This window comes from Cucumis melo, chromosome 9, assembly GCF_025177605.1.
Source record: "Cucumis melo cultivar AY chromosome 9, USDA_Cmelo_AY_1.0, whole genome shotgun sequence".
Classification (NCBI taxonomy): Eukaryota; Viridiplantae; Streptophyta; class Magnoliopsida; order Cucurbitales; family Cucurbitaceae; genus Cucumis; species Cucumis melo.
Window position 1 is genome coordinate 18,789,005 of NC_066865.1, and position 72,089 is coordinate 18,861,093.

Here is a 72,089-nt window from a genome sequence, read left to right on the forward strand (position 1 = left end):
TTTGAAAAATTTTGGGATAATTTTGAGGCAACATGAGAAGTGAAGGGACATTTTTGTATAACATAAGCTTACTTCACAATTAATAGATTAACTTCTCTCTTTCAAAATAATAACAATAATAATTTCTCAGGAAAGAGTTTCATTACTAAACAAAGTTCCTAATTTCATAAACTTTTTCTTTTTCAAAATAAAAAATCGTTCTTATTTGTGCCCAAAAAATAAAAAAGATTTCGTCAAATAATAATATTTGGTAGTACCGGTGGAGTTGATTTGGGACAGAAATTTCGAAGCTCACTCCATGTTCAAACGTATTTTTGTCACCATGACGATTCAGCTTCATCCCATCTTCTGAGTAATGGTGAAACACTAGCAATGGCGCCACTCATAATGGAGCTTCCCGTAACCAACGCCTTTCCCCCTTTGCTCCGTTCTTCCTTATGCCCATGTCCTTGTTCTTCAATTTCAACCCCTAGCCTCTTCTTCCACCGCAGGAAGATGTTTCTCAGGTTCGCCGAATATCGTAATTCCTACCCATTTCTGCATACTACTCCCAACGGTTCTTTATCCAATGCTTCTGGAAGGAGCAACAATGAGAGGGATATCTGGGATGATTATGAGTTCGTGGAGGTTATTGGCATTGGCAGTAGAAAGGAAGCCGTACTTGATTTTTGTCTCGAGTCGGCTCTTAGGACTTCATCGCTGCGATTTTGGTAATTTCGACAAGTTTATTTGCTTAGTTATGTACAATGATAGCAAGAAATTGGTTTGCTTTTAGAATTATGTTTGTTAGTTGAGTTGCCATATGTTGTAAATAGTGCAAACCTTCAATGGGTCTCACTATTTTAGCTACTATTGAAAGTTTATTATGGAAATTTCGAAGTTTTAATGTTGTGTGGAGAAATTGATTTCATTCTTTACTTTTGGTTTTTAAAATTTTTGCAGGCAGATTGTAAGACATGATTCTTCAAAAGTCCAGCTACTTCAGAGATTCGTTGAAAAAGGTTCTTTTTTTTACGCTTTTAGCGTTTGATCTTCCATTTTAAGCTGTTTCCATACAGGATAGGCTGTTCTACCAGTACATGCATTTGAGTTTTGGGACACCTCAAAGTAGCTTTTACCATTTAATAAATTAGTTCACTTTGAAATTCCAATATGTGAGTGAGAATTGTGTTTATCTTAAGTGTACACCTTGAAGTCTTCTCAGATGTTGTAAGTTTCCCAATTCTCTAGCTTATCTTTTTTAGAAATCGGAAGAGAATTTATGTTTTACTACTCCTTACACACACGCCATTCAAATGTCCTCTTTTCACTCTTGTTTTAAATAACATTTTAAATCACCAATTCAACTCAAATGGGTAAAGTCAAATTTAATTATATATCACTAAAACGCCCCCTCTATTATGAGTTTGAAATATTTTGAAAGAACCAACAAGTGGAAATCAACTTTAATTGGGGAAAGAAACAAGATTGCCTGGGCTTGGACCCAGGACATCCTCTGCTCTTATACCATATAAAATTACCAATTGACCTAAAAAGATCATGTGTTCAAGACCCATTGTTGTTTCCTCACCAATTAATATTGATTTCCAATTATTGGGTCATCTTTTATATTTCAAGCCCATAAGCGAGAGGAGTGGCAGGTAGTGTTAGATAGTATGTTAAATTGGCCTTCTCCCATCAGCTTAATATTTTGGGTTGAATTGGTGATTTAAGGTGGATTCGGAGTAGGTGGTTCAGGAAGGTTTTATGTTCAAGGTTCGGTTTTTAAGCTCTTGCATTGTTGTTTCCTCCCTAATTAATGCTAATTTCCACTCGCTGGTTGTTCCTTTATATTTCAAGTCCACAAGTGAAGAGGTGCGTTAGAATTGATATTAAATTTGTCTTCACCCATCTAAGCTTCTGGGTTGAATTGGTGATTTAAAATAATGCCTAACTGTCTATTCAAATTCCTATCATGTTATCGATCCTAGTGTTTTTAAAGATCAGGGTAGACGTATCCTTGCGTCATTTCTTTCTTTCTTTATAACATTTTGTTGTAGTAAGCTTAATTTTCTTCATTTGTATCAATATCCACTCATCAAATTAGTAGCAACAATTAATTTTTACGTCTGAACAGTATATTTTTCCATACTCACACCCAGAGCTTGGGAGACAATAGCTTAAAAGAGATATAATAATCCTTGATGTATTTTGATTATGTTTGCAGATTACTCCCCAAGGATGATTGACGTTCCACTGTCACTACTATCATGTCCGAAGGCAGTTATACTTGTTTGTACATTTCTTACCTAAAAGTCCTTTATTTCAATAGAAATTAATATTTATGCATTCAGACCCAAATGTTCTGAATTTGATTGCTTGCCTTTCTTCTTTCTAAAGACATCGATTGGTTTGTTATGATTCCTTCATGAGTTATGATGTCTCTTGGGGATCCTTAAGAGGAGACAATCAAGTATTAGTATGTGAGGTTGACTCTACATTGCCTATTATGATAACAAGTTCATCTTTTCTTGGCCTTTTTCTTGCAATCAGCAAAATTTTATGACAGAATAATATTACAGAGAAAGCGGTTCAAATCTGCAACACAAAGAATCTTGTTAAAGATATCACATAGTTGGGTGCTTTAGACGAGGGGATTAATATTTCATTAAACTATGCTTCCTAAAGAAGTATGTAAAATCGTAGTTTGGGTTACAAATACGATATAAAATGGGGAGTTTTGGGATATTTCTGTTAGACCCCTTATTAAGCATGTGTACAATAGAAGGAAGAAATAGATATTTTTTTAATTGAGCATGTGGGATGTAATTTCTTTTGGACGGGAAATTACATGTGGGAAGTAATTTCTTTTGGTCGGTGAGAGGGACAGTATAAATAGATTTCTTTTGGGCGGGAAAGGCATGTAATTCTTGTGTGAGTGTTAGTGTTTTGACAATTTATTGAGAGAGAGAAGTGCAGAAGAAATTGTAAGGAGAATTGAGATTTCCTCAAATCTTCCATCTCCATAGTTGATTGAATCAATAAAGAGTATTATTCATCTTGAGAATTAGAGTTCTAACATTTGGTATCAAAGCAAAGATCCGTAAAATAGAAGAAACATGGTTCAGACTTGAATTAGGAACGACTGGAATTTATCGACCAAGAAATTGCCGGAATGAAGAAAGAATTGAGTAAGGTGCCGGCGATAGAACTAAGCCTGAGCGAAATTGCGAAGAGCATCGATTTGATGCGACTCCAATCGGAAATGCAACAACAGTTGTTATTCATGATAATGGAGACGAGTACGAGGGAATGGTCTGCGATGAGTGGACAAATGACCAAATCCGTCGCAAAAGAAATTGAGAAAGCCAAAGGAAGGAAAACGAAGTGACTTCAAGTAAAATGGCAAGATCGGACCGAAATTTCGGAATTGACCGAAATGAGCAAAAACAGGATGCCGACGATGGTTACCACGACCGAAACAATTTTAAAAAGATCGAGATGCCGGTATTCACTTGGGAGGATCCGGATTCCTGGTTATTTCGAGTCAAAAGGTATTTTCAAATTCATAAATTGTCCGAGTCTGAAAAAATGCTAGTGTCTATAGTCAGTTTCGATGGTCCGGCGTTAAACTGGTATAGATCATAGGAGGAGAGAGATAAATTTACCGGTTTGTCTAATATGAAAGAAAGACTATTAATACGGTTTCGATCTAGCAAGGATGGAACGATCTGTGGGCAATTTTTGAGAATTAAACAAGAAAGTACAGTAGAAGAATATAGGAATCTATTTGATAAGATGGTACCACCATTATCTGATTTGCCTGAGAGAGTAGTTGAAGATACTTTTATGAATGGCCTTTTACCATGGGTAAGAGCTGAAGTAGCTTTTTGTAGACCGAAAGGGTTAGCGGAGATGATGGAGGTAGCACAATTGGTAGAAAACAGAGAAATCTTTAGAAATGAAGCCAAATTGAATGGGTACTCTGGCGAGAAAGTGACCGAACAAGTCAATGGGAATGGTAAAGCTGTTTCCAGTATTGTGACTGGGGAAATAAAGGAAATATTTCATTTCCTATTCGTACTATCACTCTGAGGAGTTCTGGCTCCAATGAGACCCGAAGAGAAGGATCATATAAACGACTGCCCGATGCCGAGATTCAGGCTAGGAAAGAGAAACGTCTTTGTTTCCGATGCAATGAGAAATACTCTGCAGACCACAAATGTAAAATGAAGGAGCATCGTGAATTGAGGATGTTCGTGGTGACAAATGACAAGGAAGAATTTGAAATTGTTGAAGAAGATAAAGAAGAAAAAAAAGAATTGAACCGAATAGAAATTAATGAGGATATTACTACTGTTGTTGAATTATCAATCAACTCAGTAGTAGGACTAAATGATCCCAGGACGATGAAGGTAAGGGGTAAATTGTTTGAGGAGGATGTGATCATATTGATCAATTGTGGTGCGACGCATAACTTTGTGTCGGAAAAGTTAGTTAAGAAGCTTCTTTTACCCATCAAAGAAACATCACATTATGGGGTGATTTTGGGATCGGGAGCTGCAGTACAAGGCAAAGGAATCTGTGAGAAATTAGAAGTGCAACTGAAGAACCGGAAGATTATAGAAGATTTCCTGCCCTTGGATCTTGGAGGTGTCGATGTTATTTTGGGAATGCAATGGCTTTATTCCCTAGGAGTAACTACAGTGGACTGGAAAAATTTGTCATTGACTTTCTTTGTTGACGGAAAATCAGTAAATATTAAGGAAGATCCCAGTTTGACGAAAGCAAGGATCAGCCTTAAAAACATGATTAAAAACTAGGGTGATAAGGATGCAGGGTTCCTAATTGAATGTGGATCAATAGAAGTGGAAGCTTTGGAGAATGATGGCTGCTGTTTGAAGAGTGCAGAAGTCCTGAATTGTGGCCCGATTAGCTCTGTCATAAAACAGTATAAGGATGTTTTTGAGTGGCCGGAAAAATTACCTCCAAGAAGAGAAATAGAGCATCAGATACGTATGAAGGAAGGAACCAATCCCATCAATGTACGACCGTATCGCTATGGTTTTCATAAAAAAGAAGAGATGGAGAAATTGGCGAAAGAAATGCTTAATTCTGGGGTAATAAGGCCTAGCACCAGCCCTTATTCTAGTCCTATTTTATTGGTCAAGAAGAAGGATGGCAGTTGGCGTTTTTGTGTTGATTATAGAGCAGTCAATAATGCAACTATTCCGGACAAGTTTCCCATTCCGGTAGTGGAAGAATTGTTTGACGAACTTTGTGGTGCATCCTTGTTTTCAAAGATTGATTTGAAGTCCGGATATCATCAAATCAGAATGGGCGATGAGGATATAGAGAAAACTGCTTTTAGAATGCACGAAGGTCATTATGAATTTTTGGTGATGCCATTTGGGCTAACCAATGCACCGGCTACTTTTCAAGCCTTGGTGAATACAATTTTCAAGCCATTCTTGAGAAAATTCGTATTAGTGTTCTTTGATGATATACTAATATATAGTAAAAATGAGGCTGATCATGTGTTGCATATGGGAAAAGTATTGTCGATTTTGCGGCAACATGAGTTATATGCTAATCAGAAGAAATGTAACTTTGCTGAGAAAAAAATAGAGTATTTTGGGCCACGTGATCTTTGGTGAAGGTGTGGCAGTGGATCCGGAGAAGATTAAAGCTATAACAAATTGGCCGTAGCCCACAAATATAAAAGAAATCAGAGGGTTTCTGGGTTTAACGGGGTATTACCGCCGTTTTGTGCGCAATTATGGAGCTATTGCTGCTCCTTTAACTCAGTTGTTAAAAAAAGGAGGGTATAAATGGACTGAAGAAGCAACCAAAGCCTTTGACAAACTGAAGACTGCGATGTTGTCTCTGCCGATATTAGCTCTTCCAGATTTCAACCAACCGTTTGAAATCGAAACTGATGCATCTGGCTTTGGGGTTGGCGCGGTTCTAGTTCAAGATAAGAGGCCGATAGCATATTATAGCCATACATTGGCATTCAGAGACTGAGTTCGGCCAGTGTATGAAAGGGAACTAATGGCTGTTGTGTTGGCTGTACAAAGATGGCGTCCTTATCTGTTGATAGGCAAATTTAAAGTGAAAACTGATCAGAAGGCGCTGAAGTTTTTGCTGGATCGGAGGATAATTCAACTCCAATATCAAAAATGGAGAGCCAAACTTTTAGGGTATTCATTTGAGGTTGTTTACAAACCGGGAGCAGAAAACAGAGCGGCTGATGCGCTCTCTAGAAAACCGACTGAAGTACAGCTGTTTGGGCTATCAATTCCGATAACTTTAGACTTGGAGGTGATTGAAAAAGTGGTTTTCCAAGACCCAAAGTTCATGAAAATTGTCGACGGAATTGAACAACTTGAGGAACCAGCCGGCAGCAAATATTCATTGCAGAATGGGATGTTGATGTTTAAGGATCGATTTGGTGATTTTAAAGAACTCTTCCTTAATACCAGCTATTTTAGACACTTTCCATAATTTAGTGGTTGGGGGACATTTTGGGTTTTTAAGAACCTATAAGAGAATAGCCGGTGAACTGTATTGGGATGGGATGAAGGCGGATATTAAAAAACACTGTGAAGAGTGTTTAACCTGCCAAAGAAATAAATCGTTAGCTTTGTCTCCAGCCGGGTTGTTAGTACCGTTAGATATTCCTCAATCCATATGGATTGATATTTCAATGGATTTTGTGGAAGGTCTTCCGAAATCTGGCGGATTTGAAGTGATTCTGGTCGTGGTGGATCGATTGAGTAAATATGGACATTTTCTTCCTCTTAAACATCCTTTTACTGCTAAGCTGGTGGCATAATTATTTGTGAAAGAAGTTGTGAGGCTGCATGGTTTTGCCTTGTCCATAGTGTCGGATAGAGACAAGATTTTCCTTAGTCATTTTTGGACTGAGCTGTTTCGTTTATCGGGCACTAAACTGAATAGGAGCACGGCCTATCATCCTCAATTTGACGGCCAAACTGAGGTTGTCAACAGAGGAGTGGAGACTTACTTACGGTGCTTTTGTAATAGAAAGCCTAAGGAGTGGGTGAGGTGGCTTCCGTGGGCGGAATATTGGTATAACACCATTTTCCAACGGGCTATCGGGATGACTCCTTTTCAGATTGTTTATGATCGTCAACCTCCTGCTATTATGTCCTATGGAAGTACCCTTTCTAAGAATTCAACTGTGGAGGAGATGTTGCAGGAAAGGGATGCTATTTTGATTACTTTGCGTGAACATTTGCGCTTAGCACAGGAGCAAATGAAAGTGTATGCGGATTGTAAAAGGCGAAATGTAGAATATTGTGTGGGTGATTATGTGTTTCTGCGTATTCGCCCTTATCGTCAAGCTACTCTGCGGCGGAAACGAAAATAGAAGCTTTCGCCCCGATTTTTTGGTCCTTATAAAATCGTAGAGAAGGTTGGATTTGTTGCTTATCGCCTTGAGTTACCGGACAGTACTAAAATTCATCCTGTTTTTCATGTGTCGCAGTTGAGAAAGTTAGTTGGACAACATGAGAATTTACAGCCTACTATTCAGTTTGTTAATGAGAATTATGAGTGGAAATCCAATCCGGAAGAGGCTGTTGAGTACAGAAAGACTGTGGCTGGACAATGGGAAGTTTTGGTAAGTTGGGAAGGCTTACCTAAGCATGAGGCTACTTGGGAATCCTATGATGAAATGCAATTATCATACCCAACTTTTCACCTTGAGGACAAGGTGAATTTGAAAGGGGGAGTAATGTTAGACCCCTTATTAAGCATGTGTACAGTAGAAGGAAGAAATATATATTTTTTTCAATTGAGCACGTGGGATATAAGTAGGTTGGTGAGAGGGACAGTATAAATAGATTTCTTTTGGGCGGGAAAGGCATGTAATTCTTGTGTGAGTGTTAGTTTTCTGACAACTTCTTGAGAGAGAGAAGCGCAGAAGAAATTGTAAGGAGAATTGAGATTTCCTCAATTCTTCCATCTCCATAGTTGATTGAATCAATAAAGAGTATTATTCATCTTGAGAATTAGAGTTCTAACAATTTCTTAAGAGGAACTTTGGCAGAAAGGTGCAGATCTAATTGGTTGGGGCTAATTTTTTCCTTAGCTAATCTTCTTGGCGTGCATTTAATAGATTGAGCCTCTTTCACCATTTAGCTAGCTAGACAAGCCTCCTTTTTCTTCCTTAAATATGCCAAATTGAAAACTACCACGCTTCAAGGGATTGGAAAATATGTGCTACCCTGTGAAGTGTTCTAATTTTCCTTCCCTATACTTTCCCCCAAAATAATCTCACTTTTCTCATAAGTTAAAGAACCATTCTCTTGGGCGTGGGAATAAAGATCTGTAATAGAAAGGAAGGTTAGAAAGAACCAAATAACTAAGAGTCTAATCTGCCCCCTCTTGAAAGCAATTTTCTTTTTCCATCTAACCAAATTTAGCCTCTTTTCTATTATTGGGCTTCAAAATTCTAAAACTTTCTTGGAGTTTTTTTTCTAAAGAAAATCCTAGGTAAGACATGGGAAGTGTTGCAAATTTACATCCCAAAGAAGTAGCAGCACTCTCAAATCTTTTGTGGCTTACACTCTGTTCTTTAAGAGAAAAAGCCTCAATGCTGCCTTTATTTTTTTATAATATTGCTTTCAAATCGTTTTTTTTTTCATATTCTCATGCTTTGGTGAGTATTTTTTTTTTTAAAATGAGATTTACAATAGTATTCAGCAAGGGTGTGGGACAATCAAGCTAGCCTTTGGTCTGTTATCCTTTGAAGGTTAGCTCGAATGAGAATCTACTGGCTATGTGGTCCTTTGTGGAACTACCTTACTTGAACATGATCTATAATATAATTGTACAACCGCGTTCTTAAGTTCTAAGGCAGCCCTAGAAGGTGCTTGAACTGATATATTTTATGTAAATGAGCTTGAGAGGCCACTCATTTATATGGTTGCTCCTGCACGAGCATGCTTTGTAGGATGAGTACAGCTGATTGGCTGTTATGGCACTTGAGTCTTTTCCTCTCTTTTCCTGACAGTCTTTAGGAACTTCTGCAGGTCTATATTGTGGAAAGTTCCATTACTTGGAATCTGTCTGGAGCATGGATGACAAAAAAACTCCTTAGATATGGAGATAACTCTGGAGGAAATCTAAGAAAATATAGTTTCTGTTACTTCCTCATTTAGATCTACTGCCTCAAGAGCTTTAGAAAACTATGCAAACTTAGAATGACTTTTTCATTTTTTATCATAGGCCAAAATATTGTGATTGTCTTAATGTAGGGTTTTCATGGAATTCACATTATCTTTAATCTAATTATTCCATCAATTTCTATTTTTGTCATTTTTAGGTGGTTAGTGCTGGATATGGCTTTGATTACTTAGCAGCTGTTGATATGCTTAGAACTATAAGATCTGCAAATGGATTTACGGTTACAATTGTCTTAAAGCCTTTTAGCTTTGAAGGGAAAAGGCGCCAGGATGAGGTAGTGAATGGCATGCAGATTATGCTAAAAATATCCTTGTAATAATCATGTATCTTGCAACTTGTAGAAATTTTCTATTTTCCATATATCTGTAAATTTTGTTACTGCATTTGATGTGCATCCATAAGATATTATTTCTAAAGTTACTAATGATCAAAGTAAATTTCAGGTTAAACATTTGGTAGGAAGGCTAAAGGAACATACAAGCTTTTTAATCGGTGAGTTATGATTAAGTGGGGGAACTTTAAAGACTTGAACTTTTATGTATTTATTTTTCTTAACTTAAATTGAAAAGGTGGGGTGGTATGTCTTGTCCTTGGATCCTGCCATTGTTTGCTAGGAGCCTAGGGTTCAATATCCTTTTGGGAAGAGTTGGTCACTGGGATCTTCCTTTTCTCCAAGGACTGGTCAGAATCCTTTCCAAAACTTAGATAAGCTAGCTATGGGCCTAGGTTTACTTTGATCATTGGCCCATCAGAGTCTTAATTCCAGTAGGATTTTGTGGGTGGTGGTACATTCAAGTTTGATAACTTTTGGTCGGACCATCCTTCTTTTAAGGCGTCCTTCCCCTTGTGGTGGAATGTGAAGGTGGAAGGTAAGTTGGATGTATCTAATTTTTTAAGGAGGCGTCGAAGCCTCCTTAAAAGTGAAATACTTCGCAGAGGGAGGATACCACTTGGTCAAGTGGGAGGAGGAGTTGAAGCCCGTGGATCTAAAAGGTTTGGGAATTGGGAGCTTAATACTACGTAATGAGACCTTTGAGGTGAAGTAGTTGCATTTCCTCATGGAGTTGAACACATTATGGTTTAGGGTGATAGCTTAAAAAGAAGAGGGATATTGTTGGGACTCAAATTCCAACACAGAACTCTGGTATGAAATCAGACCTTTATTGCTTTATAGTAATACTGTATTACATTCAAGAACTCGAATTGAATGATGAATTCAATTCAGTAAGTACAATCTCTCCCTCACCAATCTGTTTCCCATCTCTCAAGGAAGTACAGAAAGACTCTTTACAAAATACTCATGCCTCTCCTTCTCTCTGTTTCTCTATTTATAATTTCCTCTTTACTCGTGGTCCCCTACTTTTTAGTTAGTCAGTAACTAACTATTTTTGGTTATTTGTTGGTTAGCTGGCCTCTTCTCTTTATTCTTATTTCTTCTTGTATATTGATGAATTATTGGAGGTCTATCAAATATCTAGTAGGAAGATTCTCATCCTTTTGAGGGGGGTACACGTAGTGATTTGAGGGACCTTAGCAAAAACCTTTGGATAACTATTTCCTCTAGGTTTTCTTTTATTTTTATGTTCACTATTAATTATTCTTGGTCTCTTTTGTAATCACTTTTAGGTGCTTTGAGGTCTCCCCTTTTATTTCATTTATTTAATGAAATGTTCCTTATATAAAAAAAAGCACTATTAATTATTCTTGGGAAAGGATCAAATTTTTATTTTTGGGAGGATAGTTGGGTAGTGGATAAGCCTTTGTGTGCTTTGTTTCAGTGATTTACCATCTTTCGAATAAGAGTTGCATCTTGTGGTTTGAGTCTCCCCTTTTTAGAGGTTAGGCAGTTCTTCTTTGATTACCTTAGGCTTCTCATTCTCATGCCCTTTGTCTGATAGAGAGGTATTGGAAGTGACAGGTGTTCTTTCTCTTATTTGAGGCCAACATGGGATTCCTAGAGCTAGAGGTGTTAGTATTTGGTCTCCCTGTTTTTAGGTGGTTCTCTTGATAGTCTTCCTTGCCTATCTTATTTACTCTTTCTCCCTCCCCTATTGCCTTCACTTCTTCTTCAATTTGAAGGTTAAAATTCCAAAGAAAGTTAAGGTGCCTGTGTTTAGAGACATTCTTTCTATGTTTTGTTCATGCAATGGTGCATTTTCTGTGTGCGGCACCAGGAGGACCTTAGAGCTTGTGTACGGCACGAGGACCTTAGAGATTGTTTGGTAGAGAATATGAAAACAGAAATTTAAAAACAAAAGATTCAATGAAAGCAAAGTTGTTCCTTATGTTTTCAGATATGTGTTTGGCGATAGATTAAAAAATTGGAATCTAATTTTAAAAAAATGTTTAAATGTGTTTGATACCATATATTTAAAAATCACATAAAACTAGTCTTGCTTATCCACTAAGATTTAGTTGACAATAAACTATCATTAGTTTATTTATGAATATAATTTATAGTTAAAAAATTGTTGCAAATTTTGATACCCATGGTTTGGAGAAAGTAAGAGTTTAGTCTCTATAGTTTGATAAAACCTCGTATATAGTTCTTATGGTTTGGAAGACCTTCCTAAATAGTCCCTACGAAAGGGACTATTTTCTATGATTTTACCAAATTATAGAGATTAAATTCTATCTTTTGGAAACCACAGGGACCAAATTTGTAAGTTAACATTTCTTAAAAAAAATTATCATTTAACATAAAATATTTATATAATTATTATTTTGTAGTATTATATAATTTATAATACATTACATAATACATATTTTATTTAAAAGAAGGAAATGAGTTTATAAGTTGATATATTGTATTTCTAAACATTTTTATATGTATTTAATATAATTCTGCATTTTAAAATGTAAAATTCGAACCTTGGATACAACGAAAACATAAAATTGTTGTTTTCAGAATCTTCACTGTTAGGATCACAAAACCCGAAAACAATTTTTAGAAACATAATCCAGGTTGTCTACCAAATGCATGTGCTAGGCCCCAATCCTATTTACTTATAATAGGAGAAGTAAGAAAAAACATGAAACCAATGAGGAAGAAACAAGTGGCATGGGAAAGCATATCCATGAAACCAACCAGAAGAATACACGTGGTGGAAGGGAGGAAAGCAAGGAGATAGGGGACCAGCAGGAGGGGCCCACAGTTAGTTAGTAGTGGGTAATTAAAAGGGGCAGAGAAGAACAGAAGAGGTACAGATATTTTGGAGGAGAAAAAGGAAGAGGCTGCAGGCTCCTTTGCAGAGGAGAGAATAGAGTCCAGGTTCTTTTGTTCTGGTTTTTATTTTCTTGTGTTCGGCTGTGTTTTGGTGATTTTCGAGTTTGTGTCCGTTAGACATTCCGGTTATTGTATTTTGTTGTTCTTTTGGTTAACACTTCAACGAGGAAATTGTTTACTGTTTGATTGAAGTGTTCTCTAGTTTTGGGCTATAATCCTTTGTTGAAAGTAATAGAACAGTCAGATCTTGTGGTATCTTAACAGCATGTCTACTGAATTCAGTAAATTCGGAAACTTGAAACAAAATTTGGATTCTCTATCAAACACGCCTTTGATATTTTGTTTTGGAATTTTCAGTTTGCTCAATTCCTTTGGAGTCATTAGTTGAGATCATTTCGTGTTTTTTTAGGGATGTGCTTCTGAGTTTAGCTTAGAGAAATAGTAGACTTTTTTTTAGGGATATTGGGTGAGGGGGTGGTTAGGTTTAATGTCTCCTCATGGGGTCGGTCAGTGGTCACTAAGCCTTTTTGTTATTATGGGTTTGGTCTTGTTCTTTTGGATTGAAGTCCTTTGTGTAGTTTGGGCCGAACTTCCTTTTCCTTTTTTTTTTCTCTCGCCCCTCTGCCCTTGCCCATTCTTTCACTTCCCCGGGTGAAAGCGTAACTTTTGGGAAGGGTGATCTAAACCAAAGATTAGTTTCATTTAGGGAAAACTATGACCACTTTATCCTTTCTTTTCATGCACAGATATTGACACTGATAGACTACTTGAAAAGGACTTGGTGACTCTTGACGATGCTGTGAGATCTGCAAATAATGCTGTCTTGTTGGCTATAAATTCAATGTCCATTGTCAAGTCTGTAAGTTCACTTTGTCTGTCATTCATTTGTTTTTAAGATTTCAACTGTTTTCTTTTGACGCATTATATCTTGAATATATCAGGAGATGATAATAAAGTTTGTAGATGAACCTCAAAATGATTTGAAAGAGCTTGGTGTTATGGACGTCATGGAAGTAAGTTTCCCCAATTTTTTAAATTGGTTGCTTCTGGTGTCTTTGTCTCTCTTGGTTATGTTAATCACTATATTCTTAGTTGAGACTGTTTACGAAGATTATTGGTTAAAAAAGTAAAAATAAAAAGATCCAGAGAGAGGATACTTATCTTGGACCTTTGCTTATATTCATCTTGTATAGATATAGAACTCTAGTGTATAGGCATAGAACACCAATAAGAGATATGATAGCAGCTGAAGCAACTGAAAGCAGCCACGAGGGAGCAAGACTTCAGAAATCATTTGAGAATAGAATGCTGCTTCAAAACTGTCTCCGAAGAACTTTATACACGTTGCCAAAGGAACTGCTAAGAGAAGGAGAAAGACTTCCAACGGAGGGCCAAACTTACTGCTCAAAAGTTTTAGAGTCTAGAATGCAATGGAAACTTTCTTCCTACCATCTGCTCTTTCGTGAGGAGCTTTGATGCCACCTTGATGTGTGGATTTTCCTAACCAACAAGCCTTCTGCGAGAACACCATGATGGAAGTGTCTGAAAGGAAGCGTAAGAGGGGATTTGACAAGTAGAAAGTGGGGAGGGGACCAGCTGAAGAATATTCTGCATGTAGGAACCTGCTGAAGGAATAGGGTTTCAGGATTCAGTGTGGAGGAAAGAATTTTTTGGGAGGGAGAGCTCATTTGAAGGAGAGAAAACTCTCCCGAATAGCTGACTGGTTTCTTTGTTTTCCTTGTTATTTCCATTATCTCGTGTTTGCTCTGTTCTTGTGATATTTTGGCTTGTTAGTTGTTTGAACTTTTGTGTTACTTGTTGATACATAACTAGAACAGAATGAGGCTGATATCCCTGTTTTGGTGTTTGGGTATCCTTTTTGGAATTGTTTGTGTGTTTTCTGTGTGCAGCTAACGGGTACCTAACACCTTCAATGGCTATTTTAAATCCAGCTATCCACAAACTGCTAGTTTAGTTACTGACAAGTTGATTTTTGGACAGTCTTTTAGGCCTCCAATACGGCTGAAATACTCAAGGAAGGGTAAAAAAGGAAGTGCAAAGTGGAAGTTAGTTATTTGGGATGGGGACCATTGAGAGAATGTATGGGAGTGAATATGGTCAGTATATATAATAATATGCTTGTGTAGGTAGAGCTTATGGATATGGAAATACTTCTCTACTCGAAAGAGCCTTTAGTCTAGATCTTCTCTCCTGAATACTGGCATTTCTACTTTCTTAAACTTGCTGCGATCATTCCTCAATGGCTTTGACCACAGTTAGTTCAACCACCACATTGACCTTTTATTCTCCTTCTCCTACCAATTTCTTAGTTGCAGAACCACTTACCACCTCTGACATGCCGGAGTTGCTTCTTAGTAATGCCACTTTGGCTCCAAGTGACGGACCATCTTCAACAGCGCTGCTATTCCTTCCTCTATACCCAGTGACCTTTTGACATGTTTGTTATGCTTATAATCTCCTGATCGGTCGACTGTAACTTTTCTTCGATCCGCTTTTGGGCCATTTTTCCGATTCTCCTCAGGGTTACTGCTCTGATATTGATATGTAAGATGTTTCCTTACTGTTGATATTGATATTCAAAGATAGCCCTAAGCCTTACACTTCCAGCCAATAAGAGAGAGCTAGTTCTCTCCCTCCTCTCAACTTACCGTTCTAATAACTATGTTTTTTTTATTATTTTAGCATTTTCAATATTTTTAACAGTCCTGCATCAAAAAGTCTTTTAGAGATTTTTAGAATTTTCAGTAATCAATGGATTCTTTAGACAGACTCGTTAGCGATGCATCAGAAACTATGCCTGCATAATCAAGACTGGAGCCTCTTTTTGTTAGTTTGGCTCATGTCTGTATTTTTCTTTTCTATTTTTTTTCTCAATGACAAGTTCTTTATTAACAAAAGAAAAGAAAAAAAGAAAAAAGAAATTCTTTCAGATTGTTACTTCCTCATTATCAGAGGGCTTTAGGGGAATTTTGGAATCCTATGACTTGGTTTTATTCCTCTCTTCAAGTGCCTGTTTCTAATATGTTTTCTGTTTTCACGGTTGTAAACTCTAGTTTCATTTTTTTTTTGGTATAGATTTCTATAATGGGCTTTCCCTCTTTCATTATCTTTTTTTTATTTGTTTCCTTCCTTTATGTTAATGAAAGCTTTGTTTTCATTAAAGAGGATGGAATTTCTACTATTTATAAATGTTTTTTTGTAAATATTAATTGTCAAATATTTGGTATTTATTGTCTTTAATTCTTTTCCATATTTGTATTAGGTCTTTTTCCATTATAAAAAAATCTAAACTAAACTGCACTTATTTCGCAATCAATATATTTTTTATCCTCTCAAAATTAATATGGTATTAGTATTAGAGCAGGAAGTGTTGTATTTGAACCATTGTAGTGTCGTTTCCTCTTCAATTATTATCGACTTTCATTTCTTGATCCTTTTTACCATTTCTCAAACTCACAAGTGACTAGATAATATTGACTGTCATTTGTCGAGGCTTTAAAAATTTTCAATCCCGCAAGTGAAGGGACTATTGAAGTATTGATAATAATTAAATTTTCTTAACTCGTTAACTTAAATTTTTTTTGTTGGGTGGTGACTTAACGGAAAAAAGAAGATAATATATCTTTTCTATTATGGATTGATTGTGGAAACATACAAATAATTCTAGGAACCCTTTTGCATCCCATATTTTTATTTTCTCGATAAGTCTTTTGCCTGCAGAATCAAGTCCTCTAATTTTGATGAAATTGCTACCACGTGTAAAAAAATCTCTACAGCTAATTGTTTTTGTTAGTTGTAGGCAAATTTGAATGTCCAATTATTATTTCCTTTTGTTTTATGAGTTCAAAAGTTGCATTCTTTCCTTAGTAAGGTTATTGCAGCGATATTCAGATTTTGGAGAACCTTAAAGAAGGAAAGATTGGATTTGGAGCTGGCCATAATTTCCGAACTTCAATCTTAAAGTCAATTTACGACTGCCCTTTCCTCACTGTGCATTTAAAGGTATGGCTGGGAAGCTTGCAAGTGAAATTGGATACTTGAACTATACAAAAGGAAAAGCACGGTCATCTGAATGTTTGTCTTTGTCCTTCAGTTATAATTTCTGAATCTTTGTTATCTAGTAGGTTTGATCTCCATGCCTATCTATATACTATTAAATCCGTTTGATGTATAGCCCAAATTTATTATGTATATGTATCCTAGACTTCTTAAAATTAGAAATTAATTCAATTTAAACTCTAAAGTTGCAGCACATGACATGTTTCCGGGTTTCCCTAGGACTATTTTCTCTTGAAATGTATGCACTATATCACGTTTATTCATCATCAATGTATGTCACTAAGTTATTGGATCCAGAATTTCTGATTACTGAATGTCAATAGACTTGGATGGTGTCTTCAGTTGAAATCCAAGGAATATATGAGTAAAAGTGAGAGTATGGATACTTGCTTCATATTCTCAATACATTTAAAAATCCATCTATTTTATTTCCCAAATTAAAATTTCATAATAGGAGTAAACGGATCTTTTTGCTTTCATGTATTGATTATTCATCACTAGTATTCTTAACTTCTGAAAGCCTTAGTACAGTATGATAAACCATTTTCTCCATGGGTATATATCAACCATTGTTCTCATACTGTTCAATTTTTCACTAGGATTTGAAAGGTATGGTTGTATGCATCGTGGCAAGCTCAAGTATTATTGATGACAATGATAAAAGTACCCTGTTGAAAACTTTTCGTGAAGTTACCACATATACAGGAAAAGTTATATTATCCATAATTCAGGATCTAAATATGGAGCCCAACTTTCTCATGACAACCGTCCTTATTGTTGGGTAATATACTTTTTCTTCAAGCTCTTTTATTTTTTTTTTGTGTGTGTGTGTGTTTTAATCTCTAATCACTTGTTAGAACTTGTCGAATTTTTGAATTGTTGATGTCTGTATAATGAATGTACATTAGTAAGACTGAACGTGGATCATGAATCCATGATGCACTTGTCAACCCTCTAATACTTGTGAAAGAGCTTAAATCAGTGTCCAGCGATAACTTGCATATGAAATTATTGATAGAACTCTCTGAAGAAGTTTTAAAACATGGAGCAATTGCCCCCCTTAATTTTTTTTTTTGGAATATTTCTTTAAAGAAAATAAGATGTTTTTGATCAATTGATTACAAACATACCAGAAAATTCTGTAGTGAAGAGGTTACTTGTCCTCTTTTAACTTTTCTTAGATTGGTCATGCAGTCGACATGATTTTGTTATCCTCTCCTCACTTTGTCCTCTTTAAGTTCTTGTTAAGATTCTTAACAATAAAACACCCAAACAACTAACTAATGGCTGGAAATAGAGGCACTATGCTAGTTATGTATTTATAGAGCCAAATAGCATTAAAACCAGTCACAAACAGTAAGGAAAACAAGAACAACTACCAGAAAAACATACCAGCCCTTCACAATGAGCTAGGAATCCCTAGAGGCTACAACAACCTTTACACCAAATAAAACAAAAGATGACCTAACCTCAAAAAGACCTAAATGATACTTTTTATAACCTTCTTCAAATTCCACTCCCGCGGGCCCCACAGCACTATCCCCAGCAGTCTTCTTTTTCAGCACCTTTTTCTTTCCCATAACTAATCATTAAGTTACCTCTTTACCCTTCGTTTTATAGGTATTAATTATAGGAGACCTTACACTACCCCTTGGCTCTAAATTCTTGAGGACACAAGGTGAAATGTAGGGAATTGTTGATTCATTTGGAAAACTAATTCCCAAGTTGCTTCAACCTCGGGTAGCCCTTTCTATTTTACCAACCATTCATTAGCTCCTAGCTCTTTGTTCCATCTGATATTGAGCACCGTTTCTGGTCATAATAGGAGTTCAAACTCCTCTGTCAGCATGGGGTGTTGATGCTGCACTCCTTGCTGTTTCCCCAACTTCAGCTTCAGTTGTGAGATGTGGAATACATCATGGATGGTTGCTTCCAGTGGTAACTCCAAGCGATAGGCCACTTTCCCAATTTCTTCCTTGATTCTATATGGTCCATAGTATCTAGGTGCCAGTTTCTCACACTTCTTTCTAGCCAGAGAATGCTGCCTATATGGCCTCAACTTCAAGTACACTTCATCCTCAACTTTGAATTTGAGCTCTATTCTTTTTTGATCAGCCATTTTCTTCCTTCCGTTTTGTGCAGTACACAGATTTTCCTTTATGGCATTAAGGGCTAGGTCTCTCTCTTTCAGCATTGTCTCTAACTCATTATTGGGAGTTTGCTGGTGCCCATAGGATAGTAGAGGAGGGGGTGGTCTACCATAAACCATTTGGAAAGGGGTTGCCTTTGCCAAAGCATGAAAAGTGGTATTATACCACAATTCTGCCCAAGGTATGAATCTATCCCAACTACTCGGCTGCTCATTGCAAAAACACCTTAGATATGTCTCCAAGCATCTGTTCACCCTCTCGGATTGTCCATCAGTTTGGGGATGGAAAGCCGCGCTCCTCTTCAATATGGTTCCCATCATAGCAAATAGTTCCCTCCAAAAGTTGCTTAGGAAAATCTTGTCACGATCCGACATAATGGACTTAGGGATTCCATGTTTTCCAATCACCCTATCAATGAACACTTCAGCAACCTGTTTAGCTGAAAATGGGTGTCTAAGAGTTATGAAACAGGCATATTTACTTAACCGATCAACCACCACCATGATGACATTTAACCCACCAGCCAAGGGTAGTCCTTCAATGAAATCCATGGTCCAATCCTCTAGTATTTTCTTCAAAATTGGCAAAAGTTGCAATACTCCAGCATGCTTCGTAGCTTCAAACTTATTCCTTTGACAAATATCACACTGCTCAACATATTTTTTGATGTCGTTTTTCATGCTTAGCCAATGTAATTCCCCACATTCTTTTGTAAGTTCTTAGGAAACCCGAATGGCTCCCTAAAATGGAATCATGGAGGGTATGCAGCAGGTTTGGTATTAAGGAGGATGTTTTTGGGATAACTACCCTTCCTTTATACAACAATCTCTCATTCTCCCATTGATATCTTCCTCCCTCTTCCGAATTCTCCTTCAACCTCTTTATAATTTTCTGCAACTCCCCATCTTTTTGTACTTCGCTTTCTACCACTTCCATGTCAATTCAACTCGGGCGTCTGTTCCAATCTAGACAAAGCATCAGCTGCTTTGTTTTGCAATCCTAGCTGGTACAGAATTTCGAAGTCACACCCTAGCAGCTTAGTTAACCACTTTTGAAACTGATGTTGCACTTCTCTTTGTTCCAATAGGAACTTCAAGCTCTCTGATCAGAAATAATGGTGAATTTCCTCCCCAATAAGTAGCGTCTGCACTTCTGCACAACAAGTACCCCAGCCATCAACTCCCTTCCATGTATAGATTTGGAATGTGCTCTCGAGGATAGTTTCTGGCTAAAGAAAGCGATTGGATGTCCATTTTGTGACAGCACGACCCCCAAACCAAAGCCTGATGCATCAGTCTCTATATAATAAAGGGCAAAGGCCAATTCGGTAGGGCTAAGACTAGTATGGTAGTCATGGAAGCTTTTAATTGTTCAAAAGCTAATGTGGCTTCTTCATTCCAATTGAATGCATTCTTCTTTAGGAGTTTAGTCAATGGGGCTGCAATTTCACCATAACCCTTCACAAACCTTCTATAATACCCCGTTAAGCCTAGGAAACCCCTCAATCCAGTCACATCCTTGGGTTGGGGTCAATTAACCATGCTTTTGATCTTGTCCTCATCGGCTTCTACCTCCTTGCTGGAAATCTGATGCCCCAAATACTGAATCTTTAAGTGTGCTATCACACACTTCTTCTTATTGGCAAATAGTTGGTTATCTCTTAAGACCGTAAACACCATTCCCAAATGTTTCTCATGCTCAGTAATATCAGCACTAAAAACAAGTATATCATAAAAAGAACCAATACACATCTCCTTAGAAATGGTTTAAATACTTGGTTCATGAGAGATTGGAAGGTGGCTGGTGCGTTGGTGAGGCCAAACGGCGTGACAAGGAACTCACAATGGCCTTCATGAGTCCTAAAAGCAGTCTTTTCAATGTCTTCCTCCTTTATTCTAATCTGGTGGTACTTGGATTTCAAGTCTAGCTTTGATAATACCTTGGCTCCATGTAGTTCATCCGGCAATTCTTTTATTACAGGGATTGAAAATTTATCAGATACCGTTACCTGATTCAGCTTCTTATAATCCACACAAAACCTCTACCCTCCATCTTTTTCTTTACTAATAGAACCGGGCTGGAGTAGGGGTTGCGGCTAGGTCTAATCACCCCTGCTTGGAGCATCTCTGTCACCAGTTTTTCTATCTCTTCTTTCTGAGCATGACCATATTTATAAGGCCTAACATTGATGGGTTTTTGCTCGAGCAACGTAAGGATGTGATGATCAATGCTCCTCTTAAGAGGTAGTTCTCTAGGCATCTCAAATATGTCACTATATCTTTCTAGCAAAGCTTTGATCAAGATCTTCCTCATCACCTTTGATTTGTACTTACTTCATCATAGTCTTCTTCGGTTTCAACCACACATAATTGCATCTCAACTAAAAGGCCTTGGTCCTCTTCTTCCCATGTTTTTTCCAAGGTTTTAAGTGAACATTCAGCCTTAATAAGCGTAGGATCCCCTTTGAGAACCACTTGTCTTTCCCCAACCCAAAACATCATGGTTAAGGATGACCATGAACTCTCAGTGTCAGTGGAATTTAGCCACTGCATACCGAGAACTAAATTCACATTGCCCAATTCAACTACCTACAAATCTGCCACAATGCACAATTCATTCAACTTAAGTTTTACTCTCTTGCATATCCCTTGACCCTTGCATCGAGTTCCATGTCCAATTATGACTCCAAAAAGAGTTACTTCCATTGGCAGCTTCCTTTCCTCCACTATTTTCTTATGTATGAAGTTATGAGTGGCTCCACTATCAATTAAAACCACCACTTATACATCAATACCCTTCAATTTCATGGTGCCCTTCGATGAGAGACTCATGATGGTCTTAAGCTCAATTTCAGCCCCTTCTGCCAGCTCCAACTATTTCAGTTCTACTGACTCTTGATCTTCTTCCTCATTGCCATCTTTCTCATTCAAGATAAAAAGCATTAGTTCCCTCTTCTCCTTAATTTTGCATCTATGGCCATGGGAATATTTTTCATTGCACCTGAAGCACAATCCTTTGTCTAGTCTAGCACAAAATTCTGCATCCGACAATCTTTTTATGGGGTTCATTCTTTTGGTAGCTGCCCTTGATGGGTATAGTCACTTGCTTCATTTGAAATTCAGTTTTCTTGTGAGCTTCTTTATCATTCCCTCCCTTTCTTTTGCTGCTGGTGCCTTCTCCACTCTTATGTTCTAGCAACCCAGCTCTTCTCTTGCAAGCTTCAAAGCCAAGTTATGGTCGTTCACTAATTGAGCTTCCTTCATACATTGTTCCAGGGTCTGTAGGTGTCTACTAATGACTTCGGCTTGGAGTGCTGGTTCTAAACCAGTCCTACCCACCCTTGAGGTCTAAAAAACTCAAACATTCTACTCTTGAGGTCTTCCCATGACTCGATCTTCTTTCTATTGTGGCTCCATCTATACCAATCAACCTCCAAAACTCACTACAGCCACTTTCACCTTTTCTGTTTCTGGCAGATTATTAATCTTAAAGAAGTGTGCTGCATGGTAAACCTAAGATTCAGGGTTTTCACCTAGAAACATGGGCATTTCCAGCTTCTTGTATTTGCTTCGGTCCACTGTTCCTTGAGTTCCTTCATTAGTATCATCGAACTCTTCCATTTTTCCCTTCAGTTTCATCACAGAATCATCAGAAGTACCTGATTCTTCTCTTTTTCTATAGTTGTGATTTTCTCTCATTTCTTCTACTAACTGATCCATAGATTTCTACATTTCCAGCATCATTTCTTTAAGACCCATGACTTCCTTCTCTGTTCCTTCCATCCTTTCCTCTAACACACGCTGAGCCATTGCATGAGTAGTAACCCCTAGTTTCCGAGGCTCTGATACCAACTTGTTAAGATTCTTAACAATAAAACACCTAAACAACTAACTAATGTCTAGAAACAGAGGCAGCACTTTGCTAGTTATATAATATAGAGCCAAATAGCATTAAAAACAGTCTCAAACAGTAAGGAAAACAAGAACAAATACCAGAAAAAACATACCAGCCCTTCACAATGAGCTGGGAATCCCAAGAGACTACAGCAGCTTTTACACCAAATAAAATAAAAGATGACCGAACCTCAAAAAGACCTAAATGATACTCTTTATAACCTTCCTCAAATTCCACTCCCACGGGCCCCACAGCTCTATCCCATTCAGCACCATTTTCTTTCCCATAACTAATCATTAAGTTACCTCTTGAAGTGCCTGTGCGAGTGTCTTCAGTCAAGAGCTTGCTCGACAGCGCATCAGTGCATGTTTGGGTGCCTTCGTCATGGATGAAAGCGCACTGCTTTTTTTCTTTTGGCCTACATAACTAGACTGGGAGTCAACTTAATTCTGAATGCTTGGCTTCAGAGATTCTTCAAGGAAGTTGATGTCAGATGGGCTGAAAAGTTATCTGAGCTACTCTAGTTTTTTCTTGGGCTTTCTTTCTGGGGTTCTCTTACCATGTGCTTTGCTTAGTGTTATACCCATAGTGATAGTACACATCTTCACTATTCTCTAGTACATTAAAATTTTAGACATAATTAATTGACAAAACTAATAATTCGATCTCCAAATTTAAGTTCATATTCCAATTTTGTTTATAAAGCTTTTCTAGTTTCAAACTGATTGTTAAACTACAGTTTATTTATAGTTGAATCATTTCTCTGTAGTTTTTCTTGTTCCGTTGTTGACATATCCCGTTTTAAAGGTGGCATCTTGCTAGTTGGTTTATAATTTTTTTTTTTGTTGCAAGAATGACATAATTGGAACTGATAGGAAGGATGAATTAAAGCCTACTCTGTTGTTTATGGATTGAAATTAAAGCCTACTTTATTGTTTATGGATTGAAATTTAGTGTAACTGTCGTATGGATTCCAGTTCGACAAAGCAGCAATCTTCGAAAAATAGTAGCATTTTATCTAGATTGGCCCAGCGTTTCCCTTTGGTTTTTAAGCTTTTATGGAAGCCTCAAGAACCATATATGGAAGCCGAGAAAAGTGATATGCCTGAAGATGCAAGTCCTTCCAACGTAAGACAGTCATCAGACTCTGAAGTGGACGTAACGAAAATTGCTTCAGAGGGCATAGATAAAGATTTTTATCATGGCACAGAACCTGAAAATTGCCAAACAACATCCAATGGCAGTGATTTAGTCAGTTCTAGGTATAATTCATTTATTCTGAGCTTGTTCAGTTTCCAAATCTCTTCCTTTACTTGTCGTTGGTACCTGATAAATTTGTTAAATTTTGGTGAAACAGTGATTCTGAACAACTTGAGGCTGGACTATTAGAAACTGACGTGAATTCTTCTTTGCCCTTTAGCAGTGGAATTAGTAGAGGTTAGCACTACAGTGGAATTTCTTGTTTAAATCTTGCTTTATGCACAAATAGGTGGTATCACTTGGGACATGGAACATAATCGAGAGCACTGCTTATATTACTTCTAGCTTCTGAATTCAATCCATTTTGTAGGAGCTTCTTTACGCAGAGATCCGCTCCATAGATGGAATTTGGGTCCAGGACATCAGATCGCACAGCAGTGGGCCAGAGAAAGAGCTGCTGATGCTGAGTTGGCTTCTGCACTTGACAATATAAGCATATTTGACCTCCCAGTCGGAGTGAGACCTTCGGAAGAGGTCCAAGATAAAGCCTTGCCAAATCCAGAGATGAAATATGAGAAGAAATCTAAAGCTTCAATTAGTACTTCCATATTCTCGTCTCAGAATTCATTGACTGATGCAAGTTTAGAAGTGATTAAGGAATTTTACGATACTTCATCTGCATTTTTAAAAGGGAAATCTGCTGACATTCCTAAGAAGCAAGGACTTTTGTCTGTTCGTGCAGCATCGATGCTGGTGATGTATTTCTTATAGCTTGTTCACTTTTCATCCATATTTTGAATTAAAGTGACATCTGTGCATCTTTGACTGTGTCCATGTGTTTTTTTGTGTAGGGCTTTTGTTTTCCTCTTTTAACACCCTATTAACTGACGCTGGAGGCCAAATCATGCTAGATTTTGCAAATCCTTTTTAGCCAAGACACTTGATCTACTGCTGCTTTTTCTATTAGAGTGTCAAACTCTCAAGATCATTTATTCTTGCATTGTTCTTATGCTTGATATTTATATTTTGTGGTGGTGTCTTTTTGGATACTTTCGTTGTCTAGTGGTTTGCACTCCCTGGTTCATCCTAGAAGGTCTGGGAAGTCATTCGTTGTCTGAGTTTTTTTCTGTTCCATTGATAAATTATTTTGTAATTATAATTCTTCCTTGATTGATGCCAATAAGCAGAATTATTTCTAAATTGGTTTGGATGAGATTGGTATCTTGTGATACATTTTCTATATGCAATTGATTTGAGTGAAGTCCAATTGAATTAACATGTTTCTACTTACATCAATTGATCATGCCACGTAGTTCATAAAAGTTCAAGAATCTATTCTGAATTCCTTCTATAATACATTAACGTATCTATTTGACTTTAACAGCTCTCAGCTAATAGATGTTCGCCATTACCAAAATTTTACCGTTATTGAGCTTTCTGAATCCAAAAATTAGAATTAAGATGGTCATGTTACATTCAGGAAGCCGAGCGAGATTCACCTAAAAAGTGGAGTCCTGTGATGGAGCTGCAGTATAGAGGTGGCGTTTACAGGGGACGCTGCCAAGGAGGGCTCCCTGAAGGAAAGGTACTGTCCTTGACATAGAAGACAATTGCAAACTTATTTTATACCGACCTTTATGGAATGCTGCTTTTTGACTATATATGTACAGGGCCGTCTAGTTCTTCAAGATGGGAGCATATATGATGGTATGTGGCGATATGGTATGAGATCAGGTCAAGGAACAGTCTACTTCAACAATGGAGATATGTTTCAGGGATCATGGAGAGATGATGTCATGCATGGAAAGGTTTGTGCTATTCTTATTGTTTGGTTCACTCCAAATGATCATCATCTCCATCTTGAAAATGCTTTGTTGTGCATGCCACAATATTAAAAATATGCATTAAGCTCTTGGGAAGTGGGCTTTTGGTGTTCCGATTTAATTTAAACTTAGAATACGAGATGCTCCTCCCAATTTCACTGCATCTGGAAATATGACATGTTGGTAACATACGACATTTTTCTATCCACCTGCTCTAAGGTAAGTGTGGTCTAAACAATACCTTTAATTGGATAATAATTATCTGGAAAGGATGCAGCTTTGGAAAAAACGATTCCGAGTTCCTAAATTTTACTCCCAAAGATCAAGAAACTTTGTTCATAGTTGGCTCCTGAGAACATTTTTCCATCAGAGTCAATGACCACATGACTAGGTTATTAATTATATATATAATGAAATTAGGTGGCTATTTTACTTATTATTTCGACCAAAAATTCATATAAACAAAAGGGCATCACCACACGACTTATCCAATCCATTTTGGTTGGTGTCTAATACATCATTGATTCTTTTTAGACCAAAACTGTTTCCTTTCTCCCAAATTATTATGGGCTCTTTCTTTTACCTGAAATACACTATTTGAATTACGTCTTTGAAGTGATTTTGCTGTACATGAGCTTTTCATTGAACTGACACAATTCCCAATGTGTTTTGCCAGGGCTGGTTTTATTTCCACACAGGGGATCGGTGGTTTGCAAACTTCTGGAAGGGAAAGGCTTATGGAGAAGGTCGCTTTTACTCAAAGTCAGGTGATGTTATTTTTGGTCATTTCCAAGATGGATGGCGTCATGGCGACTTTCTTTGCATTAATGTTGATGGTTCAAGGTTGGTATTTTCTCCTATTCAGTGCCTATACAATAAATCTCCTCATCTTTCATTGTATTATTACTATTTCTACCTCTTAACCCTTTCTTTGTACATAAATTTCAGATATATAGAAGTTTGGAATGAAGGTTATCTTATGGGACGTGAGAATTTGGACTCCGGTGCTGATACTGCATAAATAACAAATACATTATTATTGTCTCTGTTTTCATATTGATAATCGCCTCCTAGAAATTGTACATTCTGTAGCTTCTGAACTAATCCACTTTTCTTGCTCTTTCACAGTTTCAGATTTCAAATTCTTTTGGGATTATCATAGAAACGATGTATAATATGTACATTGATCCTGATTTATTGCATGGATTTTAGCTTTGCACAAAATCAACAACTAAGCAATAGAACGTAAAGATCGGTACACAGATATATGTAGTTCATTGACAATGTGTTAGCTATGTCCACGGATAGAGGGAGAACAAATTTGTTAGAATATTTTTTGGAATACAATACGACGTCGTTAGGTTAGAAAGTTTATATATGCACTTCTCTAAATTTTAGGGTCAAAATTGTAAATTTTGGGGTCAAAATTGTAAAAAAATACACATGCACAATTACGAAAAACTAAATAGTTTTTGGGGGCGTTGCCCCGAAACCCCACCGGTGAGACTTCCATATTGAGTTGTTTGTAGTGCTACATGACAAATTCAAAACATTTCAATACAAGTATGAATATTACTTATCCATAGATAAAAGCTTCTGCATAGTCTATCATTGATAGATTTAAAATTTTACTATATTTTATAAATTTTTTTTGTTTATTTTACTATAACAATTCTCATTTAAAATATTATTTTATATTATAGTATTAACTTTAATACATATCTACGTAATAGTAGATCCTTCGATAAATATATTATATTGAATGAATATTTTAAAATATATTGACAACTGCGGCAATGAAATAGTTCAATTAGTGCATGGGATAACCTAATCAAGATATCTGCACTTCAACACAAAGAATATCACGTAATTTTTTCATAGATCCTTAAACTCAATTAAATAAAATTATGTAAAAAAATAATTAGTTGCCCATCAAAACAAAAATTATTTTAAATGATAAAAGTATGTTTGGATATTTATTTGTGATAGACTAAAATATTGTCTACAATAATATTTTATAAATATTTTGGTTCATTTTACTATATTTGAAAATAGTTTTCAATCAAAACTTATTAGTTTTAAAAAGTAATAATAATAATTAAAAAAAAAACTTGAGTTTTTCCAACTTTCTCTTTAATCAATTTCATGTCCAAACCAAAAGTTATTTTCTCATGTTCATCAATTCCGGCATGGGTATTCTTCTCCGATTTTTATTACAAAAAAAAAATTGTTCTTTCTTCTTCCCTTCTGATTTGTTTTTTGTGATATGGTTAGTCTATTTTTTTTGGTATATTATTTATTCTTTCGTTTTGTAGCATATATTTTTTTCCTTCAAAAATTTGTTCTTTCTTCTTTCGTTTCGTAGCATATATTTCGATAATGTTCCTCCTATTTTGATTTTTCACACACATGCTACTGAATAATATATTTATATTTTGTGATTTGTTATATATATACTACTACATATATTAAATAATACATACATAGATTTTTTCTCATGTTCTGTAATTTTTTCTTATTCAATTTATATACCACTGCATACACATATTATGTAACAGATCAGTATTTTATTATTATTATTACATATATAGTATTGAATAATACATATATTTTATGTGATTGGTTACATATATACTATTTCTTTTTAGGTATAGCAAAACTTTGCTGAATATTATGATGGTTATCCCTTCAACTAATTGTTTCATGTTGTTAATTTTATTTCTTGAATTATATAATATAGTATACAATATATAATGAACTTATTTTTTAAGTTTATGGACTTTGGACAATGGACAATTTATTACTTCTTAGGATAATGGTGCACTCTGCAAACATACAACATACTTCAACAACACTTTTTTTTATCAACAACATACTTCAACAACACTTCATGATCAACAACACACATCAACAACACATTTCAACAACATAAAGCACATACTTAGCTAAATTACATACACATTTCAAGAATAATAACTTTTAAGCTTAGCTAAGTTCAGCCCACAAACTAAGCTAAACTACATACACACTTCAACAACACTTCATGATCAACAACATACTTAGCTAAATTACATACACGCTTCAACAACATATAAGCGCAAACACCAAATTTAGCCCACAAGCTTACCTCAATTACATACACACTTTAAGAACACATAATCGCAAACACCAAATTCAGGCCACATACTTAACAAAACTCAAAGCTAAAATACCTACAAGCATATCAATGGCTAAAAGTAAAAAAATTGATCAAACGATGCACTAGCACAAAGTACAAAAGGAGAGAAAACCAACCTTTTGAATGAAAATAGATTATGAAGTGCTGGGATTTGAAGTAGAAGGCTGAGAACAACTTTTAACGCCTGGCAAGTAAAACAGTGTCTCATCTTAGCAAAAAAAGTATTCAAGTTACAGATACTAAATCAATGGAGATTTTAATCAACAACATATGCAAGTATATAACTTGATGAACTTCAAAAACTGCATTTTCCAAAAGTTATCGAAAAGGTTAGTACTTCTTCTTTGATTAAAAATCAATTTAAACCTAAACATAACATGATTACATGAACATAGTTACATATCAAACCATTTTAGAATGTTACATACAATTAAAGAATACAAGAGTGATGGAAGCTTACACATTGTCTCTACAAATTTAACTCCAAGTCCGATCGTGATAATCTTTCGGTGCCAAAGGACACCTTAAAAAATACATAATGTAAAGAAGGGAAGCTATACTTTCGACCCATGAAGAGTGAAAGTGGATAAAGAGACTACCCTAAAGGCATTTTAAAACAAAATGTTTCCAGTAGTGTAGGAAGCTTAAAAAGTTCTTGACAAATAATGCACAAGCGTCTCCTTTAAGGCTGATTGATTAGACTAGAGAGAACATGGTTGCTTTTCATCACAGAAACCCCAAATTTAGCTCCCTTTAGCCATTAACGTTAATCTCTTCTCTGCGATACCGTGTTGATAAAATAGCAAAGAGGAAGCATCCACCATTTACTTAGTTGTTGTCCCAAGCGTCTCCTTAAGGTTGATTGATTAGACTAGAGAGTCTAAGAATGTTTTTGCTACTTGTTCTCTAAATCTTAATTGTAAGATACAACGGCCCCTCTCTCATAGATGGTAGAGTGTACATTCATGTTTTGGACAGCTTTCATGATTAGATACTCCACTAGTCACTAATTTGTAATTTCATCATGAAACCAGCTAGGCTACAAAAGAACACCCATTAATTTTGGTGCAGCATTTTGACATTTCTACCACATAAGAACAGATAAAAAGATTATTAACTTGTAAACTAAAAATCAACACCCATTAAAACTAAGAATATACAAACATATATTGTACATACGACGTATCATGCTTCTGTTCCTATACAATAAACAGAATTTTGGAAAATTGTCTCCTTGATGGGCTAAGATCTAGCAAAGACACCCCACATTTTACCACGCCCAAAGCTTTCCAATAGCTTCTTTGACCCCTCAACATTCATTTCAACAAGCTTTTGTAGATACAAACCAGCACCAACAGCAACCATTTGCTTTCTACACTTGCTTGAAATCGCAACTGAGGATAATAATGAAACATGGTACTTCTTGTCCAGATTCAAGATCGAAGGGTCTAAGAGTTGAACTGCACTTATAATTCCCCTCTCTTCTTTCTGGAAAATTTTTCTATTACCAGAGTACTGTAATAGAGAAGACAATGCCTTAGCAGCTGCTTTTCTCTCATCAACAGATTTACCATCCAACATATTAACTAAGGGTGTAATGAATCCAGATTCCCCATTTCTTTTCTCGTTTTCGTATAGAATCCGAGTTCGTAAACTGCTCGAGCTGCTGTAGTTCTAGCACCTAATACTCCGTAACTCAAAACTGGAAGAAGTCTATCGACAAATTCATCGAAAATAAGAGCTTCTGCAATTGGGGAATAAGAAGCCAAGAGGCTTAAAAGCTCCACAGCAACTTCAAGACTACGAACTGATGGAACAGAATCCCAGAAATTTCTCAAGAACTCGATCCCACCTTCTCAATTAAGGGTCAAATAGCACCTCTTTGTACAATATGAATCTGCAAATTTTTTATTCATTCAGTAAGAAAATCAAGTAAAAGGTGGAGGATGGGGAAGATTGGGGTTAGGGTTTTTGAAGATTGGCCAGTCGTGTCGATTGAAGAAGGAAAGAGTTTTTGGAGCCTTTCGTGGAGATTTAGAGAGAAAGGAGATAAGAAAATATATAATTAATAAATTATTTTATTATTTATATTCAATGACAGTTAAAATTTGTCATAGAGTCATAAATTCTTCAAATCCGTAAAATTCCGCATTTTCCCGCCAAAAATGCGCATTTTGATCTTTTATGACAGTTTTTTCTTCCCTTCTTTTAATTTTGGATGAAATGAACTGTCATAGTAGATACTTTTTCTTGTAGTGTGTACAGTAATATTTTTTAAAAGAATTACAAATATAGCAAAATCTATTGACGATAGAGTGATATATCAATATTTGCAACATGGTTTATCAGTGATAGACTTCTATTATTGATATTATTGATAGACTTTTATAGATTTTGTTATATTTGTATTTCTTTTAAAATATTGCTATATAATTTAATTATTACTCCTAAAATTGTTAATCATTATCCTTTTATTAAAACCTAAGGTCTTATTTATTTATTAGGGTTTAGGGTTGAAAGAACTAAAGCAGAAGTTTGCAAAGCTTTAAAAGTCATAAAGATCGAAGTTCACAAGCTCTGAACTTTAAATTTCCAAAGCTCTGAAGATCCAAATGTTACGAAACTATAAATATCTAAGAAAACACAAATCTAAAGCTTTGGAATATCCGAAGACCTAAGTTTCAAACATATTAGTTTTTGCTCTCCTAAGATCTAAAGACTAAAGTTTAGAAATCTTCCAAAAGATCTTTATACTCTCCGAACTCTCGAGAACAAGTTGGAAATCCCTCAGGATTGATCAACAACGACAATAAGTTGCAAGACCCTTAAGATAAATCAACATTTAAGAGTAAGTTGCAAGACTAATCAATATCAAAAATAGGTTACGAGACCTTTAAGATGATTCAATGTTTGAGAGTAAACTGCAAGCTCTCAAGACAAACTTTACTTTTTGAAAGAAAGAATCAAAGAATCAAATATTGGATATTATACCCGTTATTCTTAAACTAAAACAAATACAGAGCTCAAGTTCAATTAATTAAATTTATCTATAAATCTCATCCAACAATTGTTATTAAAAGAAATTGTCTAAATTTCATTAAAAAAAATATTTTTGTAGTGATCCATTTTGTTCGCAATTAATATGCAATACAAGTAGGTTTAAATCTTGATCGTGAATAAATCATGCATCTTTACATTATATTAGTCAAAACTTTGAGAATATACTAATACTCTCATTGCCCATAAGGCCCCACCGTCGGGGCATAAGCGCCCTCTTGTTACCCATATGCGAGGCGCCGTCTTAGCCTTCCCTGACCTGGATCGCTCCCACACCTCTAGCGTTCGTGATCGGCCTACTCAACTGTGTATTGATCAAAAGGCAGGGCGACATAGCCCCTAGGAGTGCTTACGTCTAGTATGTCCCCCTTATTCCCGACATGCTATGGTGCCCCAGGGTGGGTAGGAGCGGGTCGAGTCCGTATCAACGCTACGCAAGAGCCGCGTCCGGATCTGATCTATCTACTCGACAATTCATCCGGATTTTGAATGAATGACTCACAAAAATAATTATACTTAAAACCAAAAAGATTAGTTGAGAAATATAGTCATCATAATATTGGAATTACAAATTTATTCATTGTAACCTCTATTTCTTTTTCAAAAATTAAAAATCTATATATTGAGTGAAAGTAATATCAAACACGACACAACAAGAAGAGGATAACTTGATTACCTCTAACTTTAAGGATGTTTGGGGGAAGGGTTATAAAGGGGAGGGTCGGGTCGTAACCCAGCCCTTGTTTGGGGGAAGGGTTACCATAACCCTAGTTTTACCCCCTAACCGTTCCCCTCAACCCTTCCTCACTTCTTTAATCAATTTTTTTTCTCATTTATAATTTCTATACTTATGAGTTTTGTTAATTTTAATATTATTATTTTAAAAACACAATTTGTTTTTAAGTCATGAATTTGATACGATTACATTATTAAAATTTTAATTTCTTCCTTTACTCTTGAATTATGTAATTTATTGTAATTACACAATTAAATTTTTAATTTAATTACCTTCAATCAACTCTGTATTCAAATTCATATCAATATACTTGTGAAATTAAAATTTTGATATCTCAACCTCATTATATTGATATAAATTCGAACATAGAGTTGATTAAAGGTAATTAAATTTTGATATCAATCTCAACCTCATTGTTTTTTGTATTTCGTATTTCCAATTGTTATTTGTACTTATTTACATGTTTACGGGTTGCTTCTTACATTCATAAAAACCAATTATTGAACGTCAAAAAATATTGAAAATGAACGTCATTGTTAAATAAATTAAGACAACTTGTTTTACGAAAACTAAAACGATTTAGTAAATTAAATATACGAAATTTTGTTTTGGATTTAGAATATGAATTATAAAAAATAAAAAAAGTTATACGAACGTAACTACTTAAAAATTATTGAAAATAGACGTCGTATTTAAAGAAATTAAAGCAAATTATTTTACAAAAACTAGAACGATTTGATAAATTAAATATATGAAATTTATGTATCAAATTCATAATATGAATTAAAATATATATATATATATATATATAAATAAATAAATTCCATAACACTACCTACATAACTCTTTCTTCAAATACATATTATCATAACATTATTATAACCTTATCCACATAACATTTTCCCCAAACACATCTTTCGTAACCCTTTTCTCGAACATATCTTATCATAACCATAAGTTTATCGTAACCCTAATCCTCTATATAACCCAACCCTTCCCCCAAACGACCCCCATATAATAGGAGATCGTATCTAGTGCATTAACAGAGTTGTACATAAAGTGCACCTATAAATTGCATTAAAATTCAAAATAATTTTTTTTTCCTTGTAGCAAAAGTATAGCTAAAGTTGAATTTGATCGCTTGACCAAATTTCCTAGCAAGAGAGCTACCTACTTAATGATGGTTAGGCTTTCTAATTTGGCAATGTACAATTGGTCGACCTCCAAATTTATTGGCTATAAATTTACACAAACTAGCAAAAATAAACTATAAAGATTGAATTAGCCAACAATGGAACATTTCTTTAACATTCACTTTGGTGTAAGCTGTAGAGCAAAAGTTATCTTTGGTCCGCAAAACTCGAAATGAGCAATGCGAAAATGATTGCTCAAAATGCATCACTCCAAGTTTCTTCAGTTCTTTGTGGAGAATCGTGGTATTGACAAAAACATCAGACACTGGAAAAGGAGGAATAAAAGATTCACATATAAAAAATGAAATTCAAGAATATAGATAAATACCTAATTATAGAGCAAATTTGTTTAGGAGATAGAAATGGTGCTGTACCTGCAGTTCTGTGGAACTCTCCAAGACTGAATTGATGAAGTCTTAAGATATGGTGGCATCGACATGTAATGTTTCCAATCCTCGAGCAAAATTCTAAGATCATGAAGCTTACTATCCATTCCAATACAGCAGTTTGCATGCATGGTTAGTACACGATTCAAATCTTTGCTGGGTTCACAAAACCCACCAAAGTAAGCAGTATCCAAGAATCGAATCTTTAGGCCAATTTCTTCTATGAAAAAATCGTATTTTATTCTATTAAGAACATCCTGATCATGGTATCCTGGATAAGTTTCTCGAGCTGAGTACCAGTATTTGTAGAACTCAATTGACCGATTATTGGACTTCACATAGTTAAACCCTCCATTCGGTCTGTTATCTAAATCGTCAGGTATGCCCAGGTATTGATCACAAGCAATCTGGAAATCTGCATTGATATCAAAGAAAGGGAACGGATCCCTGAACCACATAACATCAGCATCCTGAAGGAAGAAACAAGAGTATGGGAATTATAAGAAATACAAAAGGAAAACTTAATAAAATTGCATCTCGATGTAAATGTTTGATAAACACATGTGAGGAGCATGCAAATTTCTATCCTTCAACATACATGAAAATAGAAACTGATATATCCTAAAGGAAGTAATTGGTAAACGGATAAGAGTAGTGAATGTATAAGAGACATTGAACAGCTAAGTAACAGATCTCAAACGGCAAAAGTTTACACAAGGTGTGTCATGCTATCGTACACAGAAATTTGACTAGTGAAACAAAAGGCAAGAGAGACCTAATGTGGGAATTACTGCTGATAGTGGAGGAAGAGAACGACAACCAACTGGGCAGTGGACTGACCCTAATTCCTTATCCTAAATCAACCTAGGGGGAGCAGAGTTGACAATTGATTGAACCTCTCTCCAAAAAAAATCTTTCCCTTAAGAAACCATTCAAGCAGGTTTAAACAGTGGAGAGGAATGACATCCAAGTGATAACTGGAGTGGTCTTAAATTCCTAATTGAGAATGAACCAGTCGAGCAGAGGTGAGATTTAACTAATGAAAAAAAATCCTTTTCAAGAAGCCTCTCCCTGAACAATATAAGGAAATTCTGGGTTCTTAAAGAGTAGATTCACCCGTTGGAGAATGAACATCTTAAGTAAGTTAAAACCAAAGAAGATATATTGACATCCAGTTTGATACCCCATTCTCCATGTCAAATTCCTACATTTTCACTGAAACTACAATTTCTAAAATCACTCCCAGACATGCTCTTAGTATGTTCGTGTGTATAAATATACTTTAAAAGAGGTGACCCTACTACACTCTAGACCGTATTGTTTATCTATGTGGTTCTTTATGGTATACCATATATATTTATAAACAATAAATTCAAAGAAATTTTCTACACAAGGAAAACTCTAAATTTCTTCCCTAGCCCTAAATACCAAAATTCACTGAAAATAGATTGATTGTCCGCCCATTATCCAACCTTGCTGAGCATTAGATAAAACTATATCACATTTCTCAACCTTAAAAAGGAAAGAAAAGTTAAAAAAGAAAAAAGAATTATTGATGTAAATGAAAGCTGGGAAGGAACCATCTCAAGGGGAAAGAGATACCGTGAATACAAAATTGTAACCCATCTCAAGAACAGTTCGTAGAAAATCAATCCTTCTCCACATCATCTTCAAGTAGTCAGGTGACATAAAATATGCCTCAGAACGAAAATCAACTCCTTCAGTAACAAGAGCAACGCAGTGGACATGAATATCCAAGCAACGCATAAATGCCTTTTTGTCCAATGCAATAATAACCAAATGATCTAATAGTTGGTGAGTTTGATTTCCAATTCTAAAGCTCTGTAGAAAGAGATCAATGACTGCGTTTGGAGCTGCCCATGCTTCATTTAACGTAGTCAAAATAACAGTTTTGTCTTCTGTTGCAGCATCCTTTAAGACCTTGTCCAGTCCATACTCATCAGCCTACTACAATCACAGCCAGAAGAGGCAAAAATCTAAGGCAAGTAACAGAATAAATATAAGCATAAAAGAAAAATTCAATCCAAATCAGTTCAGCACCTAAGCATAAGAGCTGTTAAGCAAGTTGTAATTAAATAAGAAACATAATAAGTACAGAGAAGTCTTACTACAATCACATGCATTGTAATTAAATAAGAAACACAATGAGTACAGAGAAGTCTTACAACAATCACATGCATTGTAATTAAATAAGAAACTTAATAAGTAAATAAATCACACAACTCTCTCAAAACAAATCTACCAAGATAACGATATCAGAGAACCTAAATACAAAATGAAATAACCGGACCAAATGGATTCTACAACTCATGAACCAACAACCGAGGATTGTCCCTCCTAATGCCATTTTCACTCTCCCTAACAAACCCAGAGGAAATCAAAAAAAGCAGAATGAGGCAAAGAATTGAAATCTACTCTGCTCACATATGAAAAACAGAGAGAGATTGATGAGAGATAGAAGAGGCACATTAAGATTGATGAGAGATGGAAGACATCCCCAGTTTCTGTATTTTTCCGGATACACTGCCAAAACGAATCATCATTTCACATCCATGCCTCATCAACAAGGCCAATTCGATTTCATTAACGATATTCAAAAGATTAAAGAAAGTAAATCAATCAACAACACAACCCGAAAACCAAAAAAGAGAAAGAAAGAAAGAAAGAACGAAAACAAAGGGAAAAGAAATAAAGAAAACCCAGATGCAAACTCACCAGAGAAAGGTCATCGTCATGAGGGAGAGAAAGGAAGAAAGGGGGGACAGGAGGAGGACCGGATGGAGTAGAGAAGGAGAAAAGGGGGAAGTAGCGAAGGGAGTTGAGTTCTCTAAGAATAACAAGACAAGAGAGGGAAATGGCAGTGAAGAGAAGAAGAATGTGAAGAGAACAGCGGAAGGAGTAGTAAATAAACATGGCGGAAATGTAAGAAGAATTAAGAAGGCAGCAGAGATGATAGGCATTACATTACAATTACAGGGGGGAATGAATGAGAAAGGTCTAGGGTTGAAGATCCCAACAGAAAAAGGATCATATTCGTCGAAGGAGAGAGGAGGAGGAGGAGGAGGAGGAGAATCAAGAGTTTATAGGCGCTTTGTAGAGTGGAAGAGTGTGTAGAGATTTGGGGTGATGGGTGTGGGAGCCACAGGGACAGCCAAGCAGAGCCGCCATTGATGGAAGAAGAAGAAGAATAATAAGAATGTGTTAAAGAAAATATTTGGAAATTAATTAATTAATTGGCATAATAATGATCATAATAAAAGAAATAATTATGTTTCTGGATTGGATTTGGTTGGTCGCTTCAATCAAAATGGTGAAGCTGATAGATGAATGTAACGTATGGCATAGCATAGCCATCTCCCACTTCTCTTACACATCTAAGCTAAGCTTTCATCTCCCACTTCCTAACTATTTTTTCAGTTAATTAATTTTCTTTTATTTAGTATTGTTATTCTTTATTTATATATATATATATATATATATATATATATATATATATATTAAATAACATTCCAAAATTTTAGATTTGATAAAATACTCATACACATAGACATTACTAGACATCTATCAGTAATTAATAAACATTTGATATAAATTGACAGAAGTTTATCAATATCTATCAATGATCTACATTTTATAAAATCTAAAATTTTATTATATTTTATAAATATCTTGTTAATTCTATAGGTTTTTTACAATTTTCTTTTCTTAAAAATAAGACTAATTAATTAAGAATGTCTATTGTTTGGTCAAACAAACCAAAACAAATAATATGGCTTCTGATTTTATGTTTTTAGTGAATGTATGTTTAGCCAACAATCCAAATTTTGTTTTGAAAAACTCTTTTATGATCCAAATAATGTAAATTTTGAAAAATAACATTTTGGACATATTTGAGGTAAAAACTATCTATGATCGTAATAACTACCTTATTGCTCTTATAAATATTATTTTGTAGTCCTCAATTAATTACAATCAACATTATCTTAAAACTATCATTTGTGATAATATTTATTATTTTACATTCATCATTTTTTTTTATTACAACGCTACTATTTTCTTCTAGACTAAAGTAGTTTACAATTTAAACGCATGTCATTATAACTCAAACTAAAATAATTCACATTTCGAACATAAACTATAACAAACTAAAATTATAACACTCCAAATGTCCTTCTCTTTTAGTATTCAAAATTTGAATTTTGAAAATTAAAATGCAAAAAATTATAATAAATAAGGATAAGAATATTTATTATCAAATAATTATCAACTAATATTTATTGAGTAGCTACAACTAGTTTACGACTGTTTAAATTAGATTCTAATTTCTAAATTCTGCTACCAAACCCATATAAAAAAAACATGAAATATAATTTATGTTTTCATTCAGTACCTTGCGTTTCAAATTTTTGTTTTGAGATTCTTAACCAAACAAACTCATTCCCTTGTATTATTTTTTGAGTTGTCTAACAAATAGTTTTGTAGGTACTACTTTTTCTTGGCAAATAATTTTCTATACAACCCTAAATTTATAATTAATCATATACCATAAGGTCATATTAATTAAAATATAACAAATAGTTCTATTAGTCTAAATTGAATTTTCATACATTTATCGATTTATATCATTTAAATATTTTATTTCGACTAATACCGAATGAAAATTTTAATTTTAGTCGATTAAACTACTCAATTCTTCACAAGTGAATTATTTAAGGTCTTTCGTTAAATTTAACTTAAAAAAAATCATCCATGCATTCCTTTTCAAACCCATTTAGATATTTTAAATATCAATATTACAAAATTAAAGAATAAATGGATTAATGTATGGACGTTTAAGGTGAGAGATTAATAATTTATTTATTATAGTTTAGAGATATATTGTTGATATGAATCAAACTGGCTCAAGTGACAACTGACAAGAATGAAAAGAAAAATTTCTATAATGGTCCCCTACATATATAAGATATTTTATTTAATACATGATCTCACTTACTTTATGTTTCCTTTTCCCAAAAATGCTGATAGAGAAATTATTCCATTTAAAAACATTACCATAAAGATTTTCTCGAACTCAGAGCCTAAAAATAATAACAATAAACTAGAAACAATTGCAAACTAACAAATCCACCAAAGATCGTTACTAATCCATACTTTTTGAAGCACAGAACATCAAACTCTTGGTAAATTGCAATGTAAGAATGAATTAAAAGTTCAAAAGGAAAAAGAAAATAAAAGAAACCTAGGGGGAGTTTATAATTTATATACAGTAGACTAGAACAATAACACAAGTACAATTACACCATTATCTCCTTCCTTCACCCTTGAGTGTGTTCAAGACAAGGACTAGAGTTACTAATGTCGAGGAGTTGAAGAGTTGTAAACTTCTGGAGCCTAAGTGTAAGAAATTAATAAGGCATACAATTGAGTTTTTTAGTGGGAGGTTTACGAATTTCTTGGACTAAACAAGAAGTGAGATGCACAACTCCACACTTCTCAAACTCCCTTCTTTTCCTTGGTCCAACACCTCTAAGAAGCCTTCTTCAGGCGGTAGCGTTTGGCACAAACAACATACACTAACAAGTTCAAGAAGCTAAGTCCAGCCAACAGCCAGAAGAAGAAATCCAAATGGCCCTCGTTTAAGTTATCTGGTATCCACCCAGGCTGCCCATTTCTTGTTGTTAAGTAAGTTACAATGGTTAGAATGAATGAACTGAGGCAATTCCCCAAAGCAGCGGTCAATAGAGACAATGCACTGCACAAACTCCTCATGGCATCTGGAGATTGATCATAGAAAAACTCAAGCTGTCCAATGAACGTGAATACTTCTGCTGCACCCAGCAAGAAATATTGTGGTATTTGCCAAAGTATGCTTAGTGGTACAGCCTCTGGTTTATGCACCAAATCAAGTTCTCTTGCGAGTTCCAGTCGTTTGATCTCTACCACGGCTGCAGCTGACATGCATAATACTGATATGAATAGGCCGATACCCATCCGCTGTATTTCGGTGAATCCCCTCTCCTTTCCTGTAACTTTTCTTGCAATTCGGACCATGACTCTATCAAACACAGGCACCCAGAAAATAACACTTACTACATCGAAGGATGAGACAGAGGCTGGAGGAATGCGGAAAGAACCAATGGTCTTGTTCAGCATTGTTCCTTGTTCCACGAATAATGTCGACATTTGGGCATATACAGCAGCAAAGACGATTCCAGTAGCCCATATTGGGAACATTCGGATAAGAATCTTAAATTCCTCAACCTGAGTTACTGTGCATAGCCTCCAGGGATTGGAGAAGTCCCCGCTTTTCAACTCAGCATTGGAGATCACAGCTGCTTTAACAAGACACCTGCAGCATAAATAAAGGTTAGGCTAAAATTTTTCAAGGAATAATAACTCATTTTCATGCGAAACCATTTAGAGTCTGTTTGAAATGACTTACAAGGTGCTTAAACACAAATTTTTAGCACTTGAAAGCCTCTTTTTTAGGCATTTGGAAAGTCGTTCTAATTGGAACATAAGTTGTGGAATTTTCTCGATATCGTAATTCCATCGTACTCGAGTTTTCACATCATATGTCAAGTAAAACATCGTTTAATTGCAAGATTTATACAGACAAAATGTTGTTTCTTGCAAAGAAAGGTCAGCACCTAGTAATAACTAGTACTATTTTGGAGGTCAAGGTGCAACAGTAAGGTTGTTAAACTATCAACCAGATATTCACCCGATCGGATGCATAAAACATAACACAACACATACTGCACATGTAATGCTACACAGCAGATAGATTCAAGCAGCAAATCGATAACAAATATCGCTTGAGAAATACCACTGACAATATCTCAGAAGTTGCTTGGTAACTGGAAAGAGGAGGAAGATTTGGTTCTCCCCTATACATGCACAAAAATGTTGAAAGAATAATAGGGCTTTACTGAAGATGTTATAACTGGAAAATCCAATTTTCAGGTGAAAAATAAACTTACCCACAATAATAAGAAGTCTGCTCAGTGAAGGAATAAGACTAAATATTTAGGAATGCAGCTATGAGATTAGCTAATGAAGAAAGTTACCTCAGGTCATCACTGGGTTCTAGCTTGCGACTCCCTTCAATGGCAGAACTTTTATCTCGCAACTCATACAGAAGACTACTGTCACCAGGAACCCTTAGACTTCTCTTATGAAATGATGCAACCAAAACCTGGCACATCCTTGTAATTGGGCTTCCTCCCGGTTTCTGAAATCTATAGAGCTTTGTGCCAGAAAAAAAAGCTTACAATAGAAAGGCCCATAAATAATGCAGGGATGCCAAACCCTAGACCCCACCCAACATTATCTTGAACCCAAACTAGGAAACTACTTGATATAAGAGCACCAGTATTGATAGAAAAGTAAAACCAGTTGAAAAATGAGCCCTTTTTAACTCTTTCAGCAGGATCGGTATCATCAAACTGATCTGCTCCAAAGGATGACACACACGGTTTGATTCCACCTGTCCCAATGGCAATCAAATAGAGTCCAATGAAAAATACAATATACTGAGCAGTAGAAGCTGGGGGGCACATAAACCCAACACATTCACCAGGCTTTAGAGCAGGAACAGACGCAGAGAGAGTTAATGTACACATTCCCTGCAAAGAAAAACCTCCATCTTTAGTTGCACTATGAAACGATAATATTGAGACTAGAACACAGGTAAAGGAAATGGGTGCAGGCTATGCAACAAAATATAGTACATTTGATCCACAAATGACCTCCGTAGAGTACTTTTCACAAGTCATAAGTACTTTACAAGTCATATTACTTGATAAATCATTTGCTGCGCTATGCAACATAACGTAGCAGGGATTTGGCAAGACAGAAAAACAAGAGAATAATATCATAATTCAAAAAAACTTTTTTAGCAACAAGTACGAGAAAAAAAGTGTTAACCAGTTGAATTCATTCAAGAGGGCCTGAAGTTGCATAGGAGCCTATCAACAAAGAACATTATGACACTATTCAATACAATATGCAAAAGAACATAAATACAAAGAAATGCTAGGGAAGGGGGGATGTCTTTCCACTTCGGATGAAACATACAATGAAGTAAATGGTTGAAAAAGCAGCAATTGTCCAATATCTTCCCCAATATGCATCTGCCAATATAGCTCCAATAAGGGGTGTAAGATAACAAGTTCCTTGCCAAGTAGTGACGTTTCTAGCAGCTGACACATTTCCTTGACGTAGTTTATTTGTAAGATAGGTAACAAGGTTAGTTGAAATCCCACAGTAGGCCAATCGCTCACAGCCTTCATTCCCTGTACGAATAAGAGGCATGAAATGTCAAGTAAGGAATTAAAATAAATAAATAAAGACAGTTTAAAATTTAAACTTTTCAAGGATAGAAATACGATAAAAGAAGCGGGAAACGTTTAGAAAAATGCATTATTGCATCCCCAAAGGAGAAGAACGCAAAATCGAAAGAATGATGCTAGATTATTTAGATCATAACAGTTGAAGTTTAAATTGTTAAAAGTCTAAGTTGAGTTACTAATTTATGCTAATTATACCAACAAACAAAACAAGTACCTAGAATGAATGGGCATGCTTTCCAGTTTCCTGTATTTTGCTTGAGAACAGGATTCCCATGGAAGTCAACTGAGTCATCGCCTGTATAACGTCCATCGCTTGCATTCTACAGGAATTCAAATTTTAAGTTTTTGTAGATGTTGTTCACGCAGTATAGCAAGACAAATAACATGATCACACTTTTATATATACATAATATTTTTTTTTCTTATCAAATTGTTATAAAGCATATCAGAATAAATTATTAAACTGTTTCTTAGTAAGAGTCGTTAAGGCAATCAAGTGCTTAAATTGTTTAATAACGCAAACAATTAAATCGGTCAAAAAGGATTATCCATTTTCTTTTCACATATCCTCAAGATTTTTGTCAAAAACTGTAACGAACAAGGAAAAAAGAAAAAATCAAATGAGCATGAAAGATTTAAATGAATTAAAGATTCAATGATTTGCAGCCTTTGACCATTCGACTACCGGAAAAATTCATATTACATAAATTTGGAGGGAGAGAGATTAAACCTGCAAAAGACCCTCCTCCAGAATTGCTCGGTCGTCGTTCTGAGAACCCAATCCCATTGAGGAATTTCTCCGATGAGTAAGATTACAATCATAAGAGGGATAATTTGGAAACGAAAGTGATTTCCATCGGAGTTGTGAAGTCGACTCCTATGTCCGGTAGTGCAAAGCGCTATATAAAATTGATTTTGAAAAGTTGTGTAATAATTAGTGTGTTATTCTACTTCTTCATTGGTGTATGTCCAACGAATACTTTATCACATTCGACGAACTTATAAATTTTAATTTTATCAAAAATTTCGAAATATCTTTTAAGAAAACGTCCTCAACAACGGTTGACCCAAAGAAACATATGCGTGTGCTGAAGAAAGGGACTTAAAGCCAAGCCGCCCTAACGTTTATAGTTACAAATTTTGTGGTGGAGGGTGTCGGTTGCTCCTAGATGATGGAATACAATGATTAAATTGATCCTTCGTTTGATGTGCAGAAGATTTCAAGCCTTTCTTCGTGGTATGAACGAATCCATTTGCATCTTCATTCAATAGGACTTATTTCTTTGCCTATTACAGAATTGTTTTGGTCGTTCCAAATTCCTCGGCGAGAATCGTTCCAAATTCCTCAGCGAGAATCATTGAGAGAACTAAAACGATCGATGAAGCAACCATCGAAATTACTTTTTATCAAATGAGGGTTCGATGTCTTCTTTCATATTGACATTAACTATACAACAAGAGAAATAGATTGAATCGGTGCTTTCAAATTTTGAGAACAAGTAACACAAAACGGAGCCACTTTGATTCCTTTTTCACATTAATTGATACAAGTGAAGATGATATTCTTTACTCCAAATGAACATTCTGATTCTTTAAGGAACTTTTATTTTTCAAACAGTGTTCCGTACATTTTCCATAGTGTTCAAACTAGACGAGCTACTGCAAAGTCTAGATCGTTGATAATTGGTCAATATTATCAACATCGACTTAATGCGACCAGATAGCTCTCTTGTAAGTTAAAATTTCACCAGTAATGTCTAATGTTTTAGTATCCAGCATAGAATCACTATCTCACTATAAGGTCCCCTACATCAGATATAAGATATTTTAATACATGATCTGAATTCCTTAATATTCATTTTTCCCAAAATGCCGATAGGAAGACTATTCCATTTAGAAACACTGCCATGCAGAATTTCTCAAACACAGAGCTTTAAATAAAAACAATCATAAACTAATGAACCACCAAAGATGGTTACTAATCCATTGAAGCACATAACATCGAACTTTTGCCAAATTGCAATATTAAAATGAATTAAAAGTTAAAGGAAAGAAAATAAAAGAAAAGAAACATGGGGGGAGTTTATAATTTATATACAGTAGACCATAATAATTACCCAAACATGGTTTTGAAAATGGCCTTTTGTGGGTTACAGTACTGCATCATCTCGTTTCTTCACACTTGAGAAGCCTTCTTTGGGCGGTAGCGTTTGGCACAGACAGTATAAACCAACAAGTTCAAGAAGCTAAGTCCAGCCAAAAGCCAGAAGAAGAAATCCAAATGGCCCTCGTTTAAGTTATCTGGTATCCACCCAGACTGCCCATTTCTTGTTGTCAAGTAAGTTACAATGGTTAGAATGAATGAACTGAGGTAATTCCCCAAAGCAGTGGTCAATAGAGATAATGCACTACACAAACTCCTCATGGCATCTGGAGATTGATCATAGAAAAACTCAAGCTGTCCAATGAACGTGAATACTTCTGCTGCACCCAGCAAGAAATATTGTGGTATTTGCCAAAGTATGCTTAGTGGTACAGCCTCTGGTTTATGCACCAAATCAAGCTCTCTTGCGAGTTCTAGTCGTTTGATCTCTACCACAGCTGCAGCTGACATGCATAATACTGATATGAATAGGCCGATACCCATTCGCTGTATTTCGGTGAATCCCCTCTCCTTTCCTGTAAATTTTTTTGCAATTGGGACTATGAATCTATCATACACAGGCACCCAGAAAATAACACTTACTACATCAAAGGTCGAGAGAGAGGCTGGAGGAATGCGGAAAGAACCAATAGTCTTGTCCAGCATTGTTCCTTGTTCCACGAATAATGTCGACATTTGGGCGTATACAGCAGCAAAGACAATTCCAGTAGCCCATATTGGGAACATTCGGATAAGAATCTTAAATTCCTCAACCTGAGTTACTGTGCATAGCCTCCAGGGATTGGAGTAGTCCCCACTTTTCAACTCAGCATCAGAGATGACAGCCGCTTTATCAAGGCATCTGCATCATAAATAAAGTTTGGGTTAAATTTCTTTGGGGAATAATAACCCATTTTCATGCAAACTTATTGAAAGTCAAACTGACTTTCCAAGAGCTTAAAAACAAACATTTAGCACTTGAAACCTCTTTTTTAAGAACTGGGAACAACCAGGACATAATTGTGGGATATTCTCGATCTCGTTATTCAATCATAATCAAGTTTTAACATCATTCGTCAAGTAAAATTATCATATAAGTACAAGGTTTACAACAGACAATAATGCAGTTTCTTGGGAAGAAAAGTCTGCACAGAGAGTAATAACTAGTATTATTTTGGAGGTCAAGGTGCAACAACAGTAAGGTTGTTAATTATCTACCAGATACTCACGTGATCAGAACAGGTTCACAAAATGCATATAATCTATCATGACTCTGTCAAATTTATATATATACCCAACACATTAACGTTTGCATCATGCTTGTAATAGCTACACACGAGATTGACTCATGCAGCAGACCTATCAGAAAACTAATGTTGATTACTGCAATCACAAATATCATTTGAGAAACCCCACTAACACGATCTCAAAGTTGCTTGGTAACTGGAAAGGGGAGGAGACTTAAACATGCACATAAAAGTTGAAAGAATACAGAACTTTACTTCAGCGGTTAATCCATCATTGGCAAATCAAATTTCATGGAAATTAGACTTCCCCAGAATAATAACAAGTCTGCCTAATAAAGGGATAAGACTAAATATTTTGGCATGCAGCTATGAGATTATATATCAGCTAGTGAAGTAAGTTACCTCAATTCATCACTGTGCTCTAGCTTGCGACTTCCTTCAATTGCAGAACTTTTGTCTTGCACCTCATACAGAAGATTACTGTCACCAGGAACCCTTAGATTTCGTTTATGAAAGGATGCAACCAAAACCTGGCACATCCTTGTAATTGGGCTTCCACCCGGTTTCTGAAATCTGTAGAGCTTTGTGCCAGAAAAGAAACTTACAATAGCAAGGCCCATAAATACTGCAGGGATGCCAAACCCTAGACCCCACCCAGCATTGTCTTGTATCCAAACAAGGAAACTACTTGATATAAGAGCACCAATATTGATTGAAAAGTAAAACCAGTTGAAAAATGAGCCCTTTTTAACCCTCTCAGCAGGATCGGTATCATCAAACTGGTCTGCTCCAAATGATGACACACATGGTTTAATTCCACCTGTTCCAAGGGCAATCAAATAGAGTCCAAGGAAAAATACCATATACTGAGCAGCAGAAGCAGGGGGGCACATGAACCCAACACATTCAGCAGGCTTTAAAGCAGGAACAGATGCAGAGAGAGTTAATGTACACATTCCCTGTAAAGAAAAACCTACATCTTCAGTTGCACTCTGAAAAGATAATATTGAGACTAGCATGCAGGTAAAATAAATGCTAAGCAACAAAATATAGTACATTTGATCCACAAACGACATCCCTAAAGTACTTTTCACAAGTCATTACTTGATATATTGTTTATTGCAGTTTGTAAGGCAACTATCTTGTGTTGCCAATATTCTTACATTTTAAACTTAACAACGCAGGATTTGGCAAGACAAAGAAAAAAAAGATCATAATTCCGAAGATCTTTTCTAGGAAAAGTATGGGAAGGAAGTGTTAAACAGTCCTTCAAAAGTGCCTAAAGTTCCATAGGCCTATAGGAGTCTATCAACAAAGAAAATTATGACACTATTCACAATAATCAGCAAAAGAAAATTATTAAATCACCAATTGAACCAAAAGCTTAAGCTCGTGGGTGAAGGCAAATTTAATTATATATCATCTAACACTCCCCCTCACTTGTGGGCTTATATGTGAAAGACTCAACAAATGAAAATGAATATTAAATAGAGAGGAGATAACGTTCCAGGGGCTTGAATACAGAACCACCAGCTTTGGTACCATATTAAATTATCAATTGACCTAAAAGCTTAAGCTTGCAAGTGAATAAAAGTTTAATTATAAAACAAATAAAAAGTAATGCTAGGGAAGGGGGGATGGCGTATCAACTTCAGATGGAACATACAATGAAGTAAATTGTTGAAAAAGCAGCAATTGTCCAATATCTTCCCCAGTAAGCATCTGCCAATATAGCTCCAATGAGGGGTGTAAGATAGCAAGTTCCTTGCCAAGTAGTGACGTTTCTAGCAGCTGATACATTTCCTTGATGAAGTTTATTTGTAAGATAAGTAACAAGGTTAGTTGAAATCCCATAGTAGGCCAATCGCTCACAGCCTTCATTCCCTGTACAAATACGGGGCAGGAAATGTCAAGTAAATAATTACAAAAAAAAAGTCAGTTTAAAATTTAAGCTTCTCAAAGATTGAAATACAATAAAAGAAGGGGGAAAATGTTTAGAAAAATGCATTACATTTGCATCACCAAAGGGGAAGAGCACAAAAATCTTTTAGAGGAAAAATGATGCTAGATTTCATGGATCATAACAGTTGAAGTTTCAATTGTTAAGTGCAAGTTGAGTTACTAATTTATGCTAGTTATACCAACAAACAAAAAAAGTACCTAGAATGAATGGGCATGCTTTCCAGTTTCCTGTATTTTGCTTGAGAACAGGATTCCCATGGAAGTCAACTGAGCCATCGCCTGTAAACAATGCATTGCTTTCATTCTACAGAAGGAAATCAAAATATAAGCATTTGTAGGTGTTAACCCCAGTGTAGCAAAACGATAACATGAGCACCCTTAGGCGTTATATCTATATAATCTTCTTTTTAAAAAAAATAAGTAAAATAATTTATGAAGAGCCAACTTAGAAATGAATGAATATAAAGGGGATAAAAGAACTTACCCCAAATAAAAGAGGTCAAACTAAAATGATACCTATAGGTTAATTATAAAAAGACTTAACCACTGAAGTCAAAAGAGAGACATGGAACCCAATAACAGTCCACAGATCCTTCTGGGTTCTCTCCTGGCCTCCTAAACACTTTATTGTCCTCAACCAAATACCTCTTTACGTGTTAAGTAAAAAATGTATATAAAAATACCCTTAGAATATGTATGTAATTATAACGTCCACATATTATATGTCAATCACGAGGTGCACTAGAAACTGGTTAACATACTAATTCCTTCAGTCCTGGAATAAGCAATCCAAAAACAGTTGATGCTTCGTCACAACTGCCAACATAGAGGAATGAAGTGCAGCATGTTGTTGAGTTGCAGATTCCTTATCCCAAAAACCAAAATCTCAACACTACTATCTACCCAATGAGCAATCCAAAAACAGTTGATGCCAGGTGCCAACATAGAGGAATAAAGTGGCGTACGTTGTTGAGTTGCACATTCCTTATACCAAGATTCAAAATTTGAACACCAATATCTATTTTTCCCAATCTGTTTTCCATTTAACTTAACAGTGGCCAACCACAACTGGAGAAAATCCTCTTGCTTAACCAACAACATCATGTTTTAACACGAAATGCCCAGCCTACTTCAAACTTCGAAGGTAGTCACAAGATAAAACTCAAATGATTTTTGGTTAGAGTTACAACCAAAACAAGAAATGGGTGTGCGCATACAGTTCACCTTTTATGTGTTCCTAATGTCTTCCTACTAATTTGAACTTCTTTTTCATTGAGAAAGAAAAACTGAAAGAATACAAGAGCATCTAAAGAACCAAGCCCACAAAAAAGGAACCCTCACATGCATTTATATGGTCTCACAAATGAGTAACCACCCAAATTATCAATTGCAAAATGAATCGCAAGGAAAAGTGATGCCTTCCATAATCATGCTAAATTAAAGAAGCCTCGAGCAGGAGGGAACAAAATGGTGATCAACCTTCACACACCCAATTCAAAATAAATAACACTCACTATTAACAGCACTTGCCAGTATGTAACGAAGTTTACGGCTTCAACAATACTCATCACTGAGAAAGAGATCAATACAAAACTGTGAACATTAATTTCATACCCAATGAGCAAATCAGAATTAATTATTGAACAGTTTGTTAGTAAGGGTCATTCAAGTGCTTAAATTATTTAATAAAGCAAACAATTAATTCGGTAAAAAGGATATCCATGTTCTTCGGATTATATCCTTAAAATTTTTGTAAAGAATGAATTGAATATGAAATCAGGGATGAAACATTTAAATGGGTTGAAGATTCAAATGATTAGCAGCCCTTGACCATTGGACTACCGGAAGAAAATCATATTCCGAAAAATCCGAGGATTCCAAGGGAGAGAGAATAAACCTGTAGAAGACCCTCCTCCAAGATTGCTCGGTCGTCTTCCTGAGAACCCATTGAGCTATTTCTCCGATGAAAAGAACAATAAAAAGAAAGATAATTGGAAGACGCAAAGTGATTTCTTTAAATATCAGCACATGGGTCATATCATTTTAGAAACGGTAAATTATGGATCACGTATGTCCAAAAAATGAAAGTGACTCTCTTTTTTTTTTTTTTTAAGCAATGTTCTAAAATTTAGATGCCTCTGTCCTTAAAAATTTGCTATTTTTCTCTCTCTTTTTTAAATTTTTTTCTTTTCTTCTATACTATCTTTTAGATTTAAATTCTATTTGGTTATACTTATATTTCCGTTATGTATATTTTAAATTCCAAACAAATCAGGTCGAGTTAGACCAATTAAGCCTAAATTAATTTGGCATAGCTCTCTATTGTTATTATAGAAAAAAAAAATACTATTTTTAGAATTTGATAGATTTTAATATTTTGGTATTTATGAAAATTTTAAAAAATCATTTCTAATCGAATCGAGTCAATTCAATATTTCTTGTAATAAGATCTTTCTTATTTTTCGATCCAATATTGGGTCAACGGATGATCACCCTCTTTTCTTCAATTTTCCTTCCCAATCTTTTATCTTTCATTGAATAGAAGTAGAAAATAAAGGTAAGAGAAAAGAGAGATGAAAAAACCAAAAGAAACTTGGATGTTGAAACTCCATTGAACCGATTTTGAACCAATTGGAAGAGGGGCAGATCCCGAATTTGTGGTTTAAAAAAAGTGTCAACAATTGAAAGAGCAGATGCACTCTAACTTAAAACCTATGCCCACCTAATCATTTCATTAAAAAAAAAAAAATGTCACTCATAGTTAGTGGAACCAAATTAATTTTCCTTTGTACATCAACCAACTTAATTATGCATCTTTTATCTTTATCAATTTCTTTTCAACAAAAATATACACCAAGTTTAATATATCACCAAATTTGATGAATGATAAATTAAAACAAGTGTCACACATGTCGTTCGTTATCTAATCATAGGTTCATCTTATTCAACCATGATTGAGTTAGACAAGATTAATAAATTCGAAAAACCAACTCAATTCAATCCTTTGTGGATATTTTGAGCCAAAGAAGATATTGGACCAAAATCCAATTTCTTCGTCAAAAAGCAATTGTGCAATCCATAGAAATCCAATCAACAGAGGTACTCTTCATTCAAGGACAATAGTGAGAACCAAAGATGGAAGCTTTCAAACTATAAATACTAAACATGAAGCTCTAAAGATCCAAAGGCTAAAGCAATTTGGAAAACAACCATCTAAGCATAAAAGATGAAGAGATTTCTATATAATTATCCTAAAATATGAATCCTTAATATTTAAATATTAAATCTCCAAAAGATCTAAATACTAAGGCTTTTAGAAGATCATAAGATAGACCGAAATTCTTGAAGTTAGAAACTCCAAAGGGTTACCTAACTCAATCAATAAAGTAAGAGGGTAGAGGTTAATAAAGTAAGAGGTTAGAGGTTGATCCAAGTCAATTAAATTGATTAATAAAGTTTGATCCAAACGATCAAACGAGTCAATATAACCGATTCAAGTTGTTCAACAAAAAAGTCAATCCAAACTAAGCAACAACATTAACAAGTGAGATCGATCTTATTATCAAATCAAGAACTCAAGATCCAAAAGGATCAACAAGTACATAGATCAACCATCTAAAAACACCCACAAACTTAAAAAGACTAAAGTTTAATTTTTAAGATAAAGAATCTCAAATGATGATTTATTAGAGAATTGCACAATAGTTAAATTAATACAAACTTAAATTCAAACAAATTTTCCAAAAGTTTGGTAGAACAATAAAAAAGGAAAAACTAGCATACTTAATTTATGATATAAAAAAATAATAATACATACTCAATCCATGTAATTTACTCTATTAAAAAAATACGAAAAAATGAAATTATTTTCTAATTAAAAATGAGATGTCATCTTAAAATAAAAATAGAATTAAATAATCGATTTCTTTTACTATAAAATAATGATTTAAAAATAAAATACAGGTTAGAAATCATTCAATGTTTTATTAGGGTGGTAGACATCCATATCCGCTCTTGAAAACCTAAACTCAAAATGTTAACACATATATATTACTTTATATAGTTATATATATACATGCAATTCAATTCAAAGAGAATCTAAAACTATCTTTTTATTTGTTTAATTAAGAAAATTAAATTATTTTATTCTTTTTTTTTCATGTCTATGTTTTTAATTTTATTGTTTCTTTTTAAGAAAAAAAAAAAAGAAAAAGAAAAGTGTTAAGGTGATATTATTACCTTTATGGGCAATTGGGAGAATAAATCGTAATTAAATTGAGTGTGTCCGCAATCCAAAACGATATGGCTCACATTTCCAGAGTGTGTTCTTGAAAGAAGAGCAATCTACCTCTTGTTCAATAATACCACTACACAACTATATATATATATATATATATATATATATATATATATATATATATATATATATATATAACATTTTAATCACAAAAACATTGGTAAAATGTGAATAATATTTATGTTGAATCTTGATAAAATATTATAAAAGGAAAAAAAAAAAAGCAAAATTGTAGTGAATAATATTTTTAAAATATGATATAGCAATTGTTTCAAAATTTTGTAGAGATTACAAAATTCTTCTCTTTTAAAATACTTTCAATCTTAAATTTGTAATTATTCTCTAACTACTTTTTAATAACCTATTTTTCTTGTTTTTTAATGTTCTAACCATCCCTTATTTCTTATTTTACTTTTTAAAGTCTTAATCATCCTTTCTTGTAAGAAAAAGAAAAAACAATTTGTTCTTTCTGTTTTAGTTTTGATTCTAATCAATAGTACATTAGTTGCAATATGAAATATAATGGTTTTGATCGGAGTAATGTAATTTGAGTTTTCTCTACTTTCTTTGATGTGTATTTTGGTTTTTTTCAGTTTTAATTTGTATTTGTTTTCTATATCAGTGTTGTCATATACTTATATTATATATATTAGTGGGTTGATATACTTACGTGATTTTCATTTTTTTAGATTTTATGCAGTTCATTATAGTTAAGTATATGAATGATATAACTCTAACGCATTATTATCAAATATATTCACAATATATCGTTAAAGCATATTAGCATATCAATAAAGTAAATCATCAAATATACGAATCAAGTTTACAAGTGTAAATCAATAGTGTATCAAGTGTATAAATAGAACTTCAAGCATATCAAGTGTATTTAATCAATCAAGTGTATGAGTGAAGAATACTAAGTGTATATGCACTACATCAGATGTATCAAACATATCAAATTTGTTGAGTGTACCAATTAAGCATAACAATTTCATTAGCAATGCATCAAGTGTATCAAACTTATCGGTGAAGTCTTTTAAGTGTATTAAGACCTAAAGGATATCAAATGTATCAAGAAGAATCAAGTCTAGTAAGAAATATTTGATGTATCAAGGTGTTTGAGGTATATTAAATAGTATCAAGTGTATCAAAGAGTATCATGGTGCATCAAGTGTATCAAAATCCAAAAGTTATCAAGAAATGTCAAATGTATATCAAGTGTATCAAAGAGTATATCAAGGGATATTGGGTATATCAAGTGTATCAAATGTATATCAGTAACAAGGTCGTTTGTGACATTTTAAATCTTGTATATGTGGAATGAGTTTTTTTTTTTTTTTTTTGCCATTTTTGCAAATAATCAATATGTATGATATGAACTTAATTATTATAATTTGTTTTGCCTTTTTTGTGAGTGCCCCTAAAAAAATAATGGATTCAGTTAAAGTTATCTACAAAAGTGATGAGTTTCAAACACTTTGATTACATATCAAATAATATTGATGCTTTTTAAATTTTTTCTTTTCAAAATTCACAAATTTATTGAAATATAAAGGCTAAATTTTTTAAAAAATGCCCCACAACTTTGATGTTTGTGTAAAAAATACTTCTAAATTTTCAAAAGTTTAAAAAATGGTATAAACTTTTGAAAAGTGTTCAAAAATACCTTTACCATTGATTTTGGATGGAAACCGTTAAAAAATTTGTTTTAAAAATATCCATAATCTATTGAAAAGTTTCAAAAATATCATTGAGCTTAAAAAATTCAAGAAAATCTAAAATTTACACCAATTTTTTCAGAAAGTAAAATCAAAATAAAAAATTTAAGTTAAAACCATAATTTTAAATTTATTTTACTATTAACACACAATGATAGATTACGAATACGACCAACCACAATAGTTGTTGCTGAAATTAACATACAATTAATTGTCAAATAAAAGTATATATATGTTGATGGAATTTTGATTGTCAGCTGAAAATGAAAGTAAAGAAGTTGATGAGTGGATGTTGGGTTGAAATCGATTTGCCCATTAAATGAACTACATAAAAGAAACTACTTTTCTTTAGCTTTTTCATCGAAGATCATACATGTTTTAATTTTTTTAATAAGAGGAAAGTGTATGTTAGGAGATGACGAAAAACAAAGTGACAATTATTTTCAATGTGATTGGTAAGTTCATGAAATACATCATTTGAGTAATATGAATGATACTATGATCATCATACTAAAATATAGTAGGAGAATGTTGAGGAACATCCGTATAAGCAAGAAGCCAATAAAGGAATAGAAACTTAAAAGTAGAATCAACAAATGTAATATTCAAATCCTGTATTGAAACGTAAAATAGTAGGTTGATTCTTATTTCCCAATAAACAAGGTGATCGCCTAAGTAGAAATAGTAGCATATGACGAAACATCAATAAGTAGGATCACTAATCTAGTCAAAATCAAAGTAACCAAAGAACACCAATGAAAATTGAGAAACAAAAAAAAAGTTGAAGTCCATGACCAATGAGTGTTCTATTGATTCCAAGAGAGAGGTTTTTAACGTAAAAAAAATTATTAGAAAAATTTCAGAGTGGTTAAGATGATTTTCAAACATCAATAATGAGGTCTCCAAGTCGAGAATGATAATAGTAAAAATACTAAAATTTTTGAACAACAACGAATATTGAGAAATATTCCAAGTCACAAGTGTTAGAGGGAGAGAGTAATCTTTAATTATCTATCCTTCTACATTCTAAGTGGAACTTTTTTTAAAAAAAAGAAATTATCTATCTTCCATTTGTACCAATTTCTTGACATTTACTTTGACATTAGAGTTCATTTCTTGTCCGGTTGTAAGTAAGGTATATCCTCCCCTCTTCAAAATCTGACATCATTTTCCAATGGAACAAATGTGACCATTAATTTTAAATTTTCAAATCAACTCATTAAACAAATCTACCATCAATAAACTTCAGTCTAATTTTACGAATTCAAAATAGAAAAAAGATAAAAGAAATTTATCTTCTTCTTCTAAGACAGTACAAAAATGCTTGAAACTCTTGATTCAAAACCATGGAAGAAATGCGAAAATTAAAGTGTCCTCGTCTTATTAGGCAACTACATTAACTGAACCACCACCCACATTGGCAGCAAGCTTGACTTTCGACCTACCACTTGTTATATTCCCCCAATAACTCCCTATTTCCCTCTTTGTAGTTACCTCTGCCGTCTTCTTCTCACTCGTTTCCTTTTTACCATCTTCTAACCTCACCATTCTCTCACTCTTCTTTGGTGGAATAGGAATACTACTATCTAACTCTCCCATTACTTTTACGATATCCAACACAAGCCTGTCCCCCAACGTGCCAGAGAAATCTTCTCTAATCACCACACGAAGAACCAACACGTCCTTTGCCCCCTCTGGCATCGGATACGCTGGCACTATCCACCCGAACCGCCGCAGCATCTCTGACACCTTAAACTCCTCGTGGCAGCTTCGGTCTTTGAGAGAAAATGCCACCACTGGCACTCCCATCTTCTTTGACACTATCCTGAACCTCCCTGTTTTCTCAAGCCCTTCCTTCAACACCATTGCATTGTCTTGTCGTGACAGTTCTGCATCACGTTTCGGTATCCCTCGTAACCCAACCGGATTGGTTGATAATATTGAGCAATTATTTGGCTTGATCCTGTTATTTTTTCCATCATTCAAATGTCAGCCTGATTTCATCTCAAAAATTCTCATTAAGTTTTGATTAATACCAATTAGGAATTGATTTTTTACCTTCGGAGAAGTTGAGAGTGAAAGTGGGTTGATCCGCCCCAAGGTAATTGATGTGGAAAATGAGTTCTTCAGGAAAATCTTCTTTCGTTCTCCAAATAACCCAACCAATTCCGGCATAGATATGTCCACTCACATTGATGCTCTTCACCAAAGGAAGCCTGAAGTCCCATTCAAGCTCTGGATACAAAAATGGGGCTATGAATCCACCACTGGCAGCATCCACATGAATAGGCGTATCCCATCCACTTACTTTATTCTTCTCCACCAACAAATCATTCAACAGTTTCACGTCTTCAAATTCCCCATTGTAAGTTGACCCCAAAATGGCAGCAACACAAATAGTATTCTCATCCACCACCTCAACGGCTTGAACAGGGTCCATCACGTAATACCCTTCTCTCACTTTAACTTCCTTCAACTCAACCTCAAAGTATCTCGCAAATTTCTCCAAACAAACTTGCACATTGGCACCCATCACAATATTTGGTTTATCATAAGGCTTCCCTTCCGCCTTCCTTTTGTTCTGCCACTTCCTCTTGAACGCAAGCCCTGCTAGCATGATGGCCTCCGACGATACAGCGGCGTCGGAGTCTCCTAAGGGTGCATTAAAGAGATTAGCAATCATGTTGACGCAACGCTTTTGAAGCTCGGTAGTGACGGGGTATTCATCCATGTCGACGTAGTTTTTGTTGATAGAGTCCATGATGAGCATATCACATTCGGGTTCCATCCAAGTAGTGACGAAGCTGGCTAGATTGAGCCTTGGGTTGCGGTCGAGCATAAGCTCGTCGTTGATGATTTGGAAGGCGACATCTTTTGGCATGGAGTTGTTGGGGATGGTGAACCTTGGAGCAGAGTTCCGAACGTAGGGAGAGGCGAATGTGGAGTGTATAGAAACATCAGATTCAGAGAGAGATTTGGAGAGGGCCATTATTTTTGGGTTTGGGTAGAATGGTGGAGAAAGGATGAAAAGGGAGGATTGTATTTTATAGTAGAAAAGTGAAAAATGGGAAGAAATGGAAAATTATGCATCTGAAGGAGAAAGAAATGTACAAAGATGGGAAGGCAGGGAAGGCAGGGAAGGGAGGGATCAGGAAGAAGAGAAGATGGTTGGCCCATGAATTTGAAAATTAGAAATTTGGAGCATATTCTTTTGCTTCTTATTTCAAATACTCTATCTCCCTCAATAGGTGATATGAACTCATAATTTATTAATGATCACAAGGGAGCGTGTTGTTTCTTTTTCAATGAATCAATGATCACATTATAAAGTTTGTTTAGTTATTGCTATGTTAAAAAAAAATTCTCATACACACTTTTCAACCATGTCCATATACTATCATTTTCTTCTATTGTACTACGTAAGTTGAATTATGGTATATTATGTTGCTACTCTTGAACTCAATAACATGTCTTTGTTATAGTGCACATCAAACTAATGACAAATATAAACCGTAGATTAGAAATCCTCTCATTTACAATTCTTTTGTTTCCTCACTTGAAGATGACTACGTACAAAAAAACACACATGAATTGGATAGCATACATCATGTAATCGAATAGAAACTCAGGAAATGCTACTGTCTAGAAAAATATAGAAAGAATAAGGAGCATACCTTTGCCTTTTAAGATTTGAATTCGATTAATCTTTCGGAAGTTGGAATTAGTTATTTATGGGTTTGAGTAGAGGGGTGGGCGTGGGGTTGTGAGCCCCATCTATTTAGCTAATTTAAGAGGTGGGTAGTGGGGTTAATCGAGAAGATTACATACGTTTATGTGTATTGAAATTGGGGCTTATCCATTTTCATTATTTATGTGTTTAAAATTTGGGTTGTGAATATGTGTTTTGAGTATTATATGTTTGAAATTGTTTCTAGAGGAAATGAAGTGACAATGATTACGTGCATCTATATTGAACCTATATTTTTTAAGTGATCTCAATTCTAATGACACTAGGGAAAAAAAAAAAAAGAATAATACCAATTGACCCAAAAATTCAAAACCCATGAATGAAGACAAATTTAATTTATTATAATATCTAACGAATTTAAAATACGAAAAAAAAAAAGCTCAATCACAACAATACGTAGGGCTTGAAAACAATACCTTCTTAAACTATCCTCACTGATACTTTCTAACATCACTAATTCAACCCAAAAACTTAAGTTGATGAGTGAGAGCAAATTAAGGCAAATTTAATTTAATATAATATTTGACACTCTTTCTTATTTGTGGATTTGAAATATGAAGAAATGCCTAATCATAACAATGCAAGAGCTTGAACCCATGGCTTTCTAGAACCAACATGCTCTTATACATCTTAAATTACTAATTCAACCCAAAAACTTAAGTTGTCGAGTAAAGATAAATGTAATATAATATCTAATACTCCTCTTGCTTGAACTATAAAAAGATCCAACGAGTAAAAATGAATATTAAATAGAGAGGAACAACAATGTTGAAGCTTGAACACGTCACCACCCTAAAACCAGCTTTTGATATTCTAAAGCAATTAGCGACAATTCATTTTTGTAGCCTTTGTTATTAATTTTCATGTCTGTCTCCTTCGTTGTCTTCTTCACCGTAATCTCATTCTCACCTTTGTCTAACCTTGTGATTATTGCAGCCTTTTTTGATGGAACACTATTCACCTCTCCCAAAACCTTTACAATATCAATCACAAAGCGACGTGCAACAGAAATTTTCTCTAATCACCACTTGAAGAACCCACACGTGCTTCGATCCCTCTGCCATTGGATACGCTGACAGCATCCACCTGAAACGCCGCAACATCTCCGACACCTCAAACTCGTCGTGGCCACAGCTTCGGTCTTTAAGAGAAAACGCCGTCATGGGCACTCCCATGGCCTTTGACACTATGGTAAACCCCCCTGTGTTTCCAATCCTTAGGCATGAAGTTTTGGGAAATTATGAACTTTGGTGTCGGATTTTGAATATAGCGAGAGGAAAATGTTGAATGTATATACTCATGGGATTTTGAAAAAGCCATAGCTAAAAAGTGTGGAGATTCTTGAAGTGTTTTCTTGGTTAGCTTATTGTTGTGTCGGGAGAGTGAAGAGAAGAAAGGATGGCAATTTATTTATGGTTAGTGTAGGGATTTTGATTATAATACACTGTCCCTCTCATCTTTATTCTCACTTTTTTATTCACAAATATCCATATATTATTCTCCATCCTCAAACATATTCTTCCAAAATGACCAATAAACTTAGCTTGGAAATGGTAGTCGGAATAGGGCGGCATAAGTTTAATTATAAAAATTTTAGTCTTTCTAGTCTTGTGGTTGAGTCTCGACATCGGAAAGTTTGTCCACAAGATAATTCATTAACTTGCAAATCAAGATTAAGTGAATCAAATCTTTTAATGAGTTGTTTAATAAAGTATAATAAATTATGTAATCATGTTATTTTCGTTAATTTCAAACTGATAATCCAGTGAATCAATCTTCACTCGCACTTTCATTTTAACTTACGTGAATGAATTTTTATATCATGCGTAATAGTAATGACTAGTGACCACATTGAGCATCAACTTTGTCAATTTTCTAATTGTTGCGGTAGGTAGCAACCACATGCATGTATATACTAATAGAGAAATCCCACGTAGTAAAATAATAATGTTGTATGTATAATAAGGAAGCAAACACACCTTGTGATTTTAGTGTAAAATAAAATCAGAGGGACAAATAATATAAAAAGAAAAAAGAGAGATACAATGAGTTGTGCAGCATTTTTCTAAAAGAAAGGATAATCAGATGTCAATGGAGAAATTAGTCCTATTACAATTAAATTAATAGTCACACATTCTTGGATAAAAGCAAATTGGTGTATAAAATAAAGTTTTCAAAAAGCTTCATAGACAGCACAATTGCTCTACATCTAAGACCGTACAAAATATATTAATAAAACCTCTTTGCTCTACAACCAACCTCCTTTTACACTCATATCAGAACAGATTGGATTGGAGTGACTCGATCTTTTCTTTTAAAACTCCTTAAGACCATATAATTCTTTACAACATCTCTTAAATTTTTGTTACTTTAATTTCTCTCACATCTTGAAGTGAAAAGCCCTAAAGTTCTCGGAAGTTAAAATAAAGGAAAAACTATTAAAACTAAGAAAACACTCCTTTCAAATATCATTCTTTACGACAAACAAATTTTAGACCTTGTTACCTCATTTACCAAATTAACAACGAAAATACAAATAATTAAATTTGGAACTAATTTAAAGTTGACCTATGTGTCCCAAACTAAAATTGAAGATATAAATTAGTCAATTTTGATTATGCGACGTCGGATCAAGTTAATTATTTTGATCAAGTCAAATATTTTTTATTTAAACTAAAGTTCAATTTAGCCAAAAAATAACTTAATTTAGCTCGAATGCTAAATATGATTCAGATTCATGTGGTTGAGCCCACAAGTCTAATCCATGGACCAACAAAATTTAAGCTTACAAAGCCCACTAGAGAACTTTATAATTGGAGAAGCTCTATTTATTATTTGAGGGGATCAGACATTATAAATTTTTACTTTGAGAGAATTGTCTACAGAATCTGAAGACTCTCTAACTCTTGAAGCCGATCACTCTTGAATGTTGAAGATTTTTTGAAGATACTAACTCCTGAAACTAACCATCCTTGATTATTGAAGTTCCTTTGAAGATAGAATCTCTTTTTTTTAAGACTCCAACTTCAAAAACATCGCGTGTTCTGCTTTCTCAAATCAAGCGTAAACATTCAACCGAGAGATAATCAAATGATTAAATACTAGAGAACGAACCACATCACATCATAATTAAACATCAACATAAGTTCAACTCCACTATCATATGAACAATCTGTTGGGTTTTATGTCCTAAAACTCATAGATAGTAAATATAATCCATTAACCGTTATTAATAAAGTGTTTTATTATTATAATTTCAATAAGTGTTATTGATTATATTATTAATTTTTTCTTAATAACCTAAATCCAATAAAATAACATCCTAAAGTATTTGATGAGTCTTGAACAATATGTAGAGACATAGGAGGATCAATGTTCAAGATCAGCTTAAAGGGTCTATAGTATAAGGTTAAGGTTGGGTACCTTATTCTGGTAACACTATGGATACGACTCACTTTGTATTTGATACAAACACATTAATTCAATGTGTTCACGTATGTGAAATGCAAGTGAGGGTATCCTATACAATGAGTTTGCATAAGACCAGACCACGAAATAGTAATCACTAAATGTAACTCTGTTAACTAGTTAGGTTTCTATTTCATTAGGACGACCTAAGTAACTTAGTCTTAATCCTGAGTGTATTATGAACTCCTGTTTGCGAGGGATTATCCTTTGATTTGTACGGGTGAGAGTGGCCAAAATGCCGACTCAATATGTTTATCATTTTGGGGATAATACCGAGTGGGAAGCTGGGAACATAATCACACAAGATGAAATTCACTCATTCCTGACTTTAGGGTAAGTAGATAAGTGTTCTCTTAAATGATGTCTCCGGGACTTGAACAAAGGGCCCTACCCTCTCTATGGCACGAAAGGGGTTTCTATTTAGTGGTTGGACCATAAATAAGTTGTTCATTAAAGGAACACTGGTATTTAAGGATTAGAAGTAACCCAGGAGTAAAACAGTAATTTGACCCAAACTAGTGTTACGAACACTTATGAAAAGACTAACTTATTGGTATTGGTTTATATCCATGGACACAGAAATATATCTACAGTGACAAGAGTTCAACTGTGAATCTTTAGTGGAGTGTACACACAGTTAACGAATATTGATTAATGTGGTTAATGAGTTTAGCTAATTAACCCCATATCGTTGTAGCTTCTGATCTATAGGTTCATTAGGTCTCCTTCCTAGCTCTTAAAGGGTAATGAGATTTATTTATATTGGTTGTAATTTAAAATGTTCAAATTTACTTTGAAAATTAATATAATGTATGGTGATACATTATAATATAAAGTTTATATTTTAATTAAACTTTAATATATAAATTTAACTTTGGACATGATTCAAAATTAAACTTTCAATGTTAGATTTTTGGGTTTCTTTTCAGCCATCTAATTTTTGTTTTATCTCTCTCTTTTTCTCTTTGATTCTTAGTTTTCTTTTGTCCATCATACTAATTTTTCTTTCTTTCATATTTAAAAAATGTTTTTGTTATTTTTAAAAATTAGAAAAAAAAAGAAAAAAAGAAAAAAACAATTTGCTACTTTTAAACAAAACGAAACTTAGAATTTTGATATTTATAATGTTAGGTGGAAACATAAGGCAGCAGTTTTTGGATTGCATAACCCGCACCCCCAACCACACTAATTGAAGATGACCCAACCCAATAAACAAATTAAAACCCTTCCTTCCTTCCTTCCTTCCTTCTAATAAAATATAAACACTGATGAAGTTTAGGGTTTAAGTTATTTAAGTTGTGGAAAAAGGTGAAAGAGATTTAAAATTATAATACATGATGAAACCATGTGGAATGGGCATTATGTGTTTGAAGGCTTTGAAATTAGTGAGACCATGAATGTATGTAGTAATTTGTTACCTTTCCTAGGGGAATCCAATCCCATGGTTTTTAATTTTTATCCTCAAAACAATGGTCTCTAATCCAATCATATCTGTTTGGATTAAATCAATTCTTTTTTATATTAATTATTATATAATTATACAACATCCAAACTTCATTTTTAAAATACAAATCTCATGGTTTAGATCACTAATCCATTCATGTGTTTACTTTGACTTTTTTTTTTTATTTCTTATTCTAAAAATTTGCCTTAATTGATTGATTTTTTTCATCGCATACCTTAACTTATTGAGATTTAAACTAACAATAATATGTTGTCCAAGATGATTATAAACGTAATGACATAGATTCTATTATTATAAATTTTTTGTTTTCTTGCAAACGTCCCAATAATAAATATATAATGAATTGCCCATGAAGGATTAAATTTAGGGCAAATTACAAGACCACCTCTAAAGAATGTGGTAGTTGCAAATATACTCTCAAACTTTCAAAATTAAAAGTTAAGTCCTCAAGCTTATTCAAACTTTTTAAATTTTGACCCTCAAACTTACATAGTTGTGTAAGTGGTATTGATTATATGATTTTGTGGATTTAATTTTCATCGTTTGTAAGTCTAATTTTTACGATCATTGTAAGTTTGGGAGTTCAATTTTAACACCTCTAAAACTTTAAGGGATCAATGGTTATTATTGAAAATTTAAGGGTTTAATCGCAATATAATTGTCCACCATACTTTAGAGATGGTTTTTACAATTTAATCATTCTATCGAGTGTTATCTCATAGGGTAAAAAGGTATAATATGAAACTTACTTGATTGTATTAGTTTAATATTTTCAATCATCAATTAATTGCAAGCTAAAGAACAGAAGTCCAATTTATTTTATATTGGGCAATTGATTTATGAAGTAAAGAATAGTTGGGTTTGGGTAATGGTTTTGAAAGGATCAAACTTTAGACTTTTGTGTAACACGTTCTTTGATATTGTCCACAACACATGAATTTCAAAAGTCTCAACTTTCTAGATGTTGGTTTAGGCCACGTTTCAAAATCTACTTTTAATCATCTTAACATAAATTTACCTTTCTCAATATACTTCTTTTTAACTTAATACTCTTTTTTTATAAAAAAAAAAAAAAAAAAAAAAAAAAAAAGAACTGAAAATTATTTTCTTTGAAAATTATACAAATAGTAATCAATTACTGTACTGTTAAATTTTGTTAAAATCTTTTTCTTTGTTTTTGAAATTGTGCTAATTAAAATTAAACTTTTAACATAAAAAAAAAATTGAAAATTATCGTTAAAAATATTTGAGAAAAGATAGAAATAACTCTCAAAGGACCAAATAGTTAGAAGGGGAAAGTTTAAATTTTGAATAATTTAGAAGGAAAAAATTAATGTAAGAATTCCATTGCAAAAAGATGTTTTTTTTTTAATGGTAAAAAATGTGAATAAATATTTAAAAGCAGTAGCTACCAAATAATAAAAATATTATTCAAATATTAGTTTTATTATTATGAAATGCAAAAATAGGAAAGACATAAAAGTGAAGAAGGTTAATTTGGATAAAAACACTTCAACACTATTAATAAAATTCTGTAATAATTTAACAAAGTATTCAAAAGGCTTTGATGCCTATATGCTTAATTGGATTCATTGTTGAAATTTGGAAATTATTATTCTCCTTCATCTTTCCATATATATATATATATATATATATATATATTGAATAAAGAAGTTATTTTTATATTCCTATATGAAATCAATCATGTCATATATAGTTGTAGAGAATCTAAAGAAACAACCATTTTGATGAAAAGTCAATCCAGAATAATATTATTGTTTTTCCATTGTTTTATATTTTCACCGACCTTTTGGCGCCAGTAAAGTACAACCATTAATAATATAATATAAATTATTAAAATTTTTATTATGGATCTTTAACGAAACGACAAAATATTTATCCTGTATAGAACAATTTCAAAAATAGAAAAAACTCACAAACCCATTATGTAAAGTATTAAAAATGTTCCGTCAACAACGTGCGCTAATATATTCAGTACACGATCGTTTATATTTGGCTATTGTTTGATACACGATTGTTTAGATTTGGTCGTTTAATTTGATAATTATTTTTCTAATTCTATCATTTGATTACATTTAAAATTGGTTACACCATCGTTAGATTTCATCGTTTGGATTTGGGTAGGCAATTCATTTTTCTTTTGGTACACCATCGTTTACTTTTTTTTTTACATGATCCTTTAAATTATTTTTTTTACATGTTTATTTTTTCAAGATTCTTTAGTACACGATCGTTTAGATTTTGATAAACGATTTTTTTTAATTATTTTGGTACACGGTCGTTTAGATTTATCTACACCATGGTTTGTTTTTTTACATGATCGTTTACATTTAGGTACTTCAATCTAAATGATTTTTTTCAATATTTATTATACATGATCTTTTAGATTCTGCTATTTTTTGTACACGATAATTTAGATTTAGTTACCTAAATTTAAACGACAAAAAAATAAGAAGAAGAAAAGAAAAAAGACAATGAAAAAAATAAACGAAGTATAAAAAGAAAAGAAAGAGAAGAAAGACAACGAAAGAAATCGCAGGAGGAAGAAGACGATAAAAGAAATCGCAGGAGGAGAAGAAAAAACGGAAGGGAAAACCTGAAATATTTAAAAAATGGCTAATTTTATGGACTTCGTTACACGGGCCGTAAATAGTTTGATGTTTTGTTACCTTCATAAGAAATTTTCATTTTAATTATTACAATGTTTAGATAGAGTGAATACTATCGAAATAATTTATTTGATTTTAATGAATAAAAACTAACCAAATAAAATTATATCAAATAAAATAAGAAGGGTTTTGCGAATCGAAAGAGTATTTTGATTATCGGGAGAATCCTTCTCTATCTCCCCCTAATTGAACCCAAAAATTCAAACCTTCAAGCAGGTAGAACTCTGTTTATATATAGTCTTATTGAGTTTTCATTTAATTGGATCATGAACCTAGTCTTTGAACCCAACTAATTGGTTTGAGCCTTAGTTGTCTTATGAACGGAATAATACTCTTTTTTGGATTTGATAATGTTTTTGAAATCGTGCCTAAATATTAATATTAAATGAAGTCAAATTATATTATTTGATCCAATGGTCTTGACTAAAACACGTGTCGTCATTTAGGATTTTCTAACTTATGTTCTCAACTTTTCAACTTTAGACCTACGTTAGATGTCAATTCTTAATCAGTCTCAAATTTGATTAACATAAGATTTCCCAACTTCTACACATGTCATTATATAACAAACTTAGAATCACTTTTTTCAATTACAAGAAAATCACAAATTTGATATTTTTGAAGAATACATTTCTTAAATTTTTTGTCTCGTTGAAGCAAACGAACGGTAGCTTAAAAGATTTCAAAAGTTCATTTAAAAGAATAAAAAAAAAAAGGATTTTAAAAGTTAACTAATAGAACGTCCATTGAAGTTATTAATTAGTGCTACATTTTTTTCAAGCTCTTGACTTTATTGGAATATCATAAATTATATATTCACCAACATTTAATTAGAGCATAATTTAAGGTTTTATTTCCGGTGATACCAATGACAAAAATTGTAAGTAACAAACCTTTGGTAAATTCAAGCAACATTCATGGTATGCCTTAACTATAATCCCCAAATTAAACTTTTTATTTTCATTACTTACTAATATTTTGGTATTTAATATATAAATTTCACTAGTTAATTATTTTTCATCTTTTAGTTCAAGTTATAAGTTATATTTTTTTAATTTATTTGAATTATAGGATTTAAAGGATAGGAAAAAAATTCATTGTTAAATAAATTTGAAATGAACAAATATTATTCTAGTTTAAATATTTTTTTATACTATCATATTTAAAAAAAAAACATGTGATTTAAGTTATATGGATCAAATTTGAATTAAATTATTTTTTAAAAAATAATTATTATAAAAATGTTGAGTCAAGCAACGTCTTATTAATATAGGATGAAATAGACCTTAAACAAATAATATAACTAAAAATTGTATTCAAAAATTTAATAAATAGAAAATAAATTAATTTTTTATACGGAAAATTATAAAAATATGGAATATTTGATAAAATATATATTTATCTTTTAGTAGTTATTTTATAGAGTGTAAATAGTTTGTCAATATTTTTATTTTGAGAATGTCCCTAAAATTTAATTTAACACAGTGAAGTGAATATGAGTTTTCTAGAAAAAATTGTTTTGGAAGGGAGGATTATGTGATTTAAAAGTTTTAATAAATAATCTCTTCTACTGTTAAAATTTTAAGATCAATTTAAAATAGATTTTGTAGGTCCGTTTAATAACATTTTCGTTTTTTGTTCCAAAAAAGGAAAGAATGTACGTTTAATATCTATTTTTGAAAAAAACATAAATAAAAATTTGTTTAATAATCATTTCTGTTTCTTGTTTTTCGTTTCTTTTGTTATTTTTCCTAACACAAGTAATTGATTCTTTAATTTAAATAAAACTTAATTATGTAAAAAAAAAATTTAAAATTTATTAAAATATAAAATAAAATAATTATAAAAATATTAACATTATCAAATGCATATAAGTTTAACCGTAAAATGAATAACTATAATACAATACTTTTTATTAAATATATTTTGTTAAAATTTGATTTGAAACATTTCTAGAAAAAATGATTGAAATATTATTTCTCATTCAATTCGTTTATTTTAAATAAGATTGATTCAAACTCAACTCTATTATATTATATTATTACGTAAATGAAGTAGTTGTAAAATATTAAATATAACCTAAATGAATATTTAGTTATGTTGTAAAATTCTAATTAATTTTGAAGAAACTAAAAAGAATAAATTTAAATTTAAAATTCAAAATTAAATTAAACATATAAATATGAAAAAAAATTAATAAAGAAAAGGAAAAAATAAAAGGCAAATATATGAAAAATTAATAATGGAAGGAAAAAATAAATTAAGAAATATTAAAATGCATAAATATAAAAAATTAGTAAATAAAAAAAAACAAAATCATCGATGTTGGAAGTTGAACCCAAGACTTATAGGACAAAAAATGGTTTAATTATATATTCCCATAAGTAGGACAAATAGAGATTTTAATAAAATTAAGAAATGAAATAAGTTAAAATTTTAATCGTGAGTAGAACTAAATTTTACTCAATTTTGACAAACGTTCTTTAAAATTTGGGAACGAAAAACGAAAATGGTTATCAAACATGTCAATTTCTTAAAAAACGAAAAATAAAAATAGAAAACAACAAACAAAAATGTTATCAAACGAACATTAAATAATGTTAATCATGCGGACATTTGTTATTTAATAATTAAGAATACATAGATCGAACAAACAAAACAAATTATTTTGAAGAAAAAGGAAAGTAATTAATTGATGGTTTGAAATTAGGTTATTTGTCAAGAAAAAGGAAGCAAAGAGACCAAAAGGAAAATGAAGTATTTTTGAATGCCAACAAATTTATGGAGTTGAATATAAAAGGTCAAAATGGGGATGAAAGTCAACAAAAAGATGCGGGTAGCCGGGCACAGCATCAACGGATCTCAATTCTCCACGTCCCTCACCCGCCAATCTAATTCCCTTTAACTTATTTTATAATATATATATATATATAATTGTTTTTCTTCTTTTTACATTTGAATGTTATTTATGTATTTCAATTTTTTGGTTCAACACGTTCTCACCCTTGGTCTTAAAAATGCTATTTACTATTTATTAAATATTCTATGCTCTTTACTCGTTTATCATTTTAATTATATTTATTATTATAAGAGAACACACGTGTATGTTTTACTTTTATATACCCAAATATTTAAAACATTTATTACAAAAATTTATTTTCTGAATTTGATAGATATATTTACGTTGATCCCCGATGGCTTAAATAACTTAATAATATTTTTTTTCTTTTTATTTACCTAAATTACAAAAATGAAATTTTAAAAATGGAAGGCATAGTTGAAAATTATATAGATCAAAGTTCAGAGTGGTATTCAAACCTAAAATTTCAAAATAAAATAATTATCATTACGTATTATTTTACGTTAAAATTATTATACTTTAAAACAAAAAGACGTGTAGGTTTTAAAAGATATTTTATTGAACATTAGTTAAGACTCTAGATACTACCGTTTAAATTTTGAAATATTGACGATGTTTATGATTTTGATGGTTATATTTTATTGATTCAACGAGATCTAATTGAAAAGTAAGTAGCGTATGTTTTTAGTCAATATCTATAATAATTATATGATTGATATTCTTTTTTTAAAATTATAAAAGTATTGATTACATGAAGAGGTAATACTATTCATATTGGTTCTAGGTGCTATCTAGACATAGATAGTATAAAATTATATTGGTTAAAAAGTGGCATAAATATCAAGAACCTATTTGAATGAGTATTTTAAAATTTTTTAAGTTTTGTTTTGGTTGATTTCGGGAGAAAGAGAAGTGATGATAACAAAGTTTTAAATATTTTTCTATTTAATAAAATAATAAATTGACTCATTTTTTCTATTGATAGATATTAACGGTTAAAGTCATCTTTGTCAGTAACTTTAATGTTCATCTAGATCTATTATATGGTCTATAAAGTACTTTTGCTATATTTGTAAATAAGTCTAACTTATCAACCATTTTGCTTTATTTAAAAAAATTCCAAATTAAATTATACTAAATTTAATTTCTAATTATCTTAACTTAATTTATTACATTTAATTAAATAAAGGTGTAGTAAAAAGACCTATTTTATATTAAAAATATAAGTTTACTTAACGATTATTAATATGTTTAATTATGTTATGATATAATTATTTGATAAAAAAAAAAAAGAACCATAGACATTTAATTTTCAAATGCATATCATGTCATGCTAAAAATATATATAAAATATAGTAAGATTTGATAATAATGCTCATGAAATAGTTTTTGTTATTCAAACACATCATTAAAATTATATTTTTACATTTTATATATATCTCTCTCAAATTAAATACAATATTTAAATGCTTTCTGAAAAAAAGTACAATATTTAAAATTTTTCAAAGATTCAATATTTGATCAATTATTAATAATATATAATGAATCCCTAGCTTGCTAATTACTCCATGTTGGAGAATTAATACTTGTCAATGTTAGTATATTCAATAATTAAATTATCTGATTTTTTTTTTCTCTTCCTTGCAAAGTTTAGAGATATAAGTTTTAGAGTATGTATAAATTAACTTGAAAAAAGAATCACATCTTGAAAAGATCATTTTTATCTAAAATCTTTTACGTAAATAAAGTTTTTCAAAATTTATTTTGAGTGGTAATTCTTTTTTTTTTTTTTTTTTTAAAAAAAATGATTTATTTTTAAAATTAAATAACATTTAGAAAGTTGATCTAAACTTATGTTTGCATGTGAATTACACGCATGCTGATTGTGTAATAATTAGAAATATATGGATTGAACAAATTATTTTGAAAAAGAAGTAATTAATTAATGGTTTGAAGTTGTCAAGAAAAAGGAAGCAAAGAGACCAAAAGGAAAATGAAGTATTTTGAATGACACCGAATTTATGGAGCTGAATAGAAAGGTCAAGAAGGGAATGAAAGTCAATAAAAAGATGCGGGTAGTCGGGCACAGCATCAACGGATCTCAATTTTAGAGAGATAAGTTTTAGAGTATGGATGGATGGACTAAAAAAAATAATTGTTTTTTTTAAATCATTTTTTATCTAAAAATCTTTTACAATAAACGATTTTAAAAAAAAATTAAAATTTATTCTGAGCGGTAATTTTTCTCTCAAAATGATTTATTTTTAAAATTAAATAACATTTAAAATGTTAATCTAAACTCATCTTTAATAAAGAAATTTTACTATTATTATTGTTTTGAAAATATATAACTTTTTTATTTTAATTTGTTTTGGAAGGACTTTGATCAACCTTTTCTTACAAATATGTATACATATTGTTCGTGAAATTTCTAAACCTAAGAAAATAACGTTGAAAAGTTGCAAACAAAAAAAAAAAAGTTAATAATAATAATTCATAAATTTGGCTTGCAACTCTAACACACCTCACATGTTATAAAAAAAAAAAAAAAAAATTGAAACAATTCTACAAAATCAAAGTTGTATTTAATGTTTTTAGGTATCTTTTTTATAAATTTATAAATTAAAAAAAATAGCTGCAATTACACATGGATCGGAATAAAATATTATTATTAATTTATTTAAGCTAACATGTTTTATGTTAAAATAATGTAAATTATTGTCAACATTTTATAATACTTACCTCATACATATTATAATTCTTAACAAAAATATATATATATATATATATATATATATATCTAATATAAATCTTCAAAAATCTATATACATTTAAAACATAAAAATATCTATTTTAAAATTGGTAGGATTCAAAATCACATATTTGAAAACTACTTTAAAAAAAACATAATTCATGTTTTAGACATATTTATTGAATCCAATGAATTTTAAGACATAAAAAGATGTTATTATTTTAGGCCACGTTTACAAATCGTAATGAAAATGGATATATGAGTTTGAATCTCAAATGTAATTGGATTGTTTTTATCGTGTATATATAAAATTATAAATTTTGTAAAATCCACTGTTATTGTTATTGTTACTTTTACTCTCCGAAGATCAAGTGGTATTTGATATTAGTAATGGTAACAGTAAAGTTATCAAAATTATCAACAGTAACAATAACAATAGCTATATCGATAACAGTAATAATAAAACGTATTCAAATATCCTAAACTCATCTATCGAATTACGTTATTTTATTACAAAATTGAATGAAAAAGTGTGTGCATAAGTATAGTTAAATAATACAAATAAACAACCCAAAAGGGGATCCATTGTTTTTGTTCTTCCATTGAGTTTTGACTCGAGTAAAAATGAGGGTATGGTAACTATGAATGGTAGAGGTTGGCAGGTCATAATGAAATATTGTTGGTACGAAAACAAACATTATTATTAAATGTTTTATGTAATATAATATAATATAAATGTATGTGAGAAATGAGAATGGTTGTGGTCATTTGTTGAATAAAACCTCCACCAGAGAAATCCAATAATCCAAAACAACATTGCTGTTGCATCCCAATATACAAATATATATGTAATAGTGGAATGGAATATATTCTTCAAAACTGTACGGTGAGAGGGGTCAACAATGAGTGGTTGAGCCTTTTTGGTGTTGTACCCAAACCCAACCCTTTTCCTCTTTGGAAACTAAATAAATGCCCCCAAACCAACACTACAATTCTAAAACCCACCCCCACATACTTCCCTATATATGCCTTTCGCTATTATACCTTTCTAAGATGATGGTCAATTTCGGACACTCTTTCAACTTTGGATTTTCAATTCTATTCTACATATTCTATTCTATTCTATTCTATTCTGTTCTAACATTTGAGAATATATATATATTTTAGAATTTTGAACAATAATTGATATACTTAAAATAGCATAAACAAAAAAAAAAAAAAAAAAAAGTAAATAAATAGAACTACA

General features: G+C 33.1%; 3 protein-coding genes and 2 pseudogenes across 6 annotated transcripts; 1 reads left to right on the forward strand and 4 right to left on the reverse strand.

Annotated features, from left to right (window-relative positions):
• The first annotated feature begins 206 nt into the window (after positions 1-206).
• On the forward strand, positions 207-26,792 carry LOC103504079 (protein ACCUMULATION AND REPLICATION OF CHLOROPLASTS 3, chloroplastic). 3 transcript variants are annotated; one of them, XM_008468518.3, is made up of 16 exons: positions 216-710; positions 943-1,001; positions 2,207-2,271; positions 9,335-9,469; positions 9,639-9,687; positions 13,168-13,280; positions 13,363-13,434; positions 16,334-16,444; positions 17,101-17,282; positions 23,523-23,807; positions 23,903-23,982; positions 24,116-24,498; positions 25,226-25,330; positions 25,416-25,553; positions 26,245-26,411; positions 26,517-26,792. In XM_008468518.3, the coding sequence occupies exons 1-16, from the start codon at positions 373-375 to the stop codon at positions 26,587-26,589; spliced, it is 2,355 nt and encodes a 784-aa protein (XP_008466740.1). In that variant the 5' UTR covers positions 216-372; the 3' UTR covers positions 26,590-26,792. The 3 variants fall into 3 exon arrangements, with proteins under 3 accessions (XP_008466748.1, XP_008466740.1, XP_008466745.1); XM_008468523.3 differs by having other exon boundaries at positions 2,207-2,259; XM_008468526.3 differs by lacking the exons at positions 25,226-25,330; positions 25,416-25,553; positions 26,245-26,411; positions 26,517-26,792 and adding an exon at positions 24,597-25,021 and having other exon boundaries at positions 207-710.
• A 6,795-nt stretch (positions 26,793-33,587) lies between these two features.
• On the reverse strand, positions 33,588-37,315 carry LOC103504094 (uncharacterized protein At4g15970). Its single transcript, XM_008468539.3, has 4 exons — positions 36,855-37,315; positions 35,721-36,083; positions 34,107-34,588; positions 33,588-33,997 (listed from the first exon to the last, which is right to left on the reverse strand). The coding sequence occupies exons 1-4, from the start codon at positions 37,050-37,052 to the stop codon at positions 33,991-33,993; spliced, it is 1,050 nt and encodes a 349-aa protein (XP_008466761.1). The 5' UTR covers positions 37,053-37,315; the 3' UTR covers positions 33,588-33,990.
• A 2,053-nt stretch (positions 37,316-39,368) lies between these two features.
• Positions 39,369-43,483, reverse strand: LOC103504099 (protein NRT1/ PTR FAMILY 8.3-like; annotated as a pseudogene).
• A 942-nt stretch (positions 43,484-44,425) lies between these two features.
• LOC103504109 (protein NRT1/ PTR FAMILY 8.3) lies at positions 44,426-49,912 on the reverse strand. 2 transcript variants are annotated; one of them, XM_008468556.3, is made up of 6 exons: positions 49,743-49,820; positions 49,360-49,415; positions 48,044-48,149; positions 47,550-47,767; positions 46,286-46,842; positions 44,426-45,498 (listed from the first exon to the last, which is right to left on the reverse strand). In XM_008468556.3, exons 2-6 carry the CDS (start codon positions 49,411-49,413, stop codon positions 44,670-44,672), a joined length of 1,764 nt encoding a protein of 587 aa, XP_008466778.1. In that variant the 5' UTR covers positions 49,414-49,415; positions 49,743-49,820; the 3' UTR covers positions 44,426-44,669. The 2 variants fall into 2 exon arrangements, with proteins under 2 accessions (XP_008466778.1, XP_008466783.1); XM_008468561.3 differs by lacking the exon at positions 49,360-49,415 and having other exon boundaries at positions 49,743-49,912.
• A 5,261-nt stretch (positions 49,913-55,173) lies between these two features.
• LOC103504118 (glutamate decarboxylase 4-like) lies at positions 55,174-57,491 on the reverse strand (annotated as a pseudogene).
• Positions 57,492-72,089: the final 14,598 nt, after the last annotated feature.

Excerpts from the sequence above, each read along its gene's own strand:
- LOC103504109 (XM_008468556.3), bottom strand. The coding sequence starts at position 49,413 with ATGAGTATTGTTGAAGCCGTAAACTTCGTTACATACTGGCAAGTGCTG. Across the intron at positions 48,150-49,359 it reads ACTGGCAAGTGCTGTTAATA|AATGAAAGCAATGCATTGTT; the intron begins GTGAGTGTTATT and ends TTCCTTCTGTAG. Across the intron at positions 47,768-48,043 it reads AGCATGCCCATTCATTCTAG|GGAATGAAGGCTGTGAGCGA; the intron begins GTACTTTTTTTG and ends GTATTTGTACAG.
- LOC103504079 (XM_008468518.3), top strand. The coding sequence starts at position 373 with ATGGCGCCACTCATAATGGAGCTTCCCGTAACCAACGCCTTTCCCCCT. Across the intron at positions 711-942 it reads ACTTCATCGCTGCGATTTTG|GCAGATTGTAAGACATGATT; the intron begins GTAATTTCGACA and ends AAATTTTTGCAG. Across the intron at positions 23,983-24,115 it reads TAGCAGTGGAATTAGTAGAG|GAGCTTCTTTACGCAGAGAT; the intron begins GTTAGCACTACA and ends TCCATTTTGTAG.
- LOC103504094 (XM_008468539.3), bottom strand. The coding sequence starts at position 37,052 with ATGTTTATTTACTACTCCTTCCGCTGTTCTCTTCACATTCTTCTTCTC. Across the intron at positions 36,084-36,854 it reads ATGACGATGACCTTTCTCTG|GCTGATGAGTATGGACTGGA; the intron begins GTGAGTTTGCAT and ends TGATTGTAGTAG. Across the intron at positions 34,589-35,720 it reads GTTACAATTTTGTATTCACG|GATGCTGATGTTATGTGGTT; the intron begins GTATCTCTTTCC and ends TTCTTCCTTCAG.